This window comes from Hemitrygon akajei, chromosome 16 (assembly GCF_048418815.1).
Source record: "Hemitrygon akajei chromosome 16, sHemAka1.3, whole genome shotgun sequence".
NCBI lineage: Eukaryota > Metazoa > Chordata > Chondrichthyes > Myliobatiformes > Dasyatidae > Hemitrygon > Hemitrygon akajei.
In genome coordinates this window covers 80,433,143-80,505,231 of record NC_133139.1, presented here as the reverse complement: position 1 = coordinate 80,505,231, position 72,089 = coordinate 80,433,143, and positions in this window count along the sequence as shown.

Genomic DNA, 72,089 nt, shown 5'->3' with positions numbered 1-72,089 from the left:
TCAAGGAACAGATATTACCCTCCAGCCATCAGACTCCTGAGCCGGTGTGGATAACTTCAATTACCACTATCCTGAGCTGATTCTGTGGTGTACAGATTCCCTTTCAAGGACTCGTTACAACTCCTGGTGTCATTATTATTTTTTTTCAGTTGAACAGTTTGTCTTCTTTTGCACAGTGGTTGATTATCGATTTTTATCTATTTGTATCAATGTTCAAAATTCAAAGTTCAAAGGGAATTTACTATTAAAGTTCATAAGCATCACCATATACAACCCGGAGATTTGTTTTCTTGTGGGCATGCACATTAGATCCTAGAAACACAACAGGATCAGTGAAAGACCACACACAACAGGACGGATAACAACCAATGTGCAAAAGGCAACAAACTGTGCGAATACAAAAGAAAAAAATTAAGCAATAAATATCAAGAACATGAGATGAAGAACAAACACGAGGAAATCTGCAGATGCTGGAAATTCAAGCAACACACACAAAATGCTGGTGGAACGTAGCAGGCCAGGCAGCATCTATAGGGAGAAGCGCTGTCGACGTTTCGGGCCGAGACCCTTCGTCAGGACTAACTGAAAGGAAAGGTAGTAAGAGATTTGAAAGTAGGAGGGGGAGGGGAAAATGCGAAATGATAGGAGAAGACCGGAGGGGGTGGGGTGAAGCTGAGAGCCAGACAGGTAACTGGCAAAAGGGATTCTGAGCTAGAGAAGGGAAAGGATCATGGGACAGGAGGTCTAGGGAGAAAGAAAGGGGGAGGGGAGCACCAGAGGGAGATGGAGAACAGGCAGAGAGAGAGAAAAAAACTAAATATATCAGGGATGGGGTAAGAAGGGGAAGGGCATTAAGTGAGTGCATGGTTGTGGGATGGTTTAGTGATGGGATGAGTGGAGCTATCCCCTTTGGTCTGAGAGCCTGATGGTTGAGGGGTAGAATCTGTTACTGAACTTGGTGGTGCGAGTCCTGAGGCTCCTGTGCCTTCTTCCTGATGGCAGCAGTGGGAAAAGCACATGGCCAGGTTCGGAGCTGTTGTTGCCCAGCAACCACCAAGTTCCTGAACCACCTTCACTCATCTTGGTGCTGAACTAACTCTCTGGATCAAGTTTGGGCAACTCCACAGCTCATTTCTATGTATTATCTGTCTATCCATGGCCTCCTCTACTGTCAAGATGAAGCCACACTCAGGTTGGAGGAACAACACCTTATATACCGGCTGGGTAGCTTCCAACCTGATGGCATGAACATTGACTTCTCTAACTTCTGTTAATGCCCCCCCCTCCCCTTCTCACCCCATCCCTGATATATTTCCCCCCCTCCTTTTTTTTTCTCTCTTTCTGCCCATCACTCTGCCTGTTTTCCATCTCCCTCTGGTGCTCCCCTCCCCCTTTCTTTCTCCCTAGGTTTCCCATCCCATGATCCTTTCCCTTCTTCAGCTCTGTATCCCTTTTGCCAATCACCTTTCTGGCTCTCGGCTTCACCCCACCTCCTCCGGTTTTCTATCATTTTGGATCTCCCCTCCCCCTCCCACTTTCAAATCCCTTACTATCTTTCCTTTCGGTTAGTCCTGAGGAAGGGTCTCGGCCCAAAATGTCGACAGCGCTTCTCCCTATAGATGCTGCCTGGCCTGCTGTGTTCCACCAGCATTTTGTGTGTGTTGCTTGAATTTCCAGCATCTGCAGATTTCCTCGTATTATTTGTTTACTTATTTTTACTGTTTGCACAATTTGCCCTCTTTTTCATATTAAATTGTATGTGGTTTTCCATGGATTCTGTTGTTTCTTTGGTTTGTGGTGGCCTGCAAGAAGATAAATCTCAAGGATGTATATGGTATACAGACTTTGATAATAAATTGGAACTTTGAACTTAAATACAAATTCTCCTCTTATCAAATCCTTTCCAGAATGATGAAAGCTTACAGCCTTTAGAATTAGCTTCTGACTTTGTTGCAGAACTTGCAGTGCACAGTAATGGAGCCAGTGAAGCTCCGGAGACCCTGGTTCGATCCTGTGCTTAGGTACTGCTTGTACGAAGAATTCAATTTTTCCCAGTGACCAGTTGGGTTTCCCCTGGACGCTGCAGTTTCCTTCCACATCCCAATGATCTGTGGGATGGGTAGTTTAATTGATCATTGTAATGTGTAGGAGAGTGGTAGGATCTGGGGGAAATAAATGGGTTAGTTGCAGACAAAATGGTTGATGGTTGTCATGGATTTGATGGGCTGAAAAGCCTGTTTCCATGTTGCATGACTCAGTGACCCTGGACAATGACAAATTTCTCTCAATGTTTGTATAGCATAGGTTAGCAGTGTAGGAAATGAGGGTCATCATCCTCTTTAGCTGCAGTAATAGGAACAAATGTTGCAATGCTCTTTAAGGGAATATATGAAGGTTCCAAACTGGACACACGTTATATGTGTTGTCTACTTCCTCAGCAGGGGATGGATCTCCCAATCTCTGTCATGTTCCTCTGAGGTCCCTGCACTTCTCAAGCTCTGGATACTCGTGTTGTTGTTCCTGGCATTTCTGCTGTTTCTGTAGCATTTGCTTTTTATGAGGCCTGGACGCTAGCTCGACGCTGAACCCAGCACGGATGGAAAGTGTGCAAGGAGCCGGCTGGATTCGAACCCGCGACCACTCGCCTCGAAGTCCGGTGCTGATGCCACTACACCGCTGGCTTGCAGATACTCATATCCCCATGCCCTACGGTTCCCTTCATTTTCTGGAACTCTTACCCTAGCCTCTTCATCACTCTCCTTCCTAGGTCTATCATTTTGATAGTTGCTCTGAGAGTCGAAACAAGCCTGATGTGTGTTCTTATGAATCCCCTCAGTAGTTAGTTGCCTCGGGCGGCTGACCACATTAGAAAAGATCCCTACTGTTACCAACTGTGAGTCTGTCAAATCCCTATTGTGAGCTAGGCCTCACACCAGGCTTGTTTATCTTTGTATTTGGAACTAACATTTAGCAAGATCACAAATGAGAAAATCTGCAGATGCTACAAATCCAAGCAAATCACACAAAGCACTGGAGAAACTCAGCAGGCCAGGCAACATCTGTGGAAAAAAGTAGAGTTGGTTTCGGGTCGAAACCCTCCGGCAGGATTGGAGAGAAAAAGCTGAAGAGTAGATTTAAAAGGTGGGGGAAAGGGGAGAGAGAACCACAAGGTGATAGGTGAAACCCGGAGGGGGAGGGATGAAGTAAAGAGCTGGGAAGTTGATTGGCCATGGAAGAAAGAAAAAGGTGGGGGGAGCACCAGAGGGATGCGATGGGCAGGCCAGGAGAGGGAAAAGGGAATGGAAAATGGTGAAGGAGAGGGGGTGGGGCATTACCAGAAGTTTGCCAAATCATGCCATCAGGTTAGAGGTGATCCAAACAGAATAGAAGGTGTTGTTCCTCCAGCCTAAGTGTGGCCTCATCACGACAGTAGAGGAGGCCATCGATGGACATGGGAAGTGGAATTAAAATGGGTGGCCACTGGGAGATCCCACTTGTTCTGGCAGACGGAGTGTAGATGCTCGGCGAAGCGGTCTCCCAATCTACGTCAGGTCTCACCGATATACAGGAGACCACACCTGGAGCACCGAACACAGTAGATGACCCAGCAGACTCACAGGTGAAGCGTCGCCTCATTGGAAGGACTGTTGGGCACCATGAATGGTAGTGAGGGAGGAGGCGTGGGGGGAGGTGTGGCACTTGTTTCAATTGCAAGGATAAGTGCCAGGAGGGAGATCAGTGGGGAGGGATGAATGCACCAGTGAGTCATGTAGGGAGCGATGATCTTTTCCCTTCTCCAGCTCTGTATCACTTTCGCCAATCACCGTTCCAGCTCTTAGCTTCATCCCACCCCCTCCGGTCTTCTCCTATCATTTTGCATTTCCCCCTCCCCCCACTACTTTCAAATCTCTTAGTATCTCTCCTTTCAGTTAGTCCTGACGAAGGGTCTCGGCCCGAAACATCGACAGTGCTTCTTCCTATAGATGCTGCCTGGCCTGCTGTGTTCCACCAGCATTTTGTGTGTGTTGGGAGAGGGAAAGATGTGTTTGGTGGTGGGATCACGTTGGAGGTGGTGGAGGTTTCAAAGAATTATGTATTGGATGCGGAGGCTGGTGGGATGGTAGCTGAGGACAAGAGGAACCCTATCTCTGGTAGGGTGGCAGGAGGATGGGGTAAAAGCAAACATGCGTGAAATGGAAGAGATGTGGTTGAGGTCAGTGTTGATGGTGGAGGAAGGGAAGCTTCTTTCTTTGAAGAAGGAGGATATCTCCTCCGTTCTGGAATGAAAAGCCTCATCCTGAGAGCAGTTGTGGTGGAGATGGAAGAATTGAGAGAAGGGGATGGTGTTTTCACAAGTAGCATGGTGGGACGATGTGTAGCCCAGGTAGCTGTGCGAGTCCGTGGGTTTGTAATAGAGATCGGTGAATAAGCTGTCTCAGGAGATAGAGACAGAGAGATTGAGAAAGGGAAGGGAGGTGTTGGAAATGGATCAGGTGAATTTGAGGGCAGGGTGGAAGTTGGAGGCAAAGTGGGTGAAGTCCACGAGTTCAGTATGGGTGCAGGAAGCAGCAACAATGCTGTCGGTTGATGTAGTGTAGGAAAAGTGCAGGATGGTCACCAGTGTAGGCTTGGAACATAGACTGTTCCATGTAGCTGACAAACAGGCAGGCATAGCTGGGACCCATGTGAGTCCCCATGGCTACACCTTTTGTTTGAAGGAAGTGGGAGGAGCCAAAGGAGAAATTATCTGGACTTTGTCAAAGTTCCACTAGGTGGATGAGAGTGGTGGTGGAGAGGAACTGTTTAGGTCCGGTGTCCAGAAAGAAATGAAGAGCTCTGAGGCCTTCCTGGTGGGGGATGGAGGTGTATAGGGACTGGACATCCATAGTAAAAATAAGATGATAGGAGCCTGGGAACCTGAAATCATTGAAAAGACGAAGAGCGTGTGAGGTGTCCTGGATGTAGGTAGGAAGGGACTGAACTAGGGGGATAAAACAGTGTCAAGGTATGCAGATATGAGTTCAGTGGGGCAGGAACAAGCTGAAACAATAGGTCTACCTGGACAAGCGGGTTTGTGGATCTTGGGTAGGAAGTAGAAATGGGAGGTGCGGGGTGTGGGAACTATGAGGTTGGTGGCAGTGGATGGGAGATCCCCCGAGTCAATAAGGTTGGTGATGGCATGGGAGACAATAGCCTGGTGTTTCTTAGTGGGGTCCTATTCAAAGGGTAAGTAAGAGGAGGTGTCTGAGAGTTGTCGCTGGGCGTCAGCAAGGTAGAGGTCAGTTCACCATACTGCAGCACCTCCCTTATCTGTGGGTTTGATAGTGAGATTAGGATTAGTGTGGAGAGTCGAGCATTCAGAAGGAGTGAAGTTGGAATTGGAGACAGCAGCGTTAACGTCTAGACGGTCAATGTCCCGTCAGCAGTTGGCAATGAAAAGGTCCGGAGCTGGGCAGGGTGTCCAGGAAGAGGAGGAGGGTTGAAGACAAGGAAAGGGGTCATTGGTGTGGGGTGGAGTCCTTGTTAAAGAAATAGGCTTGGAGACAGAGGTGGTGGAAGAATAGCTCAGCGTCGTGACGGCGCGGAACTCTCTGAGGTGTGGGCGCAGGGGGACAAAGGTGAGGCCTTTACTGAGGACAGAATGTTTTGCCTCAGAGAAGGGAAGGACGGAAGGAATGGTGAAAACCCGGCATGGATGAGAGCTGGGATTGGAGGGGGAGGGTGTTGGAAGTGTCAGAGGGGAAGGGAGATTTGGGGTGTTCAGGGCTGGTGGGGTGAGAGGAAGATGGAGTCTCCGAGGGCCCAAGCGCTGGTGGTGGGACTTGAGAGAGACAGGATTGTGGAGTGGTGGTGGGGAAAGAGGAGACGGGAGTTCCAGCAGCAGCACGTGAAAACCCGGCCTGGAGTCAGAGTTGGAGGTTGTGCAATTGTCCCTTTGGAGATGCTCGAGGTCATTGGAGTGTGCATTGATGGTGGTGGAGTCCGAGTTTTGCGTCTGCTCTGGATTGTGAGAGCCGTTGAGGTCAGCAGCAGGGACTGTGGTCTGGAGACATCTAGGCCTGCAAGCGTTGAAATCAGTAGGCTCTGTGGTCTGTAGATGGGCAATCTTCCGATTTAGCAAGACATTGTCTTCATGAAAACAGCAAAAAAATACTGCTGGACCTGGAGATGCTTACAAATCATTGACCAGAGTGTCAATGTGTCAAAGGAAATGAAAATATTGATGGGGAGGAGCCTGACCTGAAACATTCACTCTTCCTCTCTCCGCAGGTGCTGCCTCATTTACTGAGTGCTCCCTGCATTTTATGTAATACAGTCAGAATGTTGGAGTAAGTCAGCAGGCCAGGCAGCATCTATAGAAAAGAGTGAACAGTCGACGTTTCAGGCCGAGACCCTTCATCAAGTCCTGATAAAACGTCAACTGTACTCTTTTCCATAGATGCTGCCTGGCCTACGAGATCCCTCAGCATTTAGTGAGTGTTCCATTGATTTCCAGCATCTGCAGATTTTCTCTTCCCTGTGATTCAGCCTTTTATGTTTCCGTTTCAGATTTTTGGCATCTGTAGATTTCTGGTTCCTTTAGTTCTGTGGAAGCAAGTTTCATTGTAGAGTTTGCCGCGGCACTTTTCCAGACACATTAATGTATCAATCGACCCTGAAATCTTCTCAAGTTAATCTTTCCTATCGACATTCAGACAGATTTACTGAGAGACATGTTTACAATCTCAGTCAGTGGTAGATCTCGAATCAGAATGATCTACATCTCTTGGCTTCATTGGGTCAATAAATTGGATTTTGATGCAGTCTAACCAATGATAATGGCCCATTGTTGCTCTTCCTGGTCATTTATATCATCTAATTATACTTCTGAGAAGCTGTTTTGCTTTCTAGTTATGGTTGGCATATGGAATCATTTATCACAAAATCGGTGGTAAGAAAGAAAAATTCATGTTGTTTAGAGCAGGGTGACGAGTTATGACAAAGTAATTAACAGCAGGTTGTAGGAAGCTTATTAGGGGAGGGGTTGGAGGTAAATCCAATGCTACCATTAAGGTGCAGATTATTGCTCTGTTTTTGTTGGTAAGGCATTAATTCTGAACTGTTTCATTCTCCGCCTGTTAATGGGTAGCCTCCTGGTTCTCAGAACTTCTCTCCCCCACCTCCCACCAACCCCACCCAGGTAGGCTGAGTACTAACGGCTGTTATTCTTAACTTCAGAAAACTGATCAGCAGCTCAATGGTTCAATTTAATGTCGGAGAATGTGTACAGTATACAATCTGAAATTTTCACTCTTTGCAGAAACCCACAAAATAGAACGAAAAAAACCCCCAAAGAATGAATGACAGAAGAACATTAGAGCCTCAAGGTGCCCCTCCCATGCACAAGCATCCACCCCCCCCACTCCCTTCCACGTGTTCCAGCAGAAAGCATCATTTGATTATCAAAGCACCAGTGATTCTCATTTAGCCCAAAATTGCCTGTTAAACCTGGACTTTTGAATGGGCTTTTGTTATGAACAGAGCCAGTTTAATGCCTCTCTTCAGCCTTTATCCCATTATTTATTAAAGCTTCAATATCTGTTCCTACTGGATTCATTATCCGTAACTGTTTTTTACAAATTGTGTACTTCCACACTAATATTCCCACCCACAGTCATGTGTGTCTTACCACTGAGGGTAACCATTCATTCCTTGTTTTGCTTCTCAGAATCCAATTTTTCCCCATTCTGCTACCCTACTGTTTGCTCAAGGTGGTGGTGTGGAGAAACATCTCTACCCCAAGGAGGTGTGAGGCGTTCCTTCCCTCCGCTGGCCTGCAGGTCACCATTGGGGCAAGGTGTAGCACCTGCTTAGCCCCCCGATCAGGGTCACGCGAGGCCACGGGGGCAGGCGGCAGATGGTCGTATGAGCCACCGGTACATATCACAAGTCCTGGTTATGGCCAGGAGGACAATCTCTGAAGAGTATTGATAATGGCTGGGGGTCATTCATTTTGTAAGGACACTGCCCGGACCGGAAGGCAATGGCAAACCACTTCTGCAGAGAAAATTGGCAAGAACCATCATGGTCATGGAAAGACCATGATCGCCAATGTCATACGATGTGGCACGCGACGATGATGATGAATGCTTACTCATTATTTGCAAAGGGGTATGTTTTTTACTCAGAGAGTGGTGGATGTCTGGAATGCGCTGCCTGGTATGGTGGTAGAGGCAAATACATTAGAGGCTTTGAAGAATGGCACATGAATGCGAGAAAGATGGAGGGATATGCATATTGTGTAAGTAGGAGGATTTAGTTTATGGGTGTTTTTGACTTACTTTTTAGCTGGTTCTGCGAAACATTGTGGGCTGAAGGGCCTGTTCCTGTGCTGTACTGTTCTATGTATCTCCTCCCATCCTGCCACCAAGTATTAGCACTGTACTCCTTATATTTATCTGTATAGATCACTGCATAACATACATAGACTCACTAATTCTCTGAGCACACATAACCTCTAGCCCTCAGGCACAGTTTTCGGAGACAGGAGCATTAGAAACTAGACTGGCACTCCAGCACAGTACCGAGGGAGCCCGCTGTTGTTAGAGGTGCCAATCCATCCGTGAAATGTTATACTGAGGTTCTGCTTCGCTCTCTCCGCTGAATGTGTAAGACCTATCAGAGAATGGGGAGGGACGAGGAGGTTGATGCTACAACTTCCTAAAACGTTGGTAAGGCCACAGTAGGAGATCTGATCACCACACTGGTGGCAGGATGTGATTGTACTGGAGGAGAGATTCATCAGGGTGCGTCTGGGATGGAGGGTTTCAGCTGTGGGAGGGCAGAAGAGTATGGATTAGTTTGCCTTGAAGAAGAGTGGGCCGTGGTATCAGAGGGGCCACAGAGTTGCCGACCCAAATAAGCGATTTGGTTTGTGCCTGCAGACTCAAGAGCCTGAATGGTTGCTCTTCATCTTGGGAGTGTGGCAATCCTTGAAGATGGATGTTGCTTTCTTCAGATTTCCTGGGAAATCTTGAAAGAATCATGGAAGGTGACATATCAATGGAAGTCTCGATTAACCTGGACAAATGTCAGGGGCCTTTCAAACAAGGTTACTACAGAGATGTTTGATAAGCTTGAGCTTTTCAATATGAGCGTAACCTCAAAACTGATCCTAAAAGGAATCATTTCATTGAGAACAGACATCTTTTTTTTCTGCACTCATGTTTTAATTTTGCATTGTCTTTTTCTCTTTTCACTATCCTGAATAATTAATGTATAGTTTATAATCTGTGTGTTCTCTATACCTACAGTACTGTGCAACAGTCTTGGACACGTAGCTAGGGTGCCTACGACTTTTGCACAGTACTGTATTTGTCAATGTGGAGCGGAGAGTGAGTTTGTAAATATGGTGGGAACAAAGGATGTTGTGAATGGAGCGGAGGCAGAGTACGAGGGAGGGGTGTGGGGCAGGAGGCAGAAAAGGGGTGTCGGTGTAGGGGGTGGTATGAGTGCAGACACACCCAGCCCTGAGACACCAGGCAAGGTCATTTAATTACGAACAATTAGTTTATTGATCATTACAGAATGTCTCTCTGGTGCTTCCCACTCCTTCCCCTCTCCCTTTTTCCAGCCATGATTCCCCTCTCCTTGCCCCCTTCTCACTCTCAGTCCGTAATAGAGACCCATATCAGAATCAGGTTTATCATCACTCACGTCATAAAATTTGGTTATTTTTGTTGCAGCAGTACAGCGTAATACATAAAATTATTCCAGTAGGCACATGACGATAAACTCAACTTGACTTGATCATTGGCAATCTGCCTTCTGTGAGATAGCTTATCTAACAACAGCACTTCATAATGGGTATTTCTGCAGCATTTCTAACAACTGCATCTTAATGCCCACTCTGCATTGAAATTCACAGATTACAACAGTGTACCATAGCCAAAATTAAACCATTGACTGCAGCCACACTCGTTCACATTGTCATCCTCTTGAAGGGAATGATATGTTGGCTGTTCTCGTTTGCCTCAGGCAACAATCTACATTTCTAAGGGAAGCTGAACAAATGGGCTCAAAACACCAACTCCGTGCGGATTTTGTGAAATAGCCAGTAGCTAAGGGTAGGGACCAACATGGACCCAATTCCCAAAGTGACAGAACTAAGGGCCAAGAGAGAAAAGCCTGTCTAACTGGAGGGACATGAATGTACCATCTTAATTTGTCCAGAGGATGAGTGCCTGTGTTGACTCTTCTGTTGGAGTTTAGTTCCACTTCATGGTTGAATGCATAAAAAGCCCATATAGAGCTGATGAATAAACTTGCCTCACTTTGCACCTGGGAATTTCTCTGACTTGAGCAGGTTCTACCTTTACAAAGAACATAATTCCAGTCCGAAATTGTTATGCAAATAAGGAGAGTGAGTACAGCTCGCACCCAAGGGCTTTTGGTTAAGTCGAATTTAGCGTTTGCTCGTATGACAGGGCTGTGCCGACCTTTGAGCAATTGGCTGGGCCAATTGCATTTATCAAATTTAGTCGTTCAACTTATCCCAGAGTAATGAGATTTCCTCCGACTCTGTCAGCTTCCTTAAGCACACTGGTGGCTCTTCTAATAAAGACACCTTCAAATAGAATTAGAGGGAGTAAACTGGATAGCCCCCAAAGAGTGGGCAGTGGGATTGTGATATGCAACAAATCCGTCTGCTGCAAGCTGTACTCTGAGTTTGTACGCACTGGTTTTAGTGACCAACAGCGCGGACTGCCTGTTCATCAGCTTAATGCGTTGGAAGGCAGCCCACTTTCATGACTGACTAGCCCCGTATAAACCTAGCCTTCTCTGCTTAAAGCCAGCATATATCAATTAAAGAGGAGGTGCAGTGTGGCTGCAATAGGCACTGGCTTCAATTCCACTGCTGACTGTAAGTATTTTGTATCTTCTCCCATTGACCGGCTTTCTCTGGGAGATCTGGTTTATTCCCACATTCCAAAGGTGTATGGATTAGTAGATTAATTGGTCTTATTCGTGTAATGGGTTTGTTGGGTGGGAAGGCCCTGTTACTGTGCTGGATATCTAATAAATAAATAAAAATAAAGAGGGAGAAAGGTGCCAAAAGCCATGACAGTCAATCCCAGGCATTCAGCCCAACATAGTCCTGCAGGAAGTTCAAAGGCTTCACACGTTCAAAGTTCAAAGTAAATGTTATTACTTTTATCTACAAACAACCCTGAGATTCATTTTCCTGTGCGTATACTCAGCAAATCTATAGAATAGTAACTATAACGCGATCAATGAAAGATCAATGAAAGAGCGCAGAAGACAACAGACTGGCCAAATGCAAATATAAATAAATAGCAATAAATAACGAGGGAACATGAGATAATGAGATAAAGAGTAATTAAAAGTGAGATTATTGGTTGTAGGATGGGGCAATTGAGTGTAGTTATCCTTTTTTATACAACAGCCTGATGGTTGAGGGGTGGTAACTGTTCCTGAACCTGGTGGTGCGAATCCTGAAGGGCTTGTACCTTCTACCAGCAGTGAGAAGAGGGCATGACCTGGGTGGTGGGATCTTTGATGATGGATGCTGCTTTCCTATGACAGAATTTCATGTAGATGTGCTCAATACTGGGAAGGGCTTTGCCTGTGATGGGCTGGGCCAAATCCACTTGCTTTTGTAGGATTTTCCTTTCAAAGACATTGGTGTTTCCATACAAGGCTGTGATGCAGCCCATCACTACACATCCATAGAAGTTTGTCGAAGTTTTAAACGTCATACTGAATCTCTGCACACTCCAAAGGGAGTAGAGGCACCGACGTGCTTTCTTCAGCATTGTACTCAAGTGCTGGGTCCAGGACAAGCCCTCTGAAATAGTAACACCCAGGAACTTAAAGTTGCTAACCCTCTCCACCTTCAATGCTCCGCTGAGCACTGGCTCATGGATTTCTGGTTTCCCTCTCCTTGGCCTTGCTGACATGGAGTGAGATGTTGTTGTTTTATAACAGGACTCAACCAAATTTTCAATTTCAATGTGCAGTCAAGGTCGGTGAATGCATCTTCGAATCTTATCTGGCTAAGGTGACTGCTGGTCTATGAAGCAACACACAAAATACCGAGGAACTCATCAGGTCAGGCAGAATCTGTGGAGGCAAGTGGACAATTGATGCTTCTGGCAAAGACCCCTTCATCGGGACCAGAAGGAAAGAGGAAAGATAGCCAGTATAAAAGGATGGGGTAGAAGGAGTAATTGCAAGTGATTGGCGAATCCAGATGAGAGGGGGATGACAGGGAGATCACCGTCACCGATTAGTGCACCACCCTTCATGAATGACCTCTGCTCGTCAGGATTCGACGCCAACACTCACACATTCAACTGCAACCTCAGACACTCAACATTACTGCAAGCGTTATACCCCCACTGCATGCCTTCCACACACTGCTGGCTGTGCATCACACGGCGCTCGTTTAGAGGACCAGCACAGAACTATAGTGCTGTACACTTACCAGCTTGAGGAGCCGCATGGCGTAGCAGTTAGTGCGACTCCGTCACAGCTCAGGCATTGGAGCTCGGAGCCGGTCCTGGTGCCCTCTGTAAGCTAGCTTGCATGTTCCTTCCTGTCAGCATGTGGGTCTCCCTCCGCTGGATACTCCGGTTCCCTCCCACGCTCTAAAGACTTACTGGTCAGAAGGGTATTTGGTCATTGTAAATCGTCCTGCAATTGGGCTAGGGTTGCTGGGTGGATGGGGCAGCCTGTCCCTCTGTATCTCAACACAAAGTAAAATCAGTAAAAAGAGGCTGCTCCCCGTAACTGGAGTGGCCACGGGAAACTTTGTCAGTCATGGTGGCTGGGAAATATCCTCCCTCTCTCAGACCCTGACTGTCTTTCCACAGTCACATCTGATTTACGGATCAGCTGGTGGCACCGTGGATGTCTCTAACGTAAGCCAAACGATGCTGGCGATAATGGAGATTTGAAGCAAAAGCACAAAATAAGAGAGAAGTATAACGTAGGCTCTTTGGCCCACAATGTTGTGCTGACCTTTTAACCTACTCCTATGTCAATTTAACCCTTCTTTCCCACATAGCCTTCCAGTTTTCTTTCATCTAGATACCTATCTAGGTGTCTCTTAAATGTCCCTCATGCACCTGCCTCTACCACCTCTCACGGTAGTGTGGTCCATGCACCCATCACTCTCTGGGTAAAAAATCTACCTCTGACATCCCCCTATACTTTCCACCAATCATCTGAAAATAATTCTCCTTGGTATTAGCCATTTTCGGCCTGGGAGAAAGGCTCTGGCAGTGCACTCCATCTATGCCTCTTATCATCTTATACACCTCTGTCAAGTCACCTCTCATCTTCCTTCACTCCAAAGGCTGAAGTCCTAGCTTGCTTAACCTGCAATATGGCCTCTTATGTCCAGGTGGCCAATTTCCTAGGAGCCAGGCCATCTGCAATGTATTTCACCGTAAGTCAGCAGCTCTGTGTGGAGAACGGCAAAGGCATGTGGAAGATAGGCAGAAAGATATGCACCAGGGTCATGAATTGATGCTATTTGGTATGATTTAAGATGAGGAGGAATTTCTTCAGCCAGAAGGTTGTGAATCTGTGCCATCTTGGAGGCCAAGTCAGATGTACTTAAGGCAGATATTATCAGGATTATGATTGGTAAGGGGGAGGGTTAAAGGTTACAAGGAGACGGTGGGAGAATGGCGATTGAGAAAAAACACAGGTATGATTGAATGGAGGAGCAGACTCAATGGGCTGAATTGATTAAATCTGCTTGGATATCTTATGGTATTTTTTGATGTAGAAATTTGGTGCTGATGTTTGCTTTGTGTTAATTTTAATGTTGTCATTGTGGTTCAGTACATTCCATGATCAGCAATACACAGAAGGTATGTGGGAATTGTAGGTACACTGGGAATTGTGTGCATTTACTGGCAGAAGAAATAAATTCGGGTTATTCCCTCCCCTTCTTAAAGCTGCCTGCATGCTCCATCTGGTGCTCTCTCACCAGAGAGACTGAGATATACCACTCTCAGAATATAGCATGCCGGTGCTAAAAGTGGGACAGTGAACTTGGAGGTTATGGAGTCACAGAGTTATACAGACCCTTCAGCCCATCTGGTCCATGCCAGCCAAGGTTCACATTAAAACTAATCTCGTTTGTCCAACCCCGGGAGACAAAGCGTTAAAATTCACGGACGCCCAGGGAATACATCCAACCTGCTTCTGCAAATGTAAAGACTTTAAGTACTTTTTTTTTCTTCTGAACAAAACAAGAACCAAAGGAGCGGAAAAACTGGTCACAGGTAAACTCGAGAAACCTGCGTGCAATTTATTTCATCTGTGCTGAGACACTCAAAGTCCTTCCGCGCGAACCTGTGAGATTCACACCTGCAGGTGAGGCGGAGGGACTGTGAATGTGTTGTGCATCACGGTGCTGGCATTCAGGGCCGAATGAGAACACACAACAGGTCACTGCACATTTTAATTTACTCGTCTCACACCCATTAACTTTGGTGTCAACATGATAACATTTAATCACAGCAAATATGACAGGGTAGAAGCACTGACTTCAATACCAATGACTTATTCATGCGGTCTGCAGGAAATGTACCACAATGGTTTTTATTACTTCTGTCACTTGATATACTTGAATGCCTTACAATATCACACTTACTTAATATTTCTATATAAAGTTAATATTGTTAATATTTAAAAACGCTTCCAACTGATTCTGCCTCAGCTATGCCCCAATATTCTCAGGGTTGTGTTCGGGAACCTGGGGAAAATGGGAATTTGCACTGATTTGCTGGGTTATACAGTGGGCCCTCGTGCTGGAATTTGTAATGTAGGAGAAGAGGGGTTTCATAAAGGTGATTAAGTAGTCCTGCAGCATAGAGATGGGATGCCTTGACCCATTGAGTCCACACCAGCCATCAACTTCCCATTTAAACCAATCCTACACGAATCCGACTTTATCTTCTCCACATTCCCATCAACTTTTCCAGGCTTCAAGCACTCACCTTTACAGCGGCTAATTAGCCCACCAATGTGCACAGCTTTGGGATGTCATTGGCAGAATTTCAGATGGTGATGAGAGGGCGTACAGGAGCGAGATAGATCAGCTGGCTGAGTGGTGTTGCAACAGCCCTGCACTCAATGTCAGTGAGGCCAAAGAACTGATTGTGGACTTCAGAAAGGGTAGGATGAGGGAACACACACCAGTCCTCATAGAGGGATCAGAAGTTCCTGGGTGTCAATATCTCTGAGGATCTATTCTGGATCCAACATATCGATGCAGTTACAAAGAAGGCACAATAGTGGCTACATTTCATTAGGAGTTTGAGGGGATTTAGTATGTCACAACAAAAACATAAATTTCTACAGATGTACCGAGGAGAGCATTCTGACTGGCTGTATGACCGTCTGGTATGGGGAGAGGGATACTGCACAGGATCGAAATAAGCTGGAGAGTTGTAGACTTAGTCAGCTCCGTCATGGACACTAACCTCTGCAGTGTCCAGGACATCTTCAAGAAGCAATACCTCAAAAAGGCAGCGTCCATCATTAAGGACCCCTGTCACCCATGTCATGCTTCATTCTCACTGCTACCATCAGGAAGGAGGTACAGAAGCCTGAAGGCACACACTCAGCGATTCAGGAACAGCTTCTTCAAGTCAAGTCAAGTTGTTTTTATTGTCATTTCAACCATAACTGCTGGTACAGTACACAGTAAAAACAAAACAATGTTCCTCCAGGACCCTGGTGCTACATGAAACAACACAAAACTACACTAGACTACAGACCTACACGGGACTACATAAAGTGCACAAAACAATGCAAGACAGTAAAATTATTAATAAACAAGACAATAGGGACAGTAAAGGGCAAATTACAACATAATAATAAATGATGTAAATGTAAACAATGGTTTAGCAAGAATTGAGAAAGAAATGAGCAAAAATTTCAAGGGGGGGGGGCGGTGTGTGTGTGTGTGTGTGTGTGTGTGTGTGTGTGTGTGTGTGTGTGTGTGTGTGTGTGTGTGTGTGTGTGTGTGTGTGTGTGTGTGTGTGTGTGTGTGTGTGTAAGTGTCAGACTAGACTCTGGGAATTGAGGAGACTAATGGCTTGGGGGAAGAAACTGTTACATAAATTGGTCGTGAGAGCCTGAATGCTTTGGTACCTTTTCCCAGATGGCAGGAGGGAGAAGAGATTGTATGAGGGGTGCCATGGGGTCCTTCATAATGCTGTTTGCTTTGCGGATGCAGCGTGTAGTGTAAATGTCTGTAATGGTGGGAAGAGAGACCCCGATGATCCCTTCAGCTGACCTCACTATCCGCTGCAGGGTCTTACGATCTGAGGCGGTGCAATTTCCGAACCAGGTCGTGATGCAGCTGCTCAGGATACTCTCGATACATCCTCTGTAGAATGTGATGAGGATGGGGGGGGCGGGAGATGGACTTCTCTCAGCCTTCGCAGAAAGTAGAGACGCTGGCTATTCTTTGCTAAGGGGCTGGTGTTGAGGGACCAGGTGAGATTCTCCGCCAGGTGAACACCAAGAAATGTGGTGCTCTTACGATGTCTGAATGGACATTGAACCTATAAACACTTTTATTTCACATTTCTTTTCTCTATTATTATGTATTGCATTATACTGCTACCACAAAGACAACAAATTTCACGGCGTATGCCGATGATATTAAAACTGATTCTGATCCTGACGCGGGAGGAAACTGGAGCACCCGGAGGAGACTCACACGATCACGAGAGCAAACTCCACACAGTCAGCACCTGAGAACAGAACCTTCCCAGAATTCTCCCTGAGATTCGACCATTTACCCACCTACTGGTGGCGCAGGTAATATCATGAAACCTACCTTCATATGGGATATTTATTTTAAAAGAGAAACCTTACTGTGGGGAATGGGAAACCTTCCATCTCTCCCACCACCCAATCAGGGTGAGAAGCTAATCACAAATCCACCTTCTGTTTGGGTGGTCTATTTATTCGGTCTGTGTTCATCAGCACTAATTCTGTCCAACAGCTCACTCCTTGCTTGCTGTTGATATCTACACAGGAAAACAGTTCCTTCAAATGACATCGTGTACTGGGACAGAAACGCCTTGGGGAATCAATCCTTCTCAGTAGAGCAGGCGAGAGGATGGAAAGTGACCTCAATAATATTAAGTATCAAACGGGGCCGAGGAGCACGCTCGTAGTCATTTAAAATTAGTAATGGATGCAGGGAGAGTTTTAGAGGGTAAATTCCTTCAAGCAAGGTGTTCCACTCAGCTTGCCTTTGATTCTGTCTCTCCTGAGAAAAGCACAAAGGAACCTAGGCCCCAATATCAAAGATGGAAGTGAGGGGCGGGTGTCATGTTCTGCTGCAGTCTCTCATTTAATCACTTGGCTCCTTCCCAATGTAGGGTGACTACTGGGACTGGGGCCGTACACTCCTTTAATTAAAATAGTACACTGCGACACATTCTCTGAGGAGAAACATTCTGGATATTATTCAACGTGTTGCTTAGCAGAGCAAGGACTGGTTTAGTGAAGTGGAACTCTGGGACTTGAAGGACAACCTTACAAGGTTACCAGAACAACACAGTAACATTGCCAGAAGCCGAGGGCAGCTCCCATGTCTGCGCGTCGTCTTCAATCAAATTAACCTGCTGCTACGAGACTGACATTCCTCAGGTCCATTTTGGCTGTTCATTGCTCTGGTATTGCTCGCCAACTCTGGTGTTTACTGGTCACCTACCCCCCCACACCGCTACCCATATTACTTTCCCTCTTTACTGGAAGCCTTTCCTTCAGCTTCCCAGCTATTGAACACTGACAGCTCCTTCCTCAGCCCCTTCTTGCTTTTCGTTGTTTAAAACCTGCATCTTTGACCATGATCTTGCTCACTTGCCCAAAGATTTCCATCCTGGGGTGGTGGTGACTATTCGTGGCTCGGGTTGAGGCATTTGATGAACTTGGCAATTAGCTTGCAGATATAGCATCATCCGTCAAGGTGACTTCCTCGGCGCACAGTTATTGGTGTTCCTCTCTGGGAGTGCTTGTGTTTGCATAGGCCTCCGTTCACTTGCCTTGGTCCTGATTGGCTACCCTTTCAGCTGACCTTTGAATTCTATTGGCCCACGTTTCTTTGGCTCCTAGGGGTTTGTAGATGATGCCTATGTTGATATGCTTGTTATGGAGTTATCAGAAGAGAACCAAGCTTCTAAAAATTCTTATGAGGATGTCACCATGACAGGTGACGAAGCGTCTGCAGGCTAATTGCCAAGCTCGGTGAGAACCCGCAACATCACATTTCCTACCAAGGATAATTTTCAAGGGCTGTGATGCACCATCAATAACTCACGCCGAGACTTAGGAAGTGAGATTATCGGCTGAAGGACAACACTACATCCTGGGGAAAATGAGAGAGAGCAGCAGGCCACAGTCGCCTTTATACAGGGGTCTGTGGGAGGAGCCACAGGGGTAGTCAGCAGGGTCTTGGGAGGAGCCACAGGAGCAGTCAGACAGGTATATCTAGTTCACCACAGGCTGTAACTACAAGAGTCAAACAAAACAGAAATAGTACCTTCAGCCCATCATGTAATGCCAGCCATCAACCAGCTATTTACACTAATCCTACATTAATCCTATTTTACTCTTCGTACTTCAAAAGTTCAAATAAATTCATTATCGAAGCACGCATATCTTACAACCATGAAATTATTTTTTGCAGGCATTTACAAAAAAACACAATAGAATTTTTGAAAAACTATACATAAGCACAGAAAGACAGACAGACAACTAATGTACAAAGGAAGACAACCTTTGTAAATAAAAAATAATGCTGAGCCTCTAGCTTGTGGAAACAATTTAGAGTAGTGGTGGTTGAAGTTATTCATGCCGGTTCAGGAGCCTGATGGTTGTGGGCTAACAACTGTTCCTTAACCTGGTGGTAGAGGACCTAAGACCCGTACAGCAGCAGTGAGAAAGGGGACTCAGCCTGGACGTTAGGGGTCCCTGACGATAGATGCTGTCTTCTTGTGGCAGTGCTCCACGTAAATGTACCCAGTGGTGAGGTGGGCTTTGCCTTTGGTTGACTGTCATCTGTCCACCATTTTGTGTAGTCTTTTCTGTTCCTGGGCATTGGTGGCTCCATGCCATTCACATTCCCAATAACTTCCCCCAGATCTGATCATGTGCCTAGACCCCAGAGGCAAATTACAGCATCCAGTTAACCTACCAACCCACGTGTCTTTGGGATCTTCTTGGAGGAAATCCCCATTGCACAGGGGGAGCTTGCAAACTCTATACAGACAGCAGCCAATGCCAGTATTTGAACTGGATCTCTCTACCTGCCATTGTGCCGCAAAAGCTCTGCCATCTTGCCTCATCGAGTTGTGAATGATGATGGACAATCTTCACTTGCTAATGCTCCTAGGGATGCTTTGCAAAATTGCGGGCACTGCAGAGATGAAAGTTCTTGCAGCTGACATTTGGTTTCTTCTCCTGCAGCATTGCGCACAAATGAAATCTGTGGATAGACTGAGACTGGGGTTAGTGACTGAAGAGTGTAGATCCCTCTCACTATTTACATTCCGGTTATCCTTGTCGCTCTTGTGTTAAAGCAGCTTTCTATGATCTCCAAATCCTACAGATCACTCTGGGCACTAGTGGTCGCAGTGGTGATGTGACGTAGGCGGCAATCCAAGGTGCACATGAGGTCCACTCTCCCCTCATCTCAGACTCCTTCCTCTCCATTCCTCTACCTTTCCTGTCCACCTGGCCTCACCTATCATCTTCTAGCTATCCCACCTTTATATTCTGGCATCTTCCCCTTTCCTTCCCAGTCCTGAAGAAGGGCTTGGCTCGAAACGTCGACTGTTTATTCATTTCCACAGATGCTGCTTGACCTGCTGAGTTCCTTCAGCACTTTGTTTGCGTTGCTAAGATTCCACCAACAGCACAAGATGAAGGACCAGATCATTCCTCTGCGCAGATGCTTTCTGACCTGCTGTGTATTTCCAGCATTCTCTATTTGTATCTCAGATGCAGTGTTGTTTTCCACCCTCCCCTCCCACCCATTCACACCGACAGATAGATCAGCAGTGATTCATGAACATTCGCCACCCTCTCTCAGGCAGCACTACCTTCATGCACCCTCCGGTCTCCCCTCAGCTCCATCACAATGAGCAAAAGATGCAACTCAGGGAGTCACTGAATCCATAGGACCTTAAAACTATAAGACATAGGAGCAGAATTAGGCCATTTAGCCCATTGGGACTGGTCCACCTATCAATTACAACTGATTTACTATCCCTCCCAACTCTATTCTCCTGCCTTCTCTCTGTAACCTTTGATGCTCTTCCTAATGAAGAACTTATCAACCTCCACTTTAAATATACCCAATGATTTGTCTTCCACAGCTGTCTGTAGCAATAAAATCCATCAATTCACTACCTTCTGCCTAAAGAAATTCTTCCTCATCTTTGTTCTAAATAGACATCCTCCTATTCTGAGGATGTGCCCTGTGGTCCTAGACTCTCCCACTATTGGAAGCATCTTCCTCATATCCACTCTGTCCAGGCCTTTCAATATTATTGAAGGTGGCCTTCTCACTGTTTCCCATGCAGAGTCACGTGGCTATTAGCCAGAGTTAGCTAATGAGCCTGTTTTATTACAAGCCACGGTGAGAGGGTTACATTTTTGGGGGCTTGTCCGGGATGTAATGCTATATGAATATTGTATAAGGATTGATTAAGCGGCTTATTGTGTGTCACCTTTGTGGAAAGTGCGGTGCATCATAATTAGGGTACTTTATTAAGGTGGGGTGCAATACGATGACCAATGACGTGACTGAAGTCACACTGCCCGATAGGTTAGGGGTACCTGGAAAGGAGCTGTCTGATGTGAAAGGTCTAATGGGTCCTTCAGCGCTTGATTTAAATTCTGAGCTGGTTTCGGCTATTACATCTCTGGTCGATAAATGCCAAAGTGTACCATCAGAGAGCGAAAGTTATCTTAGGCTGGGAACATTCCCTGGAGTCAAGCCCACACCCGATGGGGAAGAAGAATCTGAGGCTTGGGCTGAGCAGGCATCTCAGTTACTGGATGAATAGTGGTGCTCAGATAATATGAAAAAACAGAGACTGGTAGAGGGTTTAAAGGGTCCGACAGCTGACATGGTGAGGTTCGAAATTCAGAAAATCCTTTAGTCATGTCAGCTAACTACTTTGTACATATGAGCTCTGGAAAATGCTTTTGACAGTACTGAAAGTTCAGACGATCTTATAATGAAGTTTAGGCACACATTCCAGGAGGAAGGAGAGAAGCTTTCTGCCTACCTTTTCAGTTTGGAGAAACTGCTGCACTGTTTGTGCCACAAAGGAGGCATTCAGCTGTCTGAGAGAAACTGCTTGAGGGTGGAGCAAGTTGTAAAGGGTGTGCTGCCTGATTAGGTATAATTCTAGGTATTAGAATTACCCACAAGATGCACCCTCCTCCATCTTTTACTGAGTTACTCAGAGAAGTTAGAGAGGACGAAAACATGACTGAGGAGCAGAATATTTCCAAAAGCCTAGTTGTGTCTTCAGCAATACCCTCTGCTGCTAAAATGACCCCTGATGCCACAGAGATAGAGTTTTTGAAAAATGAGGTGAAAAAAACCTTTGGGTTGAGCTGATTCAGTGGATGTCTGCTAATTTTCAGCTAAACATGACATGTCTGTTAGGAAAGCCAACCCTCCTGTAGGTCTTACTAAGCAGAAGAATGCTGCTGAAAAGGGTATTTTGACTAGAGAGGCAACTGGTATTTTCTGTTACTGCTCTGGATAAGGTAGACATTTCAAGTGAGACTGTGGGGGACAGGAAAATCTTCAAAAACTAAGTCAGCTGTTGATCAAGTACACAGCAAAGCTATGGAGGAACCCAGTAAAGTAATGGCCTGGCATCTCAGAGAGGATACATTCCAATCAGTGTATCAGGTAAATACTAAAGTACAAAACACTCTTCTTGAAGGTTTAGTGGGACCAAGCTCTGATGTGTCCAGACGGAGTGAAGGCATTTTGACACGTTTACCACTGGCACCACTCAGTGCCTTTGAGATTCTGGAGCTTACTACTGGTGATTATCTGTATGATGGCTACTTTTCATTGAAACTGGAGCCTTTGGAAGCAGGTGTTGGAATAGCTGTGACTATTGATACACTACTGTTGGTCTGCCCAGATCCGGTTGAAAAAGGTAAAACTTCCATTCTCGTGGGAACGAATACCCCCATTGTGAGAGGGCTTCTGGGAGCATGCAAGGAGAGAAATGGAGAGAATTTTTTTGAGGACCTTGTCCATTCACCCTTTGAGGAATTGTAAGTTCCTCCTAAGCAGGATGATGAGCATAGACGAGGAACTGTGTGGTACACCCAGTCCAAACTTGTCATGTTGTGTCCTGGAGGAGTAGCTAGTGACAGAGGACCCCCCCCCCCCTTTCTAACAGAGGTCACGCTGGTTAGCACGAGGAGAGGCTGAAAATGTTCAGAAGCATCTGCTTAAAGTGAAGGAAGCTGAGTTCAGTCCATAAGCCTTCTTAATCACCTATCGACCTGAGTAGCTACCTTCAAGGAATTTTGAACTCGGATCCCAAGATCCCTTTGCTCAGCAACACTGTTAAGGATCTTGCCCTTAATGATGTTCTGTCTCCTTGCGTATACCCTACCAAGGTGCAACATTGAAAGAAAAAGTGTTTTCAAAGAGTGTGGGGTAATTAGGAAATGTAATCTCTAATCGTCTGAAAAAGCTGCCACTGTGACACCACCTAACGTCCTGAGGGTGCCCAATTATTGGAGTTTTGCTGTGCTGGGAAGGCAGTATTCTGTTCCTTGCACATGAAAAGTGACCAGCATTCATTTCCCAGCAACTGGGGGCCTTTGCAAGCTATGAATTGAACAGGAGGAACCGTTGCTATTGAGATGGACGTTAGTGTGACCTTAGGAAATATATTTAAAAAAACTAGATCACACCAAGCAACGTGTTTGTTGGAATTTAACAGAACTTCAGTGTACAGCTGTGGTGAGACTCTCAGTGAGAATCATATCCACACATAAGTAACAGTCGTGACTTCACCGAGCCTGGATCTGTCCCGACAGGCTTTCAAGGTGCTAAGATCATTATGGTCAACAGAGCAGTACATCTACACCAGCCTGTTGGAGCGTTGAACAAACTTTCCTCCTCAAAACAGCTGATATTTTGAATGTCAAATAGACTGATACTTTCTTGATGACGATTCACAGATTCATCAAAGTTAAGTGCGTAGAACAGACGGGCAGAATTATGGTGCAGTCATAGGTGGAGGATACGCATTGTATTGAAATGACAGGCAGGTAGGCAGAGAAGGTGGGGTGGCTCTGTTGGTAAGAAATTACTGGAAGTTCGAGAAATTGATGTTCATGTCATCAGGTTGGAGGCTACCCAGATGGAATATAAGGTGTTGCTCCTCCAGCCTGAGTGTGGCCCCATTGTGGCAGTAGAGGAGGCCGTGGCATGACATGTTGGAATGGGTATGGGAAGTGGAATTAAAATGGGTGGCCACAGGGAGATCCCACTTCTTCTGGCAGTAGGTGCTTGGCGAAGCAGTCTCCCAATCTACATCAGGTCTCACCGATATATAGGAGACCATACCGGGAGGACCGGATACAGTAGATGGCCCCAGCAGCCTCACTGGTGAAGTGTCACATCATCTAGAAGGACTGTTTGGGGCCCTGAATGGTAGTGAGGGAGTAGTGCAAGATAAGTACCAGGAGGGAAATCAGTGGGGAGGGATGAATGGATAAGGGAGTTGTATAGGGAGCAATCCCTGCAGAATGTAGAAAGTAGGGGGGGAGAGAAAGATGTGCTTGGTCGTGGGATCCCGTTGGAGAAGGTGAAGTTCCCATCTTCAGTGGGATCCCACCACCAAATACATCTTTCCCTCCCCCCCACTTTCTGCTTTCCTGGCACCCTTGCAATCGGAGCAAGTGCTACACCTGTCCCTACATTTCTCCCTCACTGCCATTCAGGGCCTCAAACAGTCCTTATATTCCACCTGGGTAGCCTCCAACCTGATGGCATGAACATCGATTTCTCTAACTTCTGGTAATTGCCCCCCGCCCTCCATCATTCTCCATTCCAGTTTCCCTTTCTCACCTTATCTCCTTACCTGCCCATCACCTCCCTCTGGTATCTTCCATGGCTTTCTGACCTCTCCTATCAGGTTTCCCCTTCGCCAGCCCTGTATCTTCACCAAATCCCCCCACCTTCTAACTCTGTCTCCTCATATTTGTTTCTCCAGTCCTGATGAAGGGTCTCAGCCCAAAACGTCGACTGTACTCTTTCCAATGATGCTGCCTGGCCTGCTGAGTTCCTCCAGCATTTTGTGTGTGTTGGACGAATTTACCAAGTATTTTGTGTCAGTTTTCTTTTTTTTTTGTAATTTTTTTTATTGAAGTTCATCATCAAACCCAAACATTTCCATAAGATGTATTTCAAACATTGTACATATATATCATATAATCATATATATCACAAATCTCCACAAAGTATTTATCTGAGGTATACATTTATAGAAAAGAGTGGAAAGAAAAAAAACAAGCAAAAGGAAAGAACTATGTACAAGTAGGGAGTGATTTTTTTTTACAACAGTTTTCATTGTGGAGGACACTAGCAGTATGCCAGAAATGCGAGAGTGCCCAGGGAGAGAAGTGAGTGTAGTTGGAGAAGGTGCTCGGGAAGCTGAAAGGTCTGAAGGTAGATAAGCCACCTGGAACAGAAGGACTACACCCCAGGGTTCTCAAAGAGGTGGCTGAAGAGATTGTGAAGGCATTAGTAATGATCTTTCAAGAATCACTAGATTCTGGAATGGTTTCTGAGGTCTGGAAAATTGGAAATGTCACTCATTCTTTAAGAAGAGTGGGAGATCGAAGTAAGGGAATTATAGGCCAGTTAGCCTGACCTCAGTGGATGGAGTCTTCCTTTTTTTTCTTTTCTCTCTCTGTCCTTCTCACTATCACTCCTTGCCTGCTTTCCATCTCCCTCTGGAGCTCCCCTCCCCCTTTCATTCACCCTAGGCCTCCCGCCCCATGAGCCTCTCCCTTCTCCAGTTGTGTATCCCTTTTGCCAATCACCTTTCCAGCTCTTAGCTTCATCCCACCCCCTCCTGTCTCCTATTATTTTGGATCTCCCCCTCCCCCTCCCACTTTCAAATCTCTGACTATCTCTTCTTTCAGTTAGTCCTGACAAAGTGTATCGATCCAAAACATTGACTGTGCTTCTTCCTATAGATGCTGCATTTTGTGTGTGTTGCTTGAATTTCCAGCGTCTGCAGATTTCCTTGTGTTTGCATTTTTAGATGGTACACTGCATACAATTATAAAGAAAATATATTTACAAATTTCAGATTTATCAAACAGTTAGCAGGAAAAAGAACTGAAAAAAGTTAAATGGGTCCATTACAGTTAACCCAGTCCAAGTGTGTACTTAAATTGGAGCTCACCTTGAAATTGTCTTTACCTCACGCACTGGACCCATTGCCTGCGTAAAAGCACACACCAGCTTCCAAATGTCACTCAAAATCCATCTCAAACATATGGGCTCCCCCACAGGAGTATTGGTCCTCCTTCCTTGAAGCCGTTCATTTGCATAGAGAACCTTCTACAACAGGGATGGTATCCTCATCCATCCTGACTCCGTCTTCTCCCTGCTCCCGCCAAAAAGACCTTGACCTACACCAGTGTCCATCGCAAAAACCTCTCCACCCAGTGTTCTCTGGCAACTTCTCCCAATTCCACCATCCTGATTGGCCGACACATCATTCCTGATGAACAACATAGCCCCTTATCTTTAGCCCAAACCTAAACGTGCTCTTACAGAATTGCTAAAATGAAATACCTGCAATATAGCAGTAAAAATCTTAACCAGGGCGTTACAGGGAGAAGGCAGGAGAATGGGGTTGAAGGGGATAATAAATCAGCCATGATAGAATGGTAGATTCAATGGACCAAATGGCCTAATTCTTCTCCTACGTCATATGGCTTCATGGTCCTATGTAGAGTTTTTTAGGATTATAAGGAGGAGTGTTCACGAGAAAACTGGCTGCTTGAAATGAAGTGCAGACAGGATTTTTTACCTGTCACATGGGGTCAGGCAATGTCTGCTGATCACTGGAGTATCCCCAAGAGACACCCCCTCAAGATGGAAGCATCAATTGAACTTGCCCACCAACCAGGCCATGTCATCTTCTCACTGCTTCCATCGGGCAGGGGGTACAGGAGCCTGAACTCCCATGTCAGCTGCTTCCCTTCAATCAGTTGGCTCTTAATCTACCCTGATCACAGCCCTAATTGCAACGCTGTGACTCCTTCGACCATTTTTCACGACAATGGCCTCTTTTCATTCTAATTGCATTCTTTCTAAGTATAATTTTGTGTAATTTATGTTTTTCCTGTGAATGTTGTGTATGTGGTGACATATGCCCATGATGCTGGTGCCAGTAGTGCAGTGGTCAGCACATCTCTTTACAGCACAGGCGACCCCGGTTCAATTCCTGCTGCTGCCTGTATGTTCTCCTCGTGACTGTGTGGGTTTCCTCCAAGTGCTCTGGTTCCCTCCCATAGTCCAAGGATGTACTGGTTAGTAGGCTAATCAGTCATTGTAAGTTGCCCTGTGATTAGGCTTGGATTAAATTGAGGAATTGCTTGGTGCCGTGACTCAAAGGGCTGGAAGGGTCTATTCTGCTTTGAATCTCAATAATCAAGTAATATTAATAAGAAAGTTTTTCATTTCACCTGGGCATACATAAGACATAAGATCTTAAGACATAGGAGGAGAATTGGGCCATTTGGCCCATTGAGTCTGCTCCACCATTCAAACATGGCTGATCCTTTTTACCCCCTCCTTAACCTCATTCCTCGGCCTTCTCCCATAACCATAAGATCAAAAGACCATAAGACGTAGGAGCAGAATTAGGCCATTCAGCCCATCAAGTCTGCTCCTCCATTCCATCATGGCTGATTCCGGATCCCACTCAAACCCATACATCTGCCTTCTCACCGTGTCCTTTGATGCTCTGAAGGATCAGGAAATGATCAACTTCCGCCTTAAACGTACGTATAGACTTGGTCTGAGGCAGAGCATTCCACAGATTTACTACTCTCTGGCTAAACAAATTCCTCCTTTTCTCTGTTCTGAAGGGTTGCCCTCAATTCTGAGGCTGTGCCTTCTGGTTCTGGATACCCCCACCAGAGGAAACATCCTCTTCAAATCCACCCTATCTAGTCCTTTCAACATTCAGTAGGTTTCAATGAGATCCCCCAGCATTTTTCTATATTCCAGTGAGTACAGGCCCAAAGCTGCCTAAAGCTCCTCAGATGTTAACCCCTTCATTCCCAGAATCATCCTCGTGAACCTCTTCTGGACTCTCCCCAATGACAACACATCCTTTCTGAGATTATGGGGCCCTAGACTGTTGACAATACTCCAAGTGCGGCCTGACTAGCGTCTTACAAAGGCTTGCGTGATCTCTTTGCTTTTATATTCTATTCCCCCTGAAATAAATGGCAACATTACATTTGCCATCCTTACCACAGGCTCAACTTGTAAATTAACTTTCTGGAAGTCTTGCATGAGGACTCCTAAGTCCCTCTGCACCTCTGATGTTTGAAACTTCTCCCCATTTAGATAATAGTCTGTACAATTGCTCCTTTTACCAAAATGCATTATCATACATTTCCCAACACTGTATTCCATCTGCCAACCAGAAAAGGCCCCTTTTATTCCCACTCACTGCCTCCTGCCTGTCGGCCATTCCTCTGTCCATGCCAGTATCTTTCCTGTACGCCATAGGATTTTATCTTGTTAAACAGCTTCATGTGTGGCACCTTATCAAGTGCCTTCTTAAAATCTAAGTAAATTACATTCACTGCCTCTCCTTTGTCCATCCTGGTTGTTACTTCCTTGAAGAACTCTAATAGATTTATCAGGCAAGATTTCCCTTTACAGAAACCATGCCGACTTTGACTTATTTTATCATTAGTCTCCAAGTACCTCGAAACCCCATCCTTAATAACAGACTCCAACACTTTCCCAACCTCTGAGGTTTGGCTAACTGGCCTATAATTTCCTTTCTTTTGCCTTACTGCCTTCTGAAAGAGTGGAGGGACAATTTCGATCTTCCAGTCCTCTGGGACCATGCCAGAATCAAGTGAATCTTGAAAGATCATGATCAATGCATCCATTACCTCTTCAGCCACCTCTCTCAGGACTCTGGGATGTAGTCCATCTGGTCCAGGTGACTTATCCACCTTAAGACCTTTGAGTTTGCCTAGTGAACTCCTTTGTAATAGCAATGGCATTCACTTCTGCTCACTGACACTCACGGATCTCTGGCACATTGCTAGTGCATTCCATAGTTATGACTGATGCTAAGTACCCATTAAGTTCATTGGCCATTTCATTGTCCCCCATCATTTTCTAGTGATCCAATATTGACTCTTACCTCCCTTTTACTCTTTATATAACTGAAATAATGAAATGATCTTTAATGCTGTGACCAATCAAGAGCCTATCAATCTTTGCCTTAAAAACATTCAGCAACCGGCCTCCACAGCTGCCTGTGGTAGAAAATTCCACAAATGCACTGCCCTTTGGCTAAAGAAATTTCTTTGCATCTCTGTTTTAAATAGATGCCCTTTTATCCTGAGGTTGTGCACCCTTGTCCTAGACTCCCCTACCACGGGAAACATTCTTTCTACATTTACTCTGTCTAGTCTTTTCAACATTTGAGAGGTTTCAATGAGATCCCCCTCATTCTTCTAAATAATGAATACAGATCCAGGGCCATTAAACGTTCCTCATATGATAACCCTTTCATTTCTGGAATCAACCTTGTGAACCACCTCTGGACCCTCTCCAATGCCAGAACATCTTTTCTTAGATGAGGAGCCCAAAACTGTTCACAATACTCAAACTGAGGCCTCACTAGTGCCTTATAAAGCCTCAGCATCACATCCCTGCTCTTGTATTCAAGTCTTCTTGAAATGAATGCTAACATTACATTTGCCTTCCTCACCACCAACTCAACCTGAAAGTTAACCTTTAGAGTGTTTTCCTCAAGGACTCCCAAGTTGCTTTGCATCTAAGATTTTTGGATTTTATTCTGATTTGGAAAAAAGTCTGCACATTTATTTCTACTTCCAAAGTGCATGACCATGCATTTTCCAACATTGTATTTCATTTGCCACTTTCTTGCCCATTCTCCTAACCTGTCAAAGTCCTTCTGCAGCTTATCTATTTCCTCACCACTATCTACCCCTCCACCAATCTTTGTATCACCTGAAAACTTGGCAATGGAGCCATCTACTCCATTATCTAAATCGTTGATGTACAGCACAAAAAGAAGTGGTTCCAACAACGACCCCTGCGGAACACCACTTATCACTGGCAGCCAACCAGACAAGGATCCTTTTATTCCCACTCGCTGCCTCTCACCAATCAGCCAATGTTCTGACCATGTTAGTAGCTTTCCTGTAATACTGTTTATTCTTAACTTGGTAAGCAGCCTTTATGTGTGGCACCTTGTCAAAGGCCTTCTGAAAGTCCAAATATACAACATCCACTGCATGCCATTTATCTACCCTACTTGAAATCTCCTCAATGAATTCCAACAGGTTCATCAGGCAAGATTTTCCCTTAAGGAAACAATGCTGACTTTGTCCTAACTTGTCTTGTGTCATCAAGTACTCCATAACCTTACCCTTAACAGTGGACTCCAACATCCTCCCAACCACTGAGGTCAGGCTAACTGGTCTACAATATAATTTTCTTTCTGCTGCTATCCTCCTTTCTCAAAGAGTGGAGTGACATTTGCAATTTTGCAGTCCTCTGACACCATGTCTGAGTCCAGTGAGTTTTGAAAGATCATTGCTAGCCCTTCACAATCGCTAACCCTACCTCTTTTAGAACCCCAAGGTGCAGTTCATCTGTCCCAATAACTTATGTACCCTCAGGTCTTTCAGCTTTTTGAGCACTTTCTCCCTTGAAATTGCAACTGCTCTTACTTCTCTTCCTTCACACACTCTACATCTGGCACACTGCTAGTGTCTTCAACAGTGAAGACTGATGCAAAATACTCATTTAGTTCCTCTGCCATCTCATTGTCCACTGTTATTATGTCTCTGGCCTCATTTTCTAGCGGTCCTATATTCGCTCTCATTTCTCTTTCATTTTTTACATAGTTGAAAAGTCTTTTACTCTCCACTTTGATATTGTTTGCTAGCGTGCTTTCCATCTTTTCCCTGATTCTTTTAGTTGCTCTCTGTCGGTTTTTAAAAGCTTCCCAATCCTCTACCTTCCCTCTAGTTTTTGCTTTGTTGTATGCCCTCTCTTTTGTTTTTACATTAGCTTTGACTTCCCTTGTCAGCCATAGTCGTACTATTTTGCTATTTGAGTATTTCTTTGGAATATACCTATCCTGCACCTTCCTCATTCTCCCCAGAAACTCACGCTATTGCTGCTCTGCTGTCATCCCTGTCAGCAGCTTCTTCCAGTTTACTTTGGCCAACTCCTCTCTCATACCACTGTAATTTCAATACATGTACTTGCGAGAGAGAGAGAGAGAGAGAGAGAGAGAGAGAGAGAGAGAGAGAGAGAGAGAGAGAGAGAGAGAGAGAGAGGAGGAGAGAGAGAGAGAGAGAGAGAGAGAGAGAGAGAGAGAGATCCAAATATTTGAATTAGAGGGCCATTAAATGCCAGCAGTATTCAACTCATACTTGCATGATATTTGTAAGTACGACAAACTATGTAATACTTCTTCGTAGGCGCTTACAAGGAGGTTCTCTCCGATATCTAGTGGGAAAATGGAAGAAACAAATTTTGAATTAATCTAGGGAAGGGGTGGAGAGAACAGACAGAATGCGGAGGACTGTCATGAACACTTTGGGCTTCTGTGTCTGGCCTTAGAACACCGGGCTTTCAGGTTTCTCAAGCAGCCATATTGAATAATTGTTATCTTAACTAGAGCCAATAAACCATGGCGCATTCTGCTTCACCTTGTTAAGTTAACTGTGACTGGCATGGGGTTCCCACATTCTATGACTATTTAAAGGGGACTTGTGTTTGTAGAGAATGATTTGTCCTGTGTGTCTTTTGGTTGTGCCTCTGATGTCCTGTTGGTATTTCTATGTCTAACCTCTTGTTTGCATCTCTTCACGGGGAGTCCAGTCCTGTGAGTAACAACTGTGATACTGATAGGTTCAGGCCAAAGACTTCAAGGTAAAAATGATTTTTAAAAAGCAGCATTTAAAAAGAAGGAAGAGAAATTAAAGACAGTAAAATACTCTGTCACCGTTATCTAGGAAGGGGAAGAAATTCCGGCTGAGTTTCCTGACCACCTAGAATGCAACTGGGTGGACACCGGGAAAGGATAGAACTGAACTGGCCACATGGGAAGCCTGTGCTGGAAAAACCTGTTAACATCCATATCCAGTTGTATGGTGGGTGGATAGAGCTGACAGTCTGGGTAAGATGGACAGAGTTGTGTCACCTTACAATCTTACACCAGTCAGTGCATCCCTAACCACGTTACAATCAATGGACACCTCTGAAGTTATGTTACTCTCCAACAGCAGTATGACACTAAAAGCAATATTTTTCCTGTTTGTATGAAGGATAAAGAGTTGCAAGGGCAATAGGAAACTTCGTCTAGTGGATCTCATTGAAACCTATTGAATATTGACAGCCTTTGATAGAGTGGATGTGGAGAGGATATTTCCTATCGTGGGGGAGTCTAATGCCAGGGATATAGCCTCAGAATAGAGGGATGTCCATTTAGAATGACGATGAGGAGGGATTTCTTTAGCTACAGGGTGGGGAATCTATTGAATTCATTGCCACAGGTGACTGCGGAGGCCAAGCCATTGGGAATATTTATAACAGAGGTTAATGGATTGATTGGTCAGGGCATGAAGGGATATGGGGAGAAGGCAGGAGATTGGCGCTGAGAGGGAAAATGGATCAGCCATGATGAAATGGCAGAGCAGACTTGATGGGCCAAATGGCCTAATTGTGCTCCTATACCTTATAGCCTGAGAGAGAGCAAGCATGGTCTTGAACTCCAATCTCATCTGAAAGATGGCACCTGAGCCAGGGCAGCACTTCCTCATACCTTGTGGAAGTGTTGGCCTAGAAGTGCTGTAAAGTCTGAAGGGCAACATTTCGAATCTCAGTCATGAGTCCTACCAACAGAAACCTGTTAGTGCGTGAATATACAGGCACTGGAGAACAACCTGTCGAACGGAAATAATTATATATGCACTGAGCAGTAATATTGGTGGAGCCAGAGCGGCAGTGTTAGTACTTCATTGGGCTCTCTGGTGAGAACGTTTAATCCCAACCTCAAATCAGATAGTATGACCATTTCATTCACTGCGGGGCCTTGTATTAGGCATTTCCCCAATTTCCAACAGGGAACTTGCACTTTACAGAAATGTCAATGAAGTGTTTGGGCATTCCAAATACATGTTTTTTTTTTAAAAAAACCCTCTTTGAACATTGGGTCTTATTTCTGTATATTGAATTAAGTTAACAGCCAATGCTGATATAGAGAATACAGCAGGGTCAAATAGTGAAGTTAGGTTTTGGAAGCAAATTAACTCAGTAAGTAGCTGCATAAAATGGCAGGTGCCACCTAGGAATAGTGCCTGCTTCATCTGAGCCTTTTCTAATCCTCTTACTCTAATATCTTTGACCCCTTTCCTTGGGTAAATCCCAGCATTTTTTTTTCCCTGAGCGTGTGCTTATCTCCGAGCGCATGCATCCTGGAACATACCTGGGGAAACAAATGGTGAATGCTCCCTCAGGATTATTGTAATAGGCTGACATTGACCATGTAGCTTTGAGTTCTTGTGCTAGTTCCTGAACCACCTTGCCTCAGATCTCATGTGGACTATACTGGTGGACGTGACGAACCCTTCAATTTGCTTCACTGTTGAAGGAGCTCTCTTCACTGCTGTTCCCCAAACTCTTCGACTTCCTTTGAAGTCCAAAGACCTATCTGCTTAGCCTTGGATCAACATATTAGACAAATAGTGCCAAAGAATCATACATCATCAGAACAGGCCTTTTGACCCAACACATCCATGTGCTGCCCTTTTGGTTTTCTTTTGCCTGTCCTCACTAACCCAGTTCATTTGCATTGTGTTCACATACACTACTCCTCGCCTTTTCAAGTGTCTGTCTAAATTTATTTATTTAGAGATACAACACAGAATATTCTCTTCTCGCTCTTTGAGCTGTGCCATGTGGCAACCCCAGACGATCCCCGATTTAACCGTAACGTAATCTCTGGTGGTGCTGAGGCTGTGGGACTGGTCTTGACTGCTCCAGGCTTCATATTGGTGAGTTTCACGGTGATTTGCCTCAATGAGTGAACTGAGACTGAGGCAATGGACCTGCTCTGGGTCCCTGGACTCAATCTGGTTCTGAGTGCTGTTGCTTGCTTTTATTGTTTGCGTGATTTGTTTTCTTCTTCCTCTTTACACATTGGGTGTTGGTCCTTTTTTTTGTTAAAAATTGGGTGCTTTCAGGTTTCTTGCTCTGTTACTTGCCTATCAGCAATTAAATCTCAAGGTTGTATAATTTATACATGTGTAGATAATAAACGTACTTTGATTTACAATGACCAATTAACCTACTAACTGGTACATCTTTGGACCGTGGGAGGAAACCTCAGCACCTGGAGGAAACACGCGCATTCACAGAGATGATGTCCAAATTCACTGCAGAGGATGCTGGGATTGAACTCTGAACTGCGGCACCCTGAGCTGTGATAGTGCTGTGCTAACTAGAACATTACAGTACAGTGAACAGCTACAGTTCATGTAGTCAAATATTCCCAGTGTGCCTGATTTAGTTCCCGTGCTGGTGAATGAATTGTGATGTATTTCCATGTAAGGATGGTGCATTGCTTAATGTCAGAAACTAAACTTCCACTGCCAGTCAAATTTGCTCCATTCAATATCTTGGTCAGTTATAGAATGATTGTATCTGATTCCACTAACCTCTGTGGGAATAAGGTTCAGGTTGTCTGTCAGTTTGTATAATTTTATATTCTTCCATCAGCTCACTCCCCCCACTGCTTCCACCACTAAACAACCCATAAAAATTCAAAGTACATTTATTATTAAAATATCTATGCAGTAACAATCCTGAAGTGTGTCCTCTCCACTGAAAAACATCAACCCTCATGCACAAACAAAACCAAACCGTGCAAACGGCAGTAAAAATAAAGGTGAAAAACACAGACCATAAAACAAAAAAATTGAAAGCGTCAAGGTATATTTTGTACATCTCAGTTTGTCGTCTGTAGGCTGCCCCAATTCAAAATCGCCCAAAACAACAAAGAAGGGAGTGACCGGAAGCACATCATAATCTGAACTACAGAATCCAACTCACAAGCTGCATCGATGAAACCTTGCCCAATACAATCTCTCCTTCTAATGCAAGTCCTGCAGTCCAGGCATCATCCTGATGAATCTCATCTGCACTTTCTCTCGGATGATTGTATCCTTCCTATAGTGTGGTAGCCAGAATACTCCATGTGTAGTCTAACAAGTGTTTTGTAAAACTTTCCCCTACAATACTAACTTTTATATTCAATATTCTGACCAATGGAAGTAGTTATGCCACATGTTTCCTCCACCATCCTATGTTACCACTTTCAGAAAAACTATGGAGTTAAATCTCAAAGATCCATTTGCTTAACAGTCCACGTGTCCTCACCTGATGTGACTGCTTGAAATGCATCACTACACTGCCAATGCACTGTCCTATTTTCCAGGTATACCCTGTTGCACACAACAGGACTGATTTTTGCATCATCTGCAAGCTTGCCAATTATACTTCCAACATTCACATCCAAGTCATTAATATGTGTATATATATCACAAGCATTAATGGCTTTGCTGCTGGTCCCTGTGGTTCATCATTTGTCACAGAGTTCCAATAAGAAAAAAATAATCCTTCCACCACTAGCCTCTGCCTCATATTACCCAGCCAATGTTGATCCAGTCAGGTAGCTCACTTTGGATCTCACGCGCCTAGGCCTTTTGGCCAACCTACCACACAGAACATTGTCAAATGCCTGACTAAGGTCCACAAAGACAATATCTACCGTCCGCTCCACACACAGAATGCTGGAAGAAATCAGCAAGTCAGGCAGCATCTACGGAACAGAATAAACAGTCAATGTTTTGTGCTGAGTCTGTTCTTCAGGACTGGAAAGGAAGGAGGAAGAGGGGAAGATGCCAGAATATGAAGGTTGGGGTGGGGGAGGGTGGGGAAGGAGGATAGCTAGATAATGATAGGTGAAGCCAGGTGGGTAAGAGAGGTAAAGGTCTGGAGATGAAGGAATCTCATCGGAGAGGAGAGTGGATCATAGGAGAAAGAGGAGGAGGGGTCCCAGAGGGTAGTGAAATGCAGGCGAGAAGAGGAAAGAGGCCAGATTGAAAAATAGAAGAGGGGAGATGGAGGGAATATTTTTTAAACCAGAAGGCAAAATTGATATTCATGCCATCAAATTGGAGGTTACCCAAACAGCATATAATGTACAGCTCCTAAGGATGGCCTCATCTCGGCTCAAGGGGAGGCCATGGACAGACATCTCGGAACAGGAATGGGAATCAGAATTAGAATTAAAATGTTTGGCCACTGGGGAGATCTGCTCTTGGTGGGTGGAGTTGAGGTGCTCAACGAAGTGTTCCCCCAATTTACAATGGGTCTCACCAACATAGAGGAGGCTGCACTGGGAGCACCAGACACATTAGACAACCCCATCAAATTCTCAGGTGAAGTTTTGCCTCACCTGGAAGGGCTGTCTGGGGCCCTGAATGCTGGTGAGGGAAGAGGTGAATGGACAGGTGTAGCACTTTGGATCCTTGCAGGGATAAGTAGTGGATGGGGGCAATGATCGCTGTGGAAAGCAGAGAAAATGGAGGGGCAGTACAGATATGTTTGGTTGTAGGATCCCTGGTGGTGGCATCCGTCGGGTCTCGAGAGACCATGGATCTGCGCCTGGAGTTTCCAGGGTTCCATGGGAGACCGGCAGCTGCCCAAGCTGCAGGCCTTCCCCTCTCCACACCACCGATGTTGTCCGAGGGAAGGGCACTAGGACCCATGCAGCTTGGCACCGGTGACATCACAGAGCAATGTGTTGTTAAGTGCCTTGCTCAAGGACGCAAACACGCTGCCTCAGCTGAGGCTCGAACCAGTGACCTTCAGGTTACTAGTCTGATGCCTTGCCCACTAGGCCACGCGCTAACACAGTAGGTAGGATCCCTAGCACCTGCTTTTATTAGTTCTATGATTCAGTCAAGTCTATTGTCAGTTAAATATTATACATGTATATATAATGCCCTGGTTAAGATTTCTACTGCTATGCTGTAGATATTTCACTTTAGCAGTTTTCTGCAAAAGCTGGGTGTTCTGCCGGTAGAATGTTTCGGTTTCAGCTAGAGATGGGAAGTCCTGCTGCTCAACTTAGGGATGTTGTGTCAGCCAATCAGGGTGGTGGAATCAGGAGAAAGTTCGAGAGAGAGCAGGGCGGAAAGAGATTTTTGACGGATGGTAGTCCGGTTCGGGGTCTGTTTGGTTGGAGCTGCGGAGAGGACAGGAGGGAAGACCCTGGGGAGGAGTGTCCCCACTGCACGGAGGCTTTGTGCAGGTGAATGGCTCCAAGGGGGAATGGCCAATACTCTTTCTCTCAAGAGCCAATTTGTTTGAGATGGATTTTGAGTGAAGTTTGGAATGTAGCGTGAGCTTTCATGCAGACCGGGGGGTCCATTGTGTGAGTGAATAACAAGTCCAGATTGAGCTCCAAATTAACGTGCACAGACTGGTTTAACTGTAATAGGTCTTTTTTTTTCTCTTTCCTACCAACTGTTCGATAAAGCTGAAATTTGTAAATATAGTTTCTTTATGATTTTATGTGGTGTACGATCTGTTATTCCTTGCTGACTGACAATTGTGTACGGGCAGTATTTACACAGCTCTTGCTCAAATCGAGGTTTCTTTAATGGGAACATCGCGACGTTCTCGTTTGGTTGAACCCCAAATCATACCAACCCTAGGCGTTCATTGCTTGTGAACGGTGGGCTTCTGAATCATGTGGCTGTTAGCAGAGTCGGCTAATGTGGCAAGTTTGTATACGAGACCACTGAGAGGGTTACATACAAACCTGTATATAAAGTATATATAACCACGTACCGTATATAGAAACGAGACAACGTTTCTCCAAACCAGGGTGTAAAGCGCAGTAGTGCACATAACACCTGATAACTTGTGAAGGTAAGGATAAAATCTACAGATGAATCACATAATTAACAAGCTGAAGTGCATTTGCATTAAATATTGTAAGGTATGGAACAGACTTACCAGTGACGTTTCATATATGATGAGGCAGCCAGTTCAGAATGGCCTGAGGGAAGAAACTCTTTCTCATCCTGACTGCTCCTGTTTTTATACATCGGTGTCTCCTGCCGGATGGTGGAAAGTCAAAGAGGATGTTGGATGGATGGATGGGATCCTTAATAATACTAAGGCCCCTGCATATGTAGTACTCCTGATAACTGTCCCCAATGGAGGGTAGGGAGGCCCCTGTGATCCTCTCAGTTGTTCTCACAGTCCTTTGTCACGTTATGTTCTATTTTATTTAGTTTTTATTTAGAGATAGGGTGCAGAGCAGACCCTACCGGCCCTTCGAGGAATGCCACCCAGCAATCCCTTGATTTAATCCTAGCCTAATCACTGGACAATCTATAGTGACCAATTAACCTACCAGCCAGTATGTCTTGTCCCATACTGGCCCAGAACAGCTTCTCACATGACTGTGCAGGGCCAGAGGATGCAGCTATGATCTCCAGAAGATACCCATCTGACCCAACACCAAGCAGCACACTTGTCCGTAGTGCAGATTCTCTTTCCAATCTTCCTTTTGGGTATGCGAGAGGCTGGACAAACGCAGGTTGTTTTCTCTGGAGTGGCGGAAGCTGAGAGGAGGTCTGATATAGAGGTTTATAAGATTATGAGTCTGTTTCCCATGGTTGAAGTGTCTAATACCAGAGGACAAGCATTGAAGGTGAGAGGAAGTAGGTTCAAGAGGGATGTGAGGGGTAAGTTTTTACTCAGAGAGTGATGGATAACTGGAACGTGCAGCCTGGTGAGGTAGTAAAGGCAAATACATTAGAGACTTTTCAGAAATGTTTTAAGCACATAAATATGAGGGAGATTAAGGGATATGGACACTGTAAGAGGGATTCGTTTTTGGATTTCTTTGGGGAAAGGTGATGGACACAGCCCAGTCTATCTCAGGATAAGCCCTCCCCACCACTGAGCATATTCACAAGGAGAACTGCCACAAGGAAGCAGCGTGCATCAACACGGACCCTCACCATCCCGTCCATGCTCTCTTCTCCCTTTGCCTTCGGGAAGGAGTACAGGAGCCTTAGGTCCCACACCACTAGGTTAAGGAACAGGCTCCTGTACCAGTGTGGATAACTTTACTCAATTCAACTCTGAACTGATTCCACAAGCTATGGACTCAATTTAAAGGACTCCACAACTCACGTTCTCAGTGTTATTTATTTATTTATTTAGTAGTCAATTAGTTAGTTGCACAATTTTTCTTTTGCACATTTTGTTTGTCAGTATTTGGTTATATGTAATTTTTCATTAATTACGTTGCATTTCTCTGCTCTACTGTGAAGACCTGCAAGAAAATGAATCTCAGGGTAGTATTTGGTGACCTATACGTACTTTGGATAATAAATTTACTTTGAAGTTTGAACTTTGACATGGAGTATTTTCCTTTGCCTGGACAGGTAGCTGATCTTTGGCATGCAATTTTGAATTTATCAGTTTCAGTTAATAGCCCTTTTATTTCAGCTCTCTCTCCACTGATGTGGTCATATCTTTCCGTTTCAATTTGTTTCTTGTTTTTATTCCCTCTTCTGTATCTAGCTGCCGTTTTTTAAAATAATTGTTGCCTTAACAACTTTGGTGAGAGCCCATTTGCAATCTTTCGCCTTTGCTCTCCCATGCCCCTTTACACCTTTTTATTTTCTCACTTTCCCACTTCTAATCGACCTCTGTTTCTCTCCTCACAGATGCTGCCTGACTTGTGTATTTCCAGCATTCCTAGTAGAAATCTGGGCACCCCATTCACCAATAGCTGATCATTGGTCTGTTCATGGGCGAACATTAAACTGGGACAACTCTTTATTTCCATAAAGGAAATGGAAAAAAGATAATCACAATAAATTTTCATTTTGGTGTTTGTAATTAGATTTTGAGTGCTTTGGAATGCTAATCGTTGCTAGTAAGCGTGGACAGGAATGTAAAACAACTTTGTTATAAATAAAAAAATTAATAATTCATTCAAAGCCATATTCAATATTAATAACATGTTCAATGTCTTTAATTGTATTAATATTAATTAGGTAAACAAATAACAAACCACTTGCCTTCATTTAGGTTTTAGTAAAAATCAGTGGCTTTGTTAAAGTGAATAGGGCATCGTGATGTGTCGGCTCTGGATGAATTAAAGTTTAGGGGCAAATGTGAAGTCTTTGTGTCCCGTGGTTCAGTGCTTTACTCAGTAATTAACCCGTAGTTAACCACCGCTTAACTCAGTGCCTGAGTTGTCCTTCAAAGCTCATGGGCCAAGGTTCTCATCAGTCAGTAGGTATTTTGCACTCTTGTCGAGAGGTCTTGAGCAAATGCTTGAGCCATTTCCTCAGCCCTCCTGGCAATGCTTCATAACACTTCACTGTGAAATACAACGCACTCTATTGAGATCCAGGGAGATTAGGTCGCTGTTTTCCAAGACATAGCACCAGTCGCGCGGTTCAAATCAGCAAGTTTGTATCTCAACAGGAGATTACATAAGAGAGTAAAAAAAGATTACGTACGTATATTTCAAGAAACAATTAAAGTTAATGAATTTGCCACGGGGCAAGAGGTTCATGGAAACAAAAGGCTGCTAATTAAAAGTTATAGTGAAGCCAGTAAATTGGGCACTGTGTACAGTGTTAGAAGGGAAATATTGGCCTTGGAAGATTCTTGATCTCTCTATAACTAATTAATCAATCAATTAATTGTTTATCTATTAATCTATCTATTTATCTGTTTGTTTCTTTAGAGATATAGCATGGAGCAGACCCTTCCAAACCAAGGAGTTGCACCATCTAGAAACCCACCTATTTAACACGAGCCGAATCACAGGAGAATTTACAATGAGCAACTAACCTACTAACTGGCAAACACGAGGAAATCTGCAGACGCTGGAAATTCAAACAACACTCACAAAATGCTGGTGGAACACAGCCGGCCAGGCAGCATCTATAAGGAGAAGCACTGTTGACATTTTGGGTCGAGACCCTTCGTCAGGACTAACTGAAAGGAAAGATAGTAAGAGATAGTAACTGGTACGTCTTTGGACTGCGGGAGTAAACCAGAGCGCCCGGTGGAAACTGGCACAGTCACGGGAAGAACATGCAAGCTCCTTACAGACAGCACCAGAGCTGAAGTCCAGACTCCAACACCCTGAGCTGCAATAAGGTTGTGCTGATCACTGCATTACTGTGGCATCAGATGCTGTCAGAACTCCGGTGAAAGTACCAGGAGCAATTCCTGGAAATTTATTTCCTGGAAGATAGGAAGTTAAAAGTTGATTTCAGTTTTTAGGGCTAGATGAATGAAAAAACAAATAGATGAAGAAAATCATTTTCTGCTGGTGCAGCAGTTTAAAATAAACTCTTTTTGCTGTTGGCCTCAAAGAGATAAAGTTTCTTTTTGGTTTCTATCCTCTATAATTTATACCTTTCTTTTTCACTCTAATTAAAAACAAATTTCAAACTTCCCAAACTCTTTGAGGAAATAATATATCACAGAGTGAAAACACAAATTCTTGCACAAGAGACATTGGCAGGGGGCTAGGAAACCCTCTTATAGGGGGTAGAAAACAAATTCTTCCTCTCAAAGTACAAATACTTCCTCTCAAAGTAAACATTAGATCTGGGACTTGCTCCAGAAAAATATCAGATGATCTTAGCAAATGACAAAACAGGCTTGAGTATCTGCATGGTTGGGTATTTTTCTATCATAACCAGTGAAACTCATTTCATAGAACAGTCCAGCACAGGACCAGGCTCTTAGGTCCACAAAATTGTGCTGAAGCACAACTTTGTTTTTTAAAAAAATTTACTTTTTAGCTGCGCAGAGTGCATATATAGAAATTTGTTGAAGTTTTAGATGACGTACCAAAACTGTGCAAACCTTTAAGACAGTAGGGGTACTGTTGTGTCTTCTTTGTGGTGGCACCTACGTGCTGGTAGCAGGACACTCCTTTGACATGATAATGCCAAGGAATTTAAAGTTACCAAACCGCCTCGTCTCTCATCCCCTAATGCGGACTGGCACATGGACCTCTGGTCTCCTCTCCCTGTTTAAATAGTCAGCTCTTTGGTTTTGCTGTGGCACCATTCAGCCAGATTTTTAGTCTCTCACCTATTTATTGCCATTTGAGCTTTCACTGGAGATTGTTAGAGTTTAGTGACGGAGATTGTAGAGGGTGAGTCGGGTGGAGAATTGAAATGAAAGGCATCCGGAAGCTCATGGCTGTCCTTGCAGGTGGAATGGAGGTGATTATAAGCAGTTGCTCAGTTTGTATTTGGTCTCTCTGGTGTAAGAGAGACAGCGCTGTAAGCACTGACAACTCTAGACTGAAAGTGCATGTGAACAATGGAAAGTCTGTTTCTTTCCCGAATGGTCTGAAGAGTAGAGATAGAAGAACATTAGTTCTGTCTCTTGTGGTGGAGGTAGAAGAGTGGAGCAGGAAGACTGAAGGGATGGGGAAGATGTGTCTGCTGATGGAGTCCCACTGATGGTGGTGTAGATTATGTTGACGTAGTGAGGTGGAAGAAGAGGGCAGGCATTCTGGTCAGGGACAGAATAGGGCTGGAGCAGATGTGCATGAAATAAAGGTGATGCTGTTAAGAGCCAGCACCAGCAATGGTGTGGGGAAGCCACGGTTAATGAGAGAAGAAGACATCTTGGAGGTACCAGTGAGCAGATTCCATGGTGATGTAGTGCCAGTTTTTAATGTACTTTAAGTTGTCATGCCCTCCCCTCTTGCTAACCAAAGCCAAGATAGGGTTCTCCTTGTCCCAACCCATCAGCTCTACAGTTAACGGATCCAGTACAGCTGAGTTCCTAGGTCTTGTTGTGGCAATTTTTAGAACAACTCACATGTTCACTATTACCCGGCTCACAAATAAAACCCCGGGTTCTGCAAAGACATCGGCTCAGTACTGGAACCCAGCGATGAGGCGCAATGACATCAAAGCCTGACTGGACTGAACAGAGTGCTAGCGTATCCTGATATAGCTGTCCGCGGGTTAATTGTGTCTAGAACGATGTAGTGGTCGTTGGAATCCGGTCATCACCTCCCCCTCCCGGGCTGAGTCCAAGGCTGCATCTTATTCAGCTATGGTGGCCTTCGCTTCTCCCCCAAGCGGGAATATTCACCAATGTTTGCCCAGTGTTTCTGTTCAATTTGCAGTTGCACAGATGATGAGGAGAACTGTTGGTGCCAACAATGCAGCAAGACCAGGCTTGGGCGGGTGAGAGACAAGCAACATCTGTGCCTCTCCAATGCCAGGCGATGATTATCTACAACAAACAGTCTAACAATCTCCCCTGTCATCCATTCACATTACCATTATTGAATACCCCCTTCATTCATATCCTGTGGGTCCCAAATAACTAGGAATTTAATTGGACTTGACACAGACTCTGTGACTACAACAACTGTTCAGAAGCTGATGTATCTGTGGCAATTTACTCACCTCATCATTCCACAGGCTGCTCCACCACTTTAGAAAGGTTACGGAATAGCTTCCAATCGCTGGGATGATTGCAAATCTAACAACGTTCAAAAAAAAAACTGTTGACACCATCTGGGGAAAAGACAGTTTGCTTGCTCAGCACACCGTCCCTCATTAAACATTCATATCTCCCACCATCTGCTAATTGTGGCAGATGGGAGGGAATTCAATTTAATATCAGAAATAGCTCATTCGTACCACCCCTGATGGTCCCTGAAGGATGGAGCTGCCATACAGGCAGGTGACGAGAGGATTGACGTGTCGCATTCACCAATCCACCAATGGTTGTATCAGAAAGGAGCGGCCATTCCTCAGTTCCTCCAGGTACAAAGTTCTACCTTAGTACTAAGCACTTCGTAGGATAGAACGTAATGATGGAATGTAGAATACAGAACACTACAGCACAGAACAGGCCCTTCGACCTGTGATGTTGTGCCAACCTTTTAACCTCCTCTAAGATCAACCTAACCCCTCCCTCCCACATAGATCTCCAATTTTCTATCATCCGTGGGCCCACCTAAGAGGTTCTTAAATGCCCCTACTTTATCTGCCTCTAACACTACCCCGGTAGGGCATTCTGCACACTTGCCACTCTATTTATGACATCCCCCTAAACTTTCCTCAATCACCTTAAACGTATGCTCTCTGGTATTAACTATTTGTGCCCTGGGGAAAAAAAAATCTCTAGTTACCCACTTCATCTATGCCTCTTATCATCTGGTACACCTCCATCACTGCGGCATTCAGTGACTCCATGCCACGGTCCAAAGGCACACAATGAATACGAAAGGTGGTGCCTGGGGGTGAACTGTATTCAAAGTGGACTCCGTGGTATCACCTGTGCTGATATCTGACTGGGCAAGTCCTCAGGGAAGTAGCTGGCAAACTATGCACAAAGCAGAGAGAGCCGATGCGGAGCAAGATACTTCCTTACTACCCCTTGTGACGCATAGACCAGACAGGCTTCTGTCCGGGACCAAGGGATAGATTGAAAGGGTCCTGAGGTGAGGGTCGGGCCAGTTCTGTTCAACGCTCCGAGACTGTGGCCTGCGCTGGGCTGCGTGATGTGCACTCCGCTCCGCACTGAACTGAGGCCGTGGCTGTGGTCTTCTCCGGGCTTCATATCTGCGGACTTCCATCCTAAATGCCGCATTGTTTGAGGCTGATGGATGGGCACTGCAAACTGTCACCAGCAGAGAGCTAACTCTACTAAGAACTGCATTTCCCTGGGGCTTCATGTCTTCCTCCTGTAACACCCTGGGAAAAGTTTCACTGCTAATGTAATGGTCTTTCTGTAGCAGCAGTGCTTGGGTTATGGTTAGAGATAACGGGTGCTTTGGGATGTGGCTGTCCGATGAAGGGAGTGTGTTTTTGTGCTGTGTGCCTGACACAGAGGTGATCTGCATCTCTTGTTCAGCGGGAGATGGAGAGAGAATACGCCAGAAAGGAGTAGACGGAGTGGGCTGGGAGTCAGTGAAGCCCAGGGCAATTGATGGAGGATCGGCGAGAGGGAAACTGTGAGTTCCAACCTGCACATTAGACTTTCATAAAAATGGGCCCTTTCCTTTTTGTTTCTTCCTCACTAACCCTTTAGTCAAATTAAGAATTATAAAGCTAAATCGTCTAATTACAATGGTGTACCCTCTGTTATTTCGTGGTAATGATTTGTTATAGAGTAATAAATCACGCAGCAACCACACAAACAGGGGGTTTTGCATCTCAAACTCATGTGGTGGGGCCAGAAATAGTCTTCCCAAGACTTACGCGGCCAACAGAACCCGAGGGTCATAATTGTGGGGTTATTGTTCGGGATTGATTTTGTTGGATGCAGTGATGGCTCTGAGCATTGAACTAGTGGGCTGTGTGTTTAAGTCTGCGCCAAACTATTGTCCAGTAAAATTATTACGATGGGTTTTGATGCTGCCGGGGCTGAGCGGTGGTGTGCATCCACAGGGTTACCGGTAATGAATGTGTGTGTGTTGAGTGGGGTAGATATTCCTACTCCTGATGAATTGTTAATTCAACTTTTAAGTACTATGAAAGCTGTAGGCAAAGTTATGCAACACACACAAAATGCTGGTGGAACGCAGCAGGCCAGGCAGCATCTATAGGAAGAAGTACGGTCGACGTTCCGGGCCGAGACCCTTCATCAGGCAAAGTTATGTTTGTGGGACAGGGGTTTGATAAAATGGCAGGCACGGACTTTGTTTTAGTTCAGACTAGCGCTGCTGTAACAGCAGTGGGACTGCCTGGTACTACTGGGGCCCCAGGAGAGTGGGGGGCCGTGGACTGTGTGGTGAACTACATATACCTGTCTGGACACGCCCCTCTGCTGACTGCTCCTGTGGATCCTCCCACAGACCCCGGTATAAAGGCGATTGAGGTCTGAGCCCGGCCTCTCTGTCTCCAGGATGTAGTATAGTGGTCACTCACTGCTTGTTCCTTCTTCCAGTCAATAAAAGCCGATATCTCGCCTTTACGTCTCAGAGAGAGTTATTGATGGTGCATCAGACTGTCCATACTTTCCAGGAGGAGGGGAGTGTAGGGGAGCGGGCTGAATCGCAAGTTGAGTCTCCCGTGGCTGGGGGCGGAGACTTCAAAGACAGGGTGCTCTCGTTTCTGCGGAGCGAGGGGAAGGAATGGTCTGATTTGGAATGTCTAATGAGTCCCCGTCCCCCAGGGGAGAGTGAGAATTCTGAGTTACTATCCGTCCTTACCTGGCGAATACATGGGAAAAATACCCAGGTTCAAAGTCCCAGCTATCCACCTGTTCTCAGGAACGAGACCCACCCCTAAAGGGGAAGAGGGGTAAGAGACTTGGGTGGGGCAGACCTCTCAGTTGTTAGATGAGTGGCAGTGCTCTGATGATGTAAGATGACAGCGATTGGTTGAAAGTTTGAGTGGGCGGGCTGATGACGTAGTGGGGGCCATAAAGGCACAGAAACCCCTTGCCACTTCTGCAGCCTACATGCAAGCACTAGGAAAGGCAGCTGGTGTGACGGGAAGCCCAATGGAACTCATGATGGGGTTTCAGAACATGTATCAGGAGAAGGGGGAGAAGCTTCCTGCCTAAATCTTTCGGCTGCGAATAAGAAGCAGCTAAATTGCTTGCGGAGCAGAGGGGCCGTTCAGACAGCTGAGGTAGATCAGTTAGGAATGGACCAAATAGCGAAAGGCGCCCAGTCCCAGGGCCTGATCGCTTGGGGTCTCTGACTGTCTCGTATGATGTGCCCCCTCACCCTCGTTTGTTGAGCTGATCAGAGAAGTACAAGAGGAGAGATTGCATCCGTCAGCCGGGTACAGTCCTCGGTAGCGGTCCCCCGTGTTGAAGTGACCATGGATGGCCTGCCCCAGCAAATGGTAGATGAGATTGTGGCAGAGTTGGGAACTGAGATGTCTCGGTTGTTATCAACGGGTATGCCCCCCACTCTGCCCTGTATGATGGTGCTGATAGGGAGGCGGATCTTCTAAGTGGACAGGCTATGTCCCATGAGAGGGGGAGCATCCGGTCTTGCCTGTTATAACTGTGGCGAAGAGGGCACCAGGCAGGAGTGTGAATGACAGGAAACCCCTCGGAGAGTGAGCCCCCGGGTACCTTAGCAGAGAGAGATGTTTGGAAAACTTAAAAGAGATCCAGTGAGGGGACGGCCTGGTGTCTTGGGGGAACACATTCTCAGCAATATATCAGGAAACGCCTTAGAGCAAAAAACCATATTCCTGAAGGCTTGTTGGGGCCAAGCTCCAGTGTATTGCTAAGGATAGAGAGTATTTGTGCCAGAGCCAGACTTGACACAGGGTCGCAGGTCACTTTGCTGTACCGTTTATTTTGCAACCAGTATTTGACACATTTACCATTGATGCCACTCAGTGCATGAGAGATCTTAGTGCAGGTGATTATCCGTATGATGGTTATTTGTCCGTGAAGCTGGAGTTTTCAGAGGTCGATGTGGGAGTGGCTGAGGTCCTTGATACATTGGTGCTAGTTTGTCAGGACCCTGAAGAGGAGAGTGGCTTTTCAGTTCTTGTGGGGACCAACACTCCTATTGTGAGGAGACTCATGGGAGCCTGCAAGGAGAAAGCTGGAGAGAGCTTCCTGAGATCATTGTCCGTTCACCCGGTGTTTCGAGCTGCTTTTGAGGAAGTGCGTGGCTGCATTGGGCCGGATAACGAGTTTAGACGAGGGACTGTGTGTTTCACCCAGTCCAAGCCAATCATGCTATGGCCCCGGGAAGTAGCGAGGGTGATGGGAAACCCCAAATTTCCTGGAATGCCCAAGGGGGAGGCCCTCGGTGGATGCTTCGGAAGACCATGAAGAGGAGTTGGGCATGCCTGCTGTGGTACTGGTGAGGCCCAAACTACAGGCGAACAGGATGGCAGTGATGGTCAGGAACACCACGAAGAGAGAGTCACCTTCAAGCACCCTGGCGCATCTCTTCCCGGTGACGGTAATGTCTACAGCTCCTGAGACAAGCCAGGGAGAAGCTATCTGAAAAAGGGGGAAAGCTGACCGCTGAGTCAGTCAAATTTGGGGACTCCCCAGTACCTGCGGGTTGGAAGAGGAGGTTGATGGAGAAGATGTTAAAAATGGGAGGTGTCTTTTCTACTGATGAGTTTGATGTGGGTCGTTCCAAGAGCACTTGCCGCACTATCCGGGTGACTGAGGACATCCCGTTCAGAGAGAGGTCGCGGTGACTGGCCCCTGCAGAGGTGGAGGACGTTCAGCAGCATTTGTGTAAGTTGAAGGAAGCTGGGGTCATCACTGAGTCCAGAAGCCCCTTTGTGCCCCAATTGCAGTGCATATGGTGTACTGTCTGTTAGTTCATGGTACTGATTTGTAACAGGGGAACAAATCACGCAGCAGAGAGAACCTGGGGGTCACACTCCGATCTATTGTCATCTGCTAATTCCACCAGTCCAGTGCAGAGAGGAACAGACGTCCCGGCAGGAGCTGTGTAAAGTACAGCACTGCCCATAAACATACTGAATGGTGCAACCTGAATGTTATTGACAGAGCAAAGTGATCCTACAAACAACAGCGCCGTAGTAGGCATCTGAGGTCTGAGTGGAATTATTCTTTGTTTGCTGTTGACCCCAACCTGCAGCTGCAGGAAAGCCATTGTTCTGAGCTGCGTTTTAAATTCAGTCAGATTTCTGGTGGTGGCCAGCTCGTCTCTCATCAGTCGGTGCAAGTCCCGTGATCAATCACAATCTTTAAGAAGGCAAACTCGAGCATAGAGCAGATCAGACGGAAACATTTCCCACCAGCTTCAGCCACAGCTGTACAGTTGACAGTGATTAAACCAACTCATCCTTTTCCTGTTATCATTCCCACTATAACAGATATTTGCCTTAAGAATTTATACTCTCAAGAAATATCTGGGCATAAATGCTCCAAAAAAGCTTACAAGATCCAGTCCTGCCCTCGATGTGAATCTGGACTGGAAAAGGTGTTTCAGAATCAGAATCAGGTTTTTTATCATTGACATCTGTTGTGAAATTTGTTGCTTCGTGGCAGATCTACAGTGCAATACATAAAACTACTGTTAGGGAAACAAATGAGTTGTGCAAAAGATCAATAATGATGAACATTCATGGACCATTCAGAAATCTGATGGTGAAGGGGAAGAAGCTGTTCCTCAAGTGCTGAGTGTGACTCCTCAGGCTCCTGTACTTCCTCCCCGATGCTAGCAATATGAAGAGGGCGTGTGCTGGAGGGTGAGGGTCTTTAACGATGGATTCCTCCTTCTTGAGGCCCCACATCAATGATGTTGTGCCCAAGATGAAGGTGGCTGTGAGTCCAACATATCTTCATTCTCTTGCGATCCTGTCCATTGGAGGCTACTATGCAATGAGTCAAAATGCTCTCCAATGTCCATCTGTAGAAATTTGCATGAGACTTTGGTGACTTGCTTTACCAAATCTCCTCAAACTCCGAATGAAGTAGAGCCACCAGCGTGCCTTCTTCATGGCCGAACCAATCAGATGGGCCCAGGATAATTCCTTTGGGATGTTTACACCAAGGAACTTGTATCTGCTCACTCTTTCCACCACTGACCCCTCAATGAGGACAGGTAGTTGATGCATTGCCATCCTCCTGAAAATAGTACGTTACCGAGTCTGAAACAAGCGGGGCAAATATGAGCAAGCTGACCAGTTATCACCTATTGGTTCACCTACGAGTATCTGCATGACAGAAGAAGGTATCACGAGACATGTCTCTCAGAGGAACCAATAACCTGAACTTGGTTCTGTCATGACAGCATGCTCCCATAATCCTATCATTGCTTCTGAATTCCAGAGGTGCTGGTGGGGGAGGGGGAGATGGGGTGGGGTTTGGAGGAGAGTGCCGCTGTTCATGACACCAACGCAGTATTTGTCTAAATGCGGCCGCAAGGGGCTATTATTTAAACAAGCCAGGGGGCAATGCGAAAAGCTCTGTGCAGGGTAGAGTCGTAGCAAATCCTGAAGAAGCAGGCTGAGGTTCCTGGATGTCAGTCACCTCCTGGAAGTGTTCCAGACTCACCCACTTTCAGCTGGACTGTTAATGGTGTTGCACCTGCATGTAGTCGGACTGCTGTGAAATGAACAAAGTCACCGTAGAGACACTGGAGTTGGAGTTACTCAGCAAAAACGAGCTGTAGGCATCATATTGAGACACTCTTGGAAGAAGAGGTCTCCTCGACCCAACATTACGTGACATTTTTATACGCTAAAGATCAAAGGTAACAGCAGGACAGTTCTGTAGTTACCTACAATGCTTCCTTTGATTACATATAATTGTCAAACACCTCCTTCTTAGCACCCACACGCCAGACACCCAAAATGAATATTAATGCCCACTGGCTGCATTCATGATGTCTAAGTGGAGTGTTTAATTGTTTGCGATTGACTCCAACCCGCAGCTCCAAGAAGCCCATCGTTCTGAGCTGGGTTTTCAAATTCAATCTGCAACCCGCGTTCAAACCTGAAGAATGGCTGACGTTGAACTTAACATTTCCGATACACCCGAACTCCAGAATATGCCCTGACAAGACCTGGGGATCATTGCTACTGATTGTACAGTCCATTCTGTTCTCAGTTCCACAGATAATGAAGCAATCCATTTTCACTTACAGCAAGAGCCAGACAACATTCAGACTCAACATAACAAATGGGCAGAAACATCTGTACTACTCGAGTGCCAGGCAGTGACCTTTACAACAAGAGAGAAGCTAACTACCTACTCTCTCATTCAAGGCCATTACCATCATTCAATCTTCCATGCCATTTAGTTGGCAGGTCCAATTAAATTTCTGTTCCATTGAGCAGAACACATCAGGGTTTGGCATATAAATGATGTAGCTACAAGAGCTAGTCAGAGGCTGGCATTCTGCAATAAGTAACTTGGTTTCATGTTGCCCAAACCTTTCAAGTTCAAATTCAAGTTTATTGTCATTCGACCACATATAGGTATACCGTTGTTTGAAATAATGTTCCTCCAGACCAGAGTACACAACACGGTACATATAACACACACAGCACATAAAGTAATATTACCACAAATAAATTAATGAATAATAAAACATATTCTGTAAGATTTATTCCATAATAAAATATATTCCATTTAGCATAGGGTGCATTTATGACACAAGTTAAAAAGTAAACAGTATAAAGCCTTAGGCGTTTCATTAGTGATGAGAAGTGAATGATGGCAGGGGCTTCTGTAGTATCACAGCCGGCTTGTTTTCCATCCTAACAGTTCTTGCCCTGTGCTATGGTACCTCCTGCTCGATGGTAGGGGATCAAAGAGGCTGTGGGATCGATGGGAGGAATTCTTGACAATGCGAAGGGCCCTGCTAGTATGAGTCTGGATGGTTCCAACCCCAAAGACACCCACGGATGTTGACTCCACTCAAGCCCAGACAGTCCGCCTTTAGCAAGTAATTCAGTTCAAGTCTTTTACTTGCTCTACCACCAAAGCGCTAAGCCTGCACAAGCACTGAACTTTCTCTGCACTACCACCAGACAAGGTGCTTGTCAGTGTGGTGATTAATCACTGCATAGCCTAGCAAAGAGACTGGGAGACAGGCTACTTGGTCTCGTCTTCACCGATCTACCTGCTACTGGTACAGTTTAACCATCGCGGAGGGAACTTCCATCTTCACGCGAGGATGCTTATCACTGCCATTATGCTAAATGAGATTCCAACAGTTAAAACTGGGCATCCATGAGGTACTGTAATTGCACAGCAGCGAGGGCCTTTTCCGGCATAACCAGTAACGTTGCCGTGCCGAATACCCCTCGACACAACAAGTGAGTAGCCAAGGTCAGAACAGGAGCAACACCAGGCATATCTGGAAAGTTGCGCACACAGAATGCTGGAGGAACTCAGCAGGCCAGGCAACACCTATGGACGAGGGTAAACAGTCTAGTGTTTCGGGCCGAGACCCTTCAGCAGGACAGTCTACTCTTCTCCATAGATGCTGCCTGGCCTGCTGAGTCCTCCGTCATTTTGTATATGTTGCTTTGGATTTCCAGTGTTTGCAGATTTTCTCGTGCGTCTGGAACGTTAATGACCTTAGGGCCACATCTATCCGAAGCAGCTGCTACAGGCAGCGGTATGTGATCTTATGACAAACAGACCATGCCAAGCTTTCCACAGTCACATCACCTGTTAACCAGTTAACAAGAGGCTTCGCAGTCATCAGAAAATGTCAAGAACCCAGTGCTTGTTTATTATTTTCCAGGATCTGGGTGTCACGGGGAAGTATTTGTTGTCCATTCCTAATGACCTCAGAACCGAGTGCTTTCACCCTTTCAGAGGGCACGTAAGAGTCAGTCCCCTTTGGTGGGGTAGGAGTCATTCAACCAGCTAGGAAAGAAGGTCAAATTTCTCCCATAATGACTATGCAAAGGTCATTTCCATTTAGTTATCATGGAGCAAGTGGCGAGGTTAAGATCAAATAGATTTGAACTCAGGTCTCTGTCCACAGCACTGGATTGACCTTGGATTCTCCAGAAGCCCCACCCCTACTGATTTCAGTCTTGGGCCCTTAGCTCCCAATGGAACATCAGCCATCGATGAACTCCTGTCTTCATTGTCCTCTGAAGTTGATCGTGTGGTTGGAATGCACACAAAATGCTCGAGGAGCTCAGCAGGCCAGGCAGCATCTATGGCAGCATCATAAGGGTCCTGATGAAGGGTCTTGGATTGAAATGTCGGCTGTTTATTCATTTCCGTAGACGCTGCCTGGCCTGCTGAGTTCCTCCAGCATTTTGTGTGCGTTGCTTTCATTTACAGCATCTGCAGATTTTCTCTTGTTTGACATGGCTGGAGTTCATTAAACCTGTGCAGGGGATTGGCCAATACAGCAATTTCAATCTTATGCCAATACAATCCAATCCCTTGTCTAAGCCAGACTAGTTATTGCTGTGAACTTATGCAATCATTGTTAGTTTGAAAAATGTACATCTGTGTTCATTTTGTGTTCTTCCAGTAAAATGAAAGCATCATGGATTGGGGTAAAGGACTTCATAGCCTGGAGTGACTATCAGAACAGAGGGAGATGGTTGTGGTCAAGGAGATCCTTTGTCACAGAGTCACACATTACTGCATCACACAGTTGTCTTAGGGCAATGTTCTGGTCCAAGCTACCTTCTTCTCATTATTACTGACCACTTTTCAATGTTTAATTAGGATTTAACATTTCACTTCAAAATTAGCAATTTATAATTAACAATTTCAATGGTTCAATGGTTCAATTCAATATCCGAGAAGGTGTACTGCTTACAACCTGAAATTCTTACTCTTCACAGACATCCAGAAAACGGAACAAACCACAAAGAATGAATGACAGGCGACGTTAGAACACCAAAACTCCCATCCCTGCACTAGCAGCAACAAAAGTATCAACCTCCTCCCAAGCAACACACACAAAATGCTGGAGGAACTCAGCAGGCCAGGTAGCATCCGTGGAAAAGAGTACAGCTGGTGTTTCAGGCCGAGGCCCTTCAGCAGGACTGGAGAAAAAAAAGGTGAGTAGATTTAAAAGGTGGGGGGAGGGGAGAAAGAAACACAAGGTGATAGGTGAAACCGTGAGGGAGTGGGGTGAAATAAAGAACTGGGAAACTGGTGAAAGAGATACAGGGCTGGAGAAGGGGATATTGAATAGGAGAGGACTTGAAGATCATGGACTATAGAAAATGGGGGAGGAGCACCAGAGGGAGGTGATGGGTTGGCAAGAAGATGAGGTGAGAAGGAAAAGGGGATGGCGTAGGGGTGGGGGAATTACCAGAAGTTCGAGAAACTGATGTTCATGCCTTCAGGTTGGAGACTACCCAAATGAAATATCAGGTGTTGTTTCTCCAATTTGAGTGTGGCCTCATCACAACAGTAGAGGAGGCCATGGCTAAACATATTGGAACGAGAATGGGAAGTGGAATTAAAATGGTTGGCCACTGGTGGATTTTTTCTGGTGGATGGAGCGTAGGTGCTCGGCAAAGCAGTCTCCAATCTCCATTGGGTCTCAACAATGTACAGGAGGCCACACCAAGAATGTTGGACTCAGTATACGACCCCAACAGACTCACAGGTAAAGTGTCTCTTCACCTGGAAGGACTGTTCGGGGCCATGAATGGTAGTGAGGAAGGAGGTGTAGCACTTGTTCCACTTGCAAGGAAAAGTGCCAGGAGGGAGACCAGTGGGGAGGGAGGGAGAAGGGAATCACATATGGAGCGATCCCTGCGGAAAACAGAAAGTTGGGGGGGGGAGAGAAAGATGTGCTTGGTGGTGGGATCTCGTTGGTGATAGGGGAAGTTGTGGAGGATTGTGTGCTAGATGCAGAGTTTGGTGGGGTGGTAGGTGAGGAGAAGAGGAACCCTATCTCTGGTAAGGTAGTGGGAGGATGGGGTGAGACCTTCCCCTCACTTGCTCCAGCAAAAGCATCAGCTCCCACCACCCTCCATGCAAAGAATAGCAAAGCACCCCCAAGAGACCAAGATCTAGAGCCCATCAAAACTACAGTCCATCCCAACACTTCGACTGCTGAAGCAGGCTCTCTAACACTTTGACATCTTTCTCACTAGCGAGGGAGAGAGAGAGATATCACTCCTGCAACAAGAGGCTCACTGTTTCGTTGTTACAAACTGCTGCATCACCTCCAAGTTCCCCGACTCGAAGAACAACAGACGCTCACTCACCATCGAGGGAGGGTGAGAGAGAGCAAAGCCTTCCTTCAACAGCAGCTATCAATTTTTTTTCATGTTGAATTCTGCAAGGCCAGTCATCTAATTTTTAGATTAAAGGTCATAGAGTCATACAGTTGTAAAGCATGAAGACAGACCTTTTGCCCCACATCAACTGTGCTGACCAAGATGTCTATCAGAGCTAGTCCCTTTTGCTTGCATTCGTCCCATGCCCTCTGAACCGTTCCTATCTAGGTGATCTCTGAATATCTTTTACTCACCTCTACCACTTCTTCTGGCAGCACACCCCGCATACCTTCCACCCTCAAGTGAAAATGCTGCCTCTCAGATCCCCTACTAATCTTTCCCCTCCCACCATAAAGCTCTGCCCTCAATGTTCAGACTTTCCTGCTCAGAGATAAAGACCATAGACACTGTATCTATGCCCCTCATGATTTTATAAACATCTAACAGGTTACCCCTCAGCATTCTATACTCTAGGGGAAAATATCCCAGTCTATTCACTCTTTCTTTAGACTCACAGACAAGTACAGCACAGAAACCAGTCCTTCAGCCCATCTAGTTCATGCTGGAACCATTTAAACTGCCTATTCCCATTGACAAGTATAAGGACCATAGCCCTCCATACCTCTACTATCCACGTACAGAATCTGTCCAAATCTCACTTAAGCATTGAAATCGAGCTCCCATGCACCACTTGTGCTAGCAGCTCAATCCACACTCTCATGACCCTCTGAGTGAAGATGTTTCCCCTCATGTTCCCCTTAAACTTTTCACCTTTCACCCTTGATTTCTAGTTGAAGTCCCACCCAACCTCAGTGGAAAAAGCCTGCTTGCATTTACCCTATCTATACGCTTCATACTTTTGTATACCTCTATCAAACCTTCCCTCAATCTTCTACATTCCAAGGAATAAAGTGCTAACCTATTCAACCTTTCCGTACAGCTCAGGTCTCCTGACCTGACAACCTCCTTGTAAATTTTCTCAGTACTCTTTCAATCTATTTTACATCTTTCTGTAGGTCAGTGACCAGAACTACACACAATACACCCAATTAAGCCTCACCAACACCTTATACAACTTCAACATAACATGCCATCTCCTGTACTCAATACTTTGATTTATGAAGGCCAATGTGCCAAAAGCTTTCTTTACAACCCTGTGACACTATTTTCAATGAATTATGGACCTGAATTCCCAGATCCCTTTGTTCTACCACACTTCTCAGTGCCCTCCCGTTCACTGTGTAAGACCAACCCTGACTGGTCCTACCGAAGTCCAACACCTCACACTTGTCTGCATTAAATTCCATCTGCCATTTTCCAGCTGTTGCAGATCCCTCTGTAAGCCATGATAGCTTTCCTCACTGTTCACTACACCCCCAGTCCTGGTGTCATTCACAGATTTGCTGATCCAGTTAAGCGCATTATCATCCACATCATTGATATAGGTGACAAACAACGATGGACCCAGCACTGATCTCTGTGGCACACCATTAGTCACAGGCCTCCAGTCAGAGAGGGAATGATCTACTCCCACTCTCTGGCTTCTCTCACAAAGCAAAAGTCTAATCCAATTTACTACCTCATCTTGAATGATAATATCGTTAATGGTACCCTTCCCAGAAATGCGTGCTGTACTCCGAGTGTGGTCTCATCAATGACTTGTCAGATACAAGTCAGGAATCTGTCTCACGCAGCCAAGCACAGTAAAATGGTGTGGCAAAGAGGACACAAGTGTGATTCCTCAGGAGTAAGAGGACTGTGGAATACAGAGCTGGACTTGAACAAGCAAATAATAATTCTGGGCGAGGTGGAGGAACAGGCAGTCTGGTCGATGGAGCATTGGAGAGAGATGCCCGGCACAAGGATGGTGAAGTTACGGTATCTAACTCCCCGGGAAAGTCGAAGGGTTTACCTTCTGGAAACTGGGAAGTTTGGTGCATGAGTGCACCAGGAAAGTATCTGGCTTTGCTGCGCTTCCTGGCAGTGGTTTCTGGCACGGGCTGTTTAGAGGGTCTGCTTATTTCCTGCAAGGACCTGTTCCGCTGGTCTGTTCATTCCAGTGTTGTGGCAGTCACCTCAAACCTGCATGGCAAGATGATTGAAGGCACGGCCATGAGAAGCTTCTTCCCAGAGACAGCCTGGAAGCAGGCCTTTCAGCCCACTGGGAGTGTACTAACCCATTTGCATTAACCCCATCATTTCCATTCTCCCCACGTTCTGATTCTACCTCTCACCTGTGCACTCGCAGCAATCTACTTTGGCCAGTTGACTTACCAACCCCCACATCACTAGAATGTGGGAAGAAGCTAGAGCTTTCGGAGGAAACCCAGGAACTCACAGGGAGAATGAGACAACTCCACGCAGACAGCAGGATTGAAACATAAATTCTACTCCAACCCACACAGAAGTATGCACTACGCTGCTATATCTCTAGGTTTCACTACTCCTTGCCCTCAGTTCCCCTCAGCACGAGGTGGCTTTCCTCATGTTACCCTCTAAACTTGAAAGCTTAAATTTACTCAGCTTCGTCCGAAATTTCAGTAAACATGACATCCCGGCCTTTGTGATCTCACCTCAGTATTTAACTCTTGAAGCCCAAAATCATTTGGTGAATATTTTCACCCTTGGAGTTCTTTTAGAAGTATGTCCAATTCAGCACATGGGCCTGCTGTCCCACAGCCCTAGAGACCTGCATTCAGTCCTGATGTGTGGAGTTGGCACTGTGAGCACGTGGGTTTCCATGAGCGCTCGAGGATTTGTGGGTTAATTGTCTGTTGCAAATGACTGTTGAGGTGAGAGGTGGAATCTTAGTGGAGTGAGGTAGGGAGAGAGTTCAATAGTTCAATGGCTCAATTTAATGTCAGAAAACGTATACAGTATACAACCTGAAATTCTCACTCTTCACAGACATCCATGAAACAGAAGAAAAGTACCCCGAAGAATGTATGGCAGAAAATGTTAGAACCCCAAATCCCCCTTTTCCCCTGCCATGCACAAACAACCGCAAGGCATCACCAGCCCCCCCCTTCCCCCTACTTGCTCCGGCAAAACCATCAACCCACCACCCCCCACCCACCATGCAAGCTATAGCAAAGCCCCCAGAGACCATCAACAACTGGTCAATCCCGACAGTTTGACATCTCAGACAGGCTCACTAACAAAGGAGAGAGAGATACCACTCCTGCCATTGCGTTACGACCTGCAGCGTCTCTTATTCGAGTTCCCCCGACTCAAGCGCCTCCTTTCGACAGCAGCCTACCCCGCTGTCTCGACGTTACAATCTCCCGCAACACTTCAGTCGGCGACACCTGTGAGGTGTTGGGTCGTCCACAGGGAGAATAAAAAAATGGAATTAAAGATGGTGGTCAATGGTTCATATGGTGTAAAGACCTGTATCTTTACAATTTCTGTGACCAACTGCTGGAGGTATCCCAGGAGACTACAGTCCGAACACAGTGCAGGTGTAGCATAACTTCAGCCTGTGAAGTACTTCTCCTAAATTTCCTGTACTTATTTATTGCTTTTGGAGTAGTGTCTACACTTGTCCATGATACTTAGATGATTAAAATGTAAAGACCCACCATTTCCTTCAGGGTCTCCACTGTTCCTAGTTTTCCAACTGACAAGTTCAGTTCAGTTCAAGACACAAAAATAAATTCTGCCTCTGTTTGCCCTGTTTTAACATGTACTTAATCTATTAATTTCTTAAATGTAATTTAGTTAGAAAGAGAATGCTTTTTTGCAAACTCAAGGCATCACATAACACATTCAAATCCCTCACCAATCAAATACGTTGGAATTAATTTATTTATTGAGATACAGCGTGGAGAAGCCCATTCTGGCCCTTCAAGCCACCTTACCCAGAAACCTTCAATTTACCCCTAGCCTAATCAAGGGACAGTTTACAATGACCAATTAACCTACCAACTGGTACCTCTTTGGACTGTGGGAGGAAACCAGAGCACCCAGAGGAAACCTACACGGTCACAGGGAGAACGTGCAAACTCCTTAAAGACAGCAGTGGGAATTCTTGACTCAACTGTGATCTTTCTCATCACAGGTCCCTCAGGATTGAGGATGACTTTGTTCCTGCTCTGGTTTTGTGTCTGATAAAGCCGGTGTAGGAACTGAGTAGCAACTGTGGGTTGGGGGTGGGGGTGGGGGGGGCGTGTGCTCTTCCACAAGATGGGGCAGGGGGCTAGTTGATGCGGTGATGCATTCTTTCCGCTGCTTACACAGGGCCTCTGTGTACTCCTGATTCATGGGTCCTGTAGTATGGGAAATGTACCTGCTTCTTTGCGCACAGCGACATCTAGAAACAGCGACATGACAGTGATTAGATAACCTAGTGTAGTAGCAATAATTAAGGAGTAATTGGCCAAGATGCCAGAGATGATTGTCAAACTTCCTCAAAATAGTGAATTGGTCTTCCTTACAGGCTTTTTAAAAATTCTCTCCTTCCTTGTCAGTAATTCCAGCTCTAGCATAATGATAGGTCACTTCCAGATAAGGGCTACAGGCTAGCTCAGAGTCACCTTACCCTGACACTGACCCACCAACAGAAGCACCCAATTTACTGTGGAGAGTCTCCCCACCACCGTGTTGAAATCAGCCTGACCCGAATCTGTATTCCGAGCAGGTCTGGCACATTTCTCCCTTTCAAATGCTATATTGACCTTGATGATGATTCCTATTAAATAAATGTTCATGCACCATTGGCTGTTCACTAAATATGGCTCAGTGTTCATTACTGAGTATAATATGACCTGACCTTTGTTGGTTCTGGGACCTTTGTTGCAGAAAATGAGCCTGAACTCAGGCAGGAAATACCCTGGGTTATACACTTATACTAATTTTTAAATAATTCCCCTGCAAGACCATGTTCTGTGTTTTTTTTCCTACTCATCTATTTGCTGCATTTATGCATGTTCCTGCTTCGCAGCTGCTGTCAAAAGGCTTATACACAATCCCCACGGCAACCTTAAATCCTCTTCCATTGTCTTAATTTGAGGGATGACGTTTTCAGCACCTGCTTCCCCTCACTCATCCTCTCATTAATAGGACCGTAGCTATGCTGCACAGACACAGGCCCTTCGGCCCGCATGGCCATGCTGATCTGCTTGCTCATTCCCGCTATTACTATATCCATCTATAAAGTGTCTGTCTGAATGCCTCTTTAATTTACTGATAGTATCTGATTTCACCAGCCCATTCCAGATGTCACCCACTCAAATTTACCTCCCAGATCCCCTTTAAAACTTTTTCCTCTCATCTTAAACCCATGCCCTCTGGTGTTTAATACCTCTACCACAGGATGAAGACTCCGACCATTTACCCTGTCTATGCTTCTCGGTCCTCTCAGGTCACCCCACTTGATTTTATTTACCCTATTTAGTGATAGAGCGCAGAGTAGGCCCTGCTGGTCCTTCGAGCTGTGTTGGCACAGCAACACTCGACAACCCTGATCTAAACTCCAACCTAATCACGGGCCAATTTACAATAAACCGAACCACAAAAACAAGAGAAAATCTGCAGAGACTGGTGACCAGTGAACCTACCCAGTACATCTTTGGACCGTAGGAGGAAGCCGGAACAGCAGGGAAAACCCACGTATTCCAGTGGGAAGAAGTACAGAGATTCCTTACAGAGGACATTGGATTGAACTCTGAACTCTTGAGCTGTAATAGGGGCGTGCTGACCACTTTGCTATCATGGCATTCATATCGTGATGTAAGGGTTGGCAAGAAGATAAGGTGAGAGAGGGAAATGAGGATAGGGAATGTGAAGGGGGGGACATTACTGGAAGTTTGAGAAATCGATGTTCATGCCATCAGGTTGGAGGCTACCCAGGTGGAATATAAGGTGTTGTTCTTCTAACCTGAGTGTGGCCTCATTGGGACAGTGGAGGAGGCCGTGGATTGGCATGTCGGAACGAGAATGAGGAGTGGAATTAAAATGGGTGGCCACTGGGAGGTACCGCTTCTTCTGGCGGATGGAACATAGGTGCTCGGTGAAGCGGTCTTCCAATCTATGTTGGGGCTCACCGATGTACAGGAGGCCACACCGGGAGCACCGGACAGTATATGACCCCGACTGTGTAATAGGGATTACACCTGTGAGTGAAGTGTCACTTCACAGGTGAAGTGTCGCCTCACCTGGAAGGACTGTTTGGGGCCATTGCTTCCTACAAAGCGAAACCTAACATCAGGAACGGTAGAGATGCTTCACTCCCAGAGGGGCTCAGTGCATTTCATGCTCGCTTTGAAAGGGTGAATAAAACCACAGCTATGAGGATCAGTGACCCTGTGACCGCTGTCTTGAAGGCTGATGTCAGGCTGTCTTTCAAGAGGGTGGACCCTCGCAAGGCGATAGGCCCAATGGATTAGCAGGTGAGACTCTGAAAACCTGTGCCAACCAACTAGTGGGGGTATTAAATAACATTTTCAATCTCTTGTTGCTACAGTCAGAAGTTCCCACCTGCTTTAGAAAGGTAGCAATTGTACCAGTGCCCAAGGAGAGCAGGGTGAGCTGCCTTATTGACTATCGCCCAGTAGCACTCACATTATTGACCACAGCTCAGCATTTAACACAATCATTTCTATAATTCTGCTTGAAAAGCTCCAGAACCTGGGCCTCTCCACCTCCGGATGCAACTGGATCCTTGACTTCCTAACCGGAAGACCACGGTCTGTGAGGATTGGAACTAACATCTCCACCGTGCTGACAATCGCTGGCAAACAGATGATGCAACAGCCACTGCTCTATGACCGTCCTTACACATCTGGAGAAGAAGGATGCTTATGTGAGAATGCTGTTCTTGGACTACACCATAGTTCTATCCAGGCTCGACAAGAAGCTCAGAGACCTCGGCCTTGACCCTGTCTTGTGCAGTTGGATCCTGGACTTCCTGTCAGATCGCCAGCAGGTTGTAAGAGTGGTCTCCCTCACCTCCAACCCTCTGACTCTCAATACAGGAGCCCCTCAGGGCTGCGTACTAAGTCCCCTCCTTTACTCCCTGTACACCCATGAATGTATCACCACACACAGCTCTAATCTGCTAATTAAATTTGCCAATGACACTACATTGATTGGGCTTATCTCAAACAATAATGAGATGGCCTATAGGGAAGAAGTCATCTCTCTGACACAGTGGTGTCAAGTAAACAACCTCTCCCTCAATGTTGCAAAAGCAAAGGAGATGGCTGTGGATTACAGGAGGAATGGAGACAGGCTAACCCTATTGACATCAATGGATCTGGGGTTGTGTGGGCAAACAGCTTCAAGTTCCTTGGCATCCACATCACTGAGGGCCTCACTAGGTCTGTACACACCAGCTGTGTGGTGAAAAAGGCACAGCACATCTGTAGTTGTGAACTTCCCATGATTCAGGACATTTACAAGACTAAGTGTGTAAAAAAGGGCCCGAAGGATCATTGGGGACCCAAGCCATCCCAACCACAATCTATTCCAGCTGCTACCATCCGGGAAACAGTATCGCAGCATAAAAGCGAGGACCAACAAGCTCTGGGATAGCTTCTTCCACCAGGCCATCAGACTGATGGACTCACGCTGATTTGAGTGTACTCTGTTACATTGACTGTTCTATTTATTATAAATTACTATGATTGCACATTGCAAATTTAGATGCAGACATAACGTGAAGATTTTCACTCCTCATGTATGTGAAGGATGTAAGAAATATAGTCAATTCAGTTCAACACTGGGACTCCTCAGGGGTGTCAGCTTAGCTCACTGCTCTACTCTCTCTATATCTGTAACTGTGTGACTAGGTACAGCTCAAATACCATCAATAAATTTACTGACGAGACAACCATTGTTGGTAGAACCTCAGATAGTGACAAGAGGGCACACAGGAACGAGGTTTGAGGAGGTTTGATATGTCACCAAAGACACTCACAAATCTCTACGGATGTACAGTGACTGCATCACCATCTGGTATGGTGGGGGGGGGGGGGGTGGGATGCTACTGCACAGGATTAAAATAAGCTGCAGAGAGTTGTAAACTTAGTCAGCTGCATCATGGACACTAACCTCCGTAGTATCCCGGACATCTTCGAGGAACGATGCCCCAAAAAGGCAGCATTCGTTATTAGGGACCCCAGTCACCTAGGTCATACCTTCTTCTCATTGCTACCATAAGGAAGGAGGTACAGATGCCTGCAAGCACACACTGAGCGATTCAGTAAGCTTCTTCCCCTCTGCCATCCGATTTCTGAATGGACATCGAACCCATGAACACTACCTCTACTTTGCTTTAGTTTTATTTTTACACTACTTATTTAACTATATATATACTGAAGTAGTTCACATTTTTTCTCTATTATTATGTATTGCATTGTACTGCTGCAGTAAAGTTAGCAAATTTCATGACATATTCAGTTGATATTAAACCTGATTCTGATCCCAGTTTGTTCTCAGCAATGCCCTCATCAGCTCGCCCATCACTCCCTGTACACTAGGGGCAATTTACAGTGGCTAATTAACGTACCAACTCTCTTGCTTATGGAAATTTGGTGCAGAGAACCGGAGCATCTGGGTGGAAATTCATGTGGTCTCAGGGAATAGTCCGAGGTCAGTATTGAAGCCGATTGGCTGTAACCATGAATCGGCAGCTCTGACATTGCTCCAAAAGTAATATTTATAGACCAAAGCAACACACGCAAATGCTGGAGGAACTCAGCAGGTCAGGCAGCATCTGTGGAGGTTGATGTTTCGGGCTGAGACCTTTCTTTAGGACTGGGAAGGAATCGAGAAGACACCAGAATAAAAAGAGGTTGGGAAAGGGGGTAAGAGGCTCGCTGGAAGGTGACAGGTGAAGCCAGGTGGGTGGGAAAGGTCAGGGGCTGGAGAAGGAGGAAACTGATAGGAGAAGGAAGGGAAGGAGGAAGGGACCCTGGGGGAAGTAATAGGCAGGTGAGAAGAAATAAAATGTCAGAGTGGGGAATGGGGAGGGGGTTGCGGGGTGAAAATTTTAAACCAAGGGTTGCTTTTAAAGGATCATGCACTGTAATTTGAACTTATACCATAAGATGGCATCCATATATTTCTCTTGCTTCTGTTGTCTTTTACTAGATCAGTAAGACATAATTTCTAATTGTTACTTACTCGCATGAGAGCCCTGAAGAGTTCAGCCTGGTTCAAATAGTACCCATTCCAATCATGAAGCTCCTTCCTGCCCCATCCTGCTCAGTGTCCCATAATATGGAAGCTCTCATTCCCATACTTCTGTACACCTGTTCAATTCCCCAACATGCTCAGAGTAATGCACTCTGAGACTAGTTAGTATAGATATCTAAGCACCAATCAAGTGGCAGCAACTCAATGCATAACAGCAGGCAGACGTGGTCAAGAGGTTCAGTTGTTGTTCAGACCAAATATCAGAATGAGGAAGAAATGTGATCTAAGTGACTTTAACAGTGGAATGATTGTTGGTGCCAGACCGGGTAGTATGAGTATCTAAGAAATTGCTGATTTCCCAGGATTTTCATGCACAACTTTCTCTACAGTATACAGAGAATGGAGTGTAAAACAAAAATAAAACATACAGTGAGTGGCAGTTCTGTGGGTGAAAATGTCTTTTTAAGGAAAGAGGTCAGAGCAGAATGGCCAGACTAGTTCGTGCTGACAGGAGGGCAGCAGAAACTGAAATAGCCGTGCTTTATCACAGCGGTGTGCAGAAAAGTGTCCGTGAATGGTGAATGCTCTGCATTACGGGAAAGAAACTGGCATGGATAGCGGAATGGCTGACAGGCAGGAGGCAGTGAGTGGTAATAAAGTCCCTGGTTGGCTGCCAGTGACCAGTGGTGTTCGTCGAGGGTCAGTATTGGGACCACTACTTTTCACATTCTTTGTCAGTGATTTAGATAGTGGAATTGATGGCTTTGTGGCAAAGTTTTGCTGATGATACGAAGATAGACGGAGGGGTAGGTAGTGCTGAGGAAGCAATGCAATTGCAGAAGGACTTAGACAAAATGGAAGAAAGCGGCAGATGGAATACGTGTTGGGAAATGTATGATAATGTATTTTGGTAAAAGGAACCATAATGCAGACTGTTATATAAATGGGGAGAACGTTCAAACATCAGAGGTGCAGAGGGACTTAGGAGTCCTCGTGCAAGACATCCAGAAGGTTAATTTACAGGTTAAGTCTGTGGTAAAGAAGGCAAATGCAATGTTGGCATTTATTTTAAGGGGAATAGAATATAAAAGCAAGGAGATAATGCTGAGGCTTTATAAGACACTAGTCAGGCCATTGTTGGAGTATTGTCAACAGTTTTGGGCCCCATATATCAGAAAGGATGTGTTGTCATTGGAGAGAGTCTAGAGGAGGTTCATGAGGATGATTCTGGTAATGAAGGGGTTAACACATGAGGTTCATTTGGCAGCTTTGGGCCTGTACTCCCTGGAATTTAAAAGAATGCGGTGGGGAGGGGAATCGCATTGAAACCTAGCGTATGTTGAAAGGACTAGATAAGGTGGATGTGGAGAGGATGTTTAGTGGGGGTATCCAGAACTAGAGGGCACAGCCTCAAAAGTGAGTGGCAACCTTTTAGAACAGGGATAAGGAGAAATTTTTTTAGCCAGCGAGTGGTGAATCTGTGGAATGCTCTGCTACAGACTGCGGTGGAGGCCAAGTCTGTGGGTATATTTAATGCAGAATTTGATAGTTTCCTGACTGGCCAGGAAAACAATGGATATGGGGGAGAAGGCAGGTGTATGGGGTTGAGTGGGATCCGGGATCAGCCATGACAGAATAACGGAACAAACTCGATGGGCTGAATGGCCTAATTCTGCTCCTATGTCTTATGGCCTATGGTCTTACGGTCTAACATGTTGAAGTGGATGAGCTACAGCTGTGTAAGACCACGCCAAATTCCATTGCCATAAAAAGTAAAGTGGCCATTGACTGTATATTTGCACATACGCAATCTCGATTATAATGAAAGTGTTCTTTTTTCGTAAAGGTTCATTTATTATCAAAGTATGTGCGCAGTATACAACTGTGAGATTCGTCTTCTCCAGATAGCAACAAAACGATGAAAATCATGGAGATTCTTCAAAGAAAAACATCAACCCCACCCCCACAAAAAAACAGATCTCACAAATGACAGTACGATCAACACAACCACCCGAAAGAATACACAAATGGCAATATGATCATCAACACCCCCACTCCCCACCTCACGTGGATAAAAGTTGTGCAAACTGCATCAAGGACATAAAACACTAAGCCTCCAACGACCCCCGCGTAAAGAAAACTAACGAACTGTACCAAGCAGCAACAAGAACGAACAGGTGAAAACACAGAATGTTAAAAAGTTAGAACTGAAAGAGACCAATTTAATTAAATTTAGCTCTCAACTCGGTCTTCTTCTGCCTACTTGTCCAACATCATTGATCCTATTGATATGATGGGCAGCACAGAGGTGGAGCTAGTAAGAGCCACTGTCTCACAGCGCCGGAGATCCAGGCTTGGTCCTGACTGTGTAGAGTCCGCACGTACTCCCAGTCACTTTGTGAGTTGTCCTGGGTACTCCAGGTTGTAACTACATCCTAGAGACATGCTGCTTATTAAGTTAATTGCCTGCTCTAAATTCCATCCTCGGTTGATCTTTTATTGATCGTGTTATAGTTACTATGTTTAGATTTGCTGAGTATGCCTGCAGGAAAATGAATCTCAGGGCTGTAGGTGGTGACATAGATGTACTCTGATAATAAAATCTACTTTGAACTTTGAAATTACTCCCAGTGTGTAGTGAATGGTGGAATAGGGATATTGATGATAGTAAATGTAAGATTAAAATAAAATAGGACTAATGTAAATAGGTAGTTGATTGACAGTGCAATTTCAGGGGGTGGGGCCAAACAAACTATTTTTGTGCTGTATCTTCCTGACTCTAACTAACTCTAGCCATAGAAACAGGATCCTGTGTCTTGCCCTTTTGTAGATCATGAATGCTCATTTACAAATTCAAGATGCTACTTTGCTCGAGGCACCAATGGCAAAATTATAAAAAACTTTTCACACTGTATTCTGTCCTGTCCCAGTGAGACAGCAAAAGGTTTCAAAGCGAACGGTAACACACGCCTTCACTACTACCTTCTAGTCGTACACCTTGTTAATTTGCTCTTTCATTGTTATTAATTCAAAATCCTGGAAATCCCGGCAGCACGATGGGAGTATACCACTGTCTTCAACATCATCCTTTCTTACTTTGCCTATTTCTTTCTTCTTCGTTTTTCTGGTTGCTAAAATTTTTATTTCAGGTTTTGCTTCATCCCTTACCTTTGCTTTGCCTTTCAGAGGGTTCCTTTCCTTGCATCTTCTGCCGTTTTTCATTTTCAGCTAAAGATTAAAGCTCTGCAATCTCCCTTCAAACTTGTCGCTCTAAGCTTAATGCCACCTGATACCACCCTTAGTTGTCAAAAGCACGGGCTGGTTCCTTACCTTTACAATTTTTGCTAAGGCCTCTACCTTTACCCCAAGTGTAAGAAGTATCCTGAGCAGTACTTGTTGTCTCTGGGCCTCCACTCAATGAGTTCAGAAGGAGATGGAGAATCTGATTGAAGCCTACCAAGGCCTGGCTAGAGACATGAAGAAAACATGTAGGATAGCCAAGAATCCAATGACCCTGTCTCAGAACAAAGGGGCATCCTTTTAAACTGAGTTGAGGAAGAATTTCTACAGCCAGAGCCTGTGAGATGTCGAAGTGTTGGGATAGAACGTAGTTTTCCTTTGATGGACTCTAGATCACGGTCTCTGGGTGCTTTGCTATTGGTGGCATGGGTGGTGGGGGTTGATGCTTTTGCTGAAGCAAGATGGGGTAGGGGAGGGATAGGGGAGAGGGAGGGTTGATGCTTTTGCTGCTGCTTGTGCAGTGGGAGTGTAGCGGGGGGCTTTGGGGTTCTAACATTTTCTGTCATTCATTCTTCATTTTTTTTTTCTGTTTTGTGGATGTCTGTGAAGAGTAAAACTTCCAGGCTGTATGTTGTGTACATTCTCTGATATTAAGTTGACCCACTGAACCACTGGGTTTGCAGAATTCTACTCAGAGGCCTGTGGAGGCCAAGCCATTAGGTGTACTTGAGGCGGAGGTTGAAGGGTTCTTGGTTTACTGGGGCTGAGAATTACAGGAAGAAGGCAGGAGAATGGGGTTGAGAAAGAACATCAGCTGTGATTGAACGGCAGAGCAGACTCAATGTGCAGAACAGCCTGGCTCTGTTTCTATATCTTACAGGCTTATGGATCCTAACAGGTGTTCTTTTTGCAGATAGTAGCCTTCCTTCCGTCTCAGCTAATAAGATGACCTTTTTTTCTCTCTGTTTCCGCCTCTTTAGGGCAAAACCTTTTCTATGAAATAATTTAATATTTCTCAAAAATGTAATGAGTGACAACGGCACTAGTTAGTGATCATAATTATGAATAAAGTGAATATACTGATGTCTATTACTGCTGTAACATTGAATATTTCTCATTTATTTGGAGCAAGGTTACACACACTGTCAGCTCCTCCACAGTAATGACACTTATCATACTGTAGATAACTTGGGCTTAAACTTGTGTCCAGGTGACATCATAAAGGAGCCAAGAGCAAATCACACAATACCTGAAATCTTTGTCGCAGATCAGCTTAAATCCCACCCACTTGAGGAGTTACATCATCATGTAGTCAAACTCTGTTCCTGTGTGAGTCCCGCAGCACAAAGTCCCAAGATGTATTATCACTCCAGATTCTGAATTTGCTGCAGGGTGGGAAATTCCAGACATAGATTCCAAGTTCTTCCTTCAAGTTTCCAACCATGTAATGGTTACCTGTAGCCCGGGTAGTCTATACCCCTCTTCCAGAATGGTTTATCAGACAGTTTTAACCCAGACCTGATCGGAAGATAGTATAGGCAGAAGATGCTAGGGGAATTCAGCTGGCCAGGCAGCATCCGTGAAGGGGAATAAACAATTACATTTCAGGCTGAATCCCTGATGATTCCCCTTCATAATTCCGCCTGACAGACTGAGTTCTTCAAGCATTTTATGTGTTTCTCGGGATGTCCAGCACCTGCAGAGTCGCTTGTAGAATACTCTCTTTAAGAAAATAGATTTCATAAGCAGTAAGTGGATGGATTATCAAGTATATCAGTTAAATGGTCCACTCAAACTGTGTCTGCTGAGACAAGGTTAAAGGTTCTGGTCAAGATGGTGCCAGTGAGCAACGATTCTTCGGGTGACATCTTTCAGATAGCAATCTCTTCCAATTATTTCACGTTCTCTGCATCTTCTGCATGTTCTTCTTGTCTCGATTGTGTTTATGGAACTGTTGGATCCTGCGACGTGCAGTTTGGAGTTCGATCGGATGATCTAGCGCTCTGCGTCCCTGGAGAAGATCGAGAGCGGGAGCTGCTTCGAGAAGAGCACCAGGGACGGGGCGTGGTGCCACGATCGACTCCATTTCGAAGCATAGAGGAAGATTGAAGCATCGAGCAATGAGGCGAATGTGGAGGAGGTCAGCGGTCACTCTGTATGGAGGGCACGTGGTTCACAGCGGTCGGTGGCTGGGTTGGCAGAGTTCAGACCCGGTATGGCAGGTTGCTCTTCTCAGAAGGACTGAGTCCGTGCAGCCGCTCTCCTCGATGCCGATGAGAGGATGTTTTCTGAGATTTATGTGAATATCGGACTGTAGTTTACATTGGTCTCCTTCAATTTTCTCGTGATTTCTTTCTGGTTGCCGACAGCCAGGTGGGTGACGTGCTACTTGTTGTGCGAGGGAAGGATTGGGGATTTGAGGTCTGATGTCCTTTGTGTTTTTCTGTGTGGGCAGCCTGCTAGTTTTTGAGTGAGGGAGCGGGTCAGGGCTGGATGCTGCTGTTACGTTTTCTTTGCGAGGAAGGGGGCTGGTGGTTTGGGGTTTGGTATTGCAGCTGCTTTTTCCCATGTGGGTGATCTGTTTGCTTTTGTGCGAGGGAGAGGGTTATGGTTTACGAGTCTTGTTTCTTTTTTTCTCACCGGGGGGGGGGGGCGTTTGATGTATCTTCTTTCAACAAATCCCATGGTTTCCCCCCCCCCCCTGGTATTTCATGGCTTTCTGGAGAAGACAAATACCAGAGATGAATTGTACAAGCATACTTTGACAATAAAGTGAACCTTTGAACCTTTAAAGGTTGCCTGCACTGTTCTAATAGGCATTTGCTCTGCAGACAGAACACACCTTCAGATTCAGATAATCCTCCATCTGCACTTTCCACATGCACATATGAGACTGATGCATTGTGGACTAGACAGAGCGACGCCCCCCCCCCCCCCTTTTGACCGTCTTATCAGGTAGTTGATGATCAGTACCTTCACAATGGGTAAAGGTCCCTCCAAGCACCAACCACTGAGCTAAGAATTGTTAAACATTGTGAACCTATTGGTGAAGTTCAACAGCTCAGGTCTAGCATGGTAATAACACAGAATAAAAAGCAAAATCTCTGCACACCAATGGGAACTTGAGTTAGACGAAAACGGCCATTGGGGGTGGGTTCTAATTTCAGAGCTTATGGAAGCTGAATATAAACACAAAAGATTCTGCAGGTGTTAGAAATCCAGAGCAACTCACATAAAATGCTGGAGAAACCCAGCTGGTCAGGCAGTATCTATGGGGGGGGGGGGGAATAAACAGCTCATGTTTTGGGCTGAGACCCTTCATCAGGACTGGAAAGGAAGAGGGAAAGAAGCCAGAATAAGGAGGTATGGGGGTTTGGGGGAGAGGGGAAGAAGTTCGGGTTGACAGGGGATAGGTGGGTGGTTGGGGGAGAGGGGAAGGAGTTCAGGTTGACAGGGGATAGGTGAAGCCAGGTTAGGGGAAGGTGGGTGGTTGGGGGAGAGGGGAAGAAGTGAGAAGGTGGAAAGTCATTGATGGAAAAAGCAAAGGGATTAAGAAGAAGGAATCTGATAGGAGAGGAGAGTGGACCAGGAGAGAAAGGGAAGATGAGGGTCACCAGAGGGAGATGAGAGAAGAAAGCTGAGCCAGCTCTTGGCTGCAAGTCAGATCCTCACCCAGTAACCTGCAAAAATCCTGCGATCATTGAAGCTGTTTCATCTGGCTCCCATTCTGGGTCTCATTCAATCCAGCATGCCGTGTGAATCTAAAGACCTTCTCCAGTCCCAGCCAATATGATAATGATTCTACTTCCCTCTGCACTTCATAAATCTTTAATATAAAGTGATTAATTATTCTGGAATCTACAATGGAAAAGCAGTTTGTTCTTGTGATTATGAGTCAACTTCCAATTAAAAATATTTTGTTGAAGTACTTCATTATTAAATTGCTCCTTTTCCTTTATTTGTGGACCAAGGTCAGTCCCACCAGCAGCTCATACCACTGAACCCCATCCAATGTTGTGTGACCAGAACATATCATTTCCATGTGCTTCCCCCTGGGTCCCCTTCTCCTTCTCTTTCTCCTGATTCATCCCCTGGGTCCTATCCTTGTTCCCTTTCTCTTCTGGTTTCCTCTCCTCTCAGATTCCTTTCTCTCCATTCCTTTATGTTTCACATCCACCTCCCTTCACCTGTCACCCTCCGGATCTCCTCCTTCCCCTCACCTAGCTTTTCCTTCTGGCGTCTTCCCCCTTCCCTCTCAGTCCCGAAGGAGGCTCTCAGCCCGAAATGCTGACTGATTATTTTTTTGCATAGATGCTGCCTGAGCTGCAGAGTTCCTCCAGCATTTTGTGTCTCTTGCCAATACAGTACCTTGGATACATTGCAATAATGCCATGCCCTTCCCAGCCGACGTATCGCACAGTCACATGACCAAGCTCCTCTTCTGGTGACTTCATTTGCAATAACAAAGTGTTGCTGAAATGAAATTTTAAACACTTGCAGGAGATCAGGCAGTATCGGCGTCAAAGAACCAGACTTACGGTTCCAGGTTGATTAACCATCAGCAGAATTGGTGGATGGTCATCGACCTGAAACTTTGTCTTCCTCTCCCCACCTACGCTGCCTGACCAACTGAGTATTTATGATTTTATTTCAGATTTCCATGATCTGCAGCTCTCTGCCCTTAGATTACCCCTCAGACATGCTATTTCACATCTGGGCTTGTTTTAATGGTGTGAATCCTGTGACCTATTTGCTGATCCACTTAACAGAGTGCTGATTTGATTTCTATCTCCCCACCATCCTGAGACACTGATTACTTCAAGAGTCTTTTAATAAAAAGGCAATTCATTTTAATTCAAGTATATGTAACAGGAATATAATGGAGCTATTTTCATGACTGTGATTATATTTAATTTGAATTAGAGACATTTTCTTGCATTAACATTAACTTCGCCTGATCTTTCCTTTTTGTATGTTTGTCCCAGCTAGCTGTTCCTCCGGCTCTTTCCATTTTCCAAAACTACAAAGGTTTATTCACAAAAAATACATAAAATACAAACCTCAAGAATTTACGAGACAGTGAACAAATTCAAATTAAAATCTGATTATTGCTGGCTATAAAATAGGCACTTCCCTGGGGTTCCCAGCATTCCCGGAAATCCCACTGTTCTCACGGTGACCGCGTACTCCTTCTCCAAGGACAGCTGGCCACGAAAGTATCTCCAGACAAGGGGCAGACACTTGGCCCGGGCAAAGCCCTCAACTTACCCTCCAGCCCTTCCCATTATTCCCTGAGCCAGAATCAATGTCACAAAACTGTTAATGTCCTTCCTCTGGAGGAGTTTCCCAATCGTGTGGCCACTGTATGCTACTGTTATGTAATCTTGTTCTTCTGTCCTCAGAGTATGAAACTCCAGAATTCTCCTCCCATTGGTATCGTTGCAAGCGGTCTCCGTTCTCTTACAGAGATAGAAATGCTGAAAGAACTCAGCCAGTCAAGCAGCGCCTGCAGAAAGAGGAACTTCCTCAAAAGGATTGAGGAAGGTTTCATTTCTTTTCTCACGCCCCAC